Source organism: Bos taurus, chromosome 16 (genome assembly GCF_002263795.3).
Source record: "Bos taurus isolate L1 Dominette 01449 registration number 42190680 breed Hereford chromosome 16, ARS-UCD2.0, whole genome shotgun sequence".
Taxonomy (NCBI): domain Eukaryota; kingdom Metazoa; phylum Chordata; class Mammalia; order Artiodactyla; family Bovidae; genus Bos; species Bos taurus.
In genome coordinates this window covers 54,312,955-54,385,043 of record NC_037343.1, presented here as the reverse complement: position 1 = coordinate 54,385,043, position 72,089 = coordinate 54,312,955, and the positions used below count along the sequence as shown (strand labels likewise).

The window sequence follows — 72,089 nt, the reverse complement described above, 5'->3', positions numbered from 1 at the left end:
TTTACCATTAGCTCTTGAATGAGTATGTATATAATTTTACATCAATAGGATTTTGTTGCAAGTGCTATTTGGTACTTGATATTTCTTTTTACTTAATGTTGTAACCATATCAAGTCTAATATGACCTAACAGACTCCTGTCCGTCTCTCCCATCAGAAAGCTTCCATAAGCCTCTTATCCTTATCCATCAGCGGGCAGACAGAATGAAAACCACAATCACAGAAAACTAATCAAACTGATCACAAGGGCCCCAGCCTTCTCTAACTCAATGAAATTATGAGCCATGCTGTGTGGGGCCACCCAAGGCAGATGGGTCATAGTGGAGAGTTTTGATAAAACGTGGTCCACCGGAAAAGGGAATGGCAAACCACTTCAGTATTCCTGCATTGATAACCCCATTAACAGTATGAAAAGACAAAGAAAAAAAAATGACACTGAAAGATGATCTCTCCAGGTCAGTAGGTGCCCAAAATGCTACTGGAGAAGAGCAGAAAAAATAATTCCAGAAAGAAAGACAGAGCCAAAGCAAAAACAATGCCCAGTTGTGGATGTGACTGGTGATGGAAGTAAAGTCCAATGCTATAAAGAACAATATTGCATAGGAACATGGAATGTTAGGTCCATGAATCAAGGTAAATTGGAAGTGTTAAAACAGGAGATGACAAGAGTGAACATCGACATTTTAGGAATCAGTGAACTAAAATGTACTGGAATGGGCAAATTTAATGCAGATGACCATTACAGCTACTACTGTGGGCAAGAATACCTTACAAGAAATGGAGTAGTCCTCATAGTCCACAAAAGAGTCTGAAATCCAGTACTTGAGTGCAATCTCAAAAATGACAGAATAATCTCTATTAGTTTCCAACGCAAACCATCTAAGATCACAGTAATTAAAGTCTATGTCCCAACCACTAATGTCAAAGAAGTTGAAGTTGAAAAGTTACATGAAGACCTACAACCTTCTAGAACTAACACCAAAAAAGATGTCTTTTTCATCATAGAGGGCTAAAATGCAAAAGTAGGAAGTCAAGAGATACCCGGAGTAACAGCAACTTTGGCCTTGGAGTACAAAATGAAGCAGGGGAAAGGTTAACAGGGTTTTGCCAAGAGAACACACTGGTCATAGCAAACACCCTTTTCCAACCACACAAGAGACGACTCTACACATGGACATCACCAGATGGTCAATACCGAAATCAGATTGATTATATTCTTTGCAGCCGAAGATGGAGAAGCTCTATACAGTCAGTGAAAACAAGACCAGGAGCTGACTATGGCTCAGATCATGAACTTCTTATTGCCAAATTCAGACTTAAATTGGAGAAAGTATGGAAAACCACTAGACCATTCAGGTATGACCTAAATCAAATCCCTTACGATTATACAGTGAAAGTGACAAATACATTCAAGGGATTACATCTGATAGAGTCCCTGAAGAACTATGGATGGAGGCTTGTGACATTGTACAGGAGGCAGGGATCAAGACCACTCCCAAGAAAAAGAAATGCAAAAAAGCAAAATGGTTGTCTGAGGTGGCCTTAAAAATAGCTGAGAAAATAAGAAGTGAAAAACAAAGGAGAAAAGGAAAGATATAAGCATCTGAATTCAGAGTTCCCAAAGAATAGTAAGGAGAGATAAGAAAGTCTTCCTCAGTGATCAGAGCAAAAAAATAGAGGAAAACAATAGAATGGGAAAGACTAGAGATCTCTTCAAGAAAATTAGAGATACCAAGGGAACATTTCATGTAAAGATGGGCACAATAAAGGACAGAAATGGTATGGACCTAACAGAAGCAGAAGATATTAAGAAGAGGTGGCAAGAATACACAGAAGAACTATACAAAAAATATCTTCAGGACCCAGATAACTACAATGGTATGATCACTCACCTAGAGACAGATACCCTTGAGTGCACACTCAAGTGGGCCTTAGGAAGCGTCACAATGAACAAAGCTAGTGGAGGTGATGGAATTCCAGTTGACCTATTTGAAATCCTAAATGATGATTCTGTGAAGTGCTGCACTCAATTTGCCAGAAAATTTGGAAAACTCAGCAGTGGCCACAGGACTGGAAAAGTTCAGTTTTCCTTCCAATCCCAAAGAAAGGCAATGCCAAAGAATGTTCAAACTGCTGCACAATTGCATTCATCTTACACATTAGCAAAGTAATTCTCAAAATTCTCCAAGCCAGGCTTCAACAGTATGTGAACTGTGAACTTCCAGATGTTCAAGCTAGATTTAGAAAAGGCAGAGGAACCAAAGCTCAAATTGCCAACATCCATTTATCATAGAAAAAGTGAGAGAGTCCCAGAAAAACTACTTCCACTTTATTGACTATGCCAAAGCCTTTGACTGTGTGGATCACAACAAACTGTGGAAAATTCTGAAAGAGATGGGAATAGCAGACCACCTGACCTGCCTCCTGAGAAATCTGTATGCAGGTTAAGAAATAACAGTTAGAACTGGACATGGAACAACAGACTGGTTCCAAATCAGGAAAGGAGTACATCTAGGATGCATATTGTCACCCTGCATTTCACTTCTGTGCAAAGTATGTCATGTGAAGTACTGGGCTGGATGAAGCACAAGCTGGAATCAAGATTGCCAGGAGGAATATCAATAACCTCTGATATTCAGATGACACCACCCTTATGGTAGAAAGTGAAGAAAAACTAAAGATCTCTTGATGAAAGTGAAAGAGGAAAGTGAAAAAGCTGGCTTAAAATTCAGCATTCAAAAAACGAAAATCATGGCATCCGGTTCCACCACTGCTTGGCAAATAGATGGGGAAACAATTGGAACAGCGAAAGACTTTATTTTCTCGGGCTCCAAAATCACTGCAGATGGTGACTGCAGCCGTGAAGTGAAAAGACGCTTGCTCCATGGAGGAAAAGCTGTGACCAATCTATCAGTTCAGTTCAGTTCCGTTCAGTCGCTCAGTCGTGTCTGACTCTTTGCGACCCCATGAACCAACTTATACAGCATATTAAAAACAGAGACATTACTTTGCCAACAAAGGTCTGTTTAGTCAAAGCTATGGCTTTTCCCATAGCCAGAAAGCTGAGCACCGAAGAACTGATGCTTTTGAACTGTGGTGTTGGAGAAGATTCTTGAGAGTCCCTTGGACTGCAAGGAGATCCAACAAGTCAATCCTAAAGGCAATCAGTCCTGAGTATTCATTGGAAGGACTGCTGCTGAAGCTGAAGCTCCAATACTTTGACCATCTGACTTGAAGAACTGACTTCCTTGGAAAAGACCCTGATGCTGGGAAAGATTGAAGGCAGAAGGAAAAGGGGACAACAGAGGATGAGATAGTTGGATGGCATCACTGACTCAATGGACATAAGTTTGAGCAAGCTCCGGGAGTTGGTGATGGACAGGAAGCCTGGTGTGCTCCAATGAAAGTGAAAGTGAAAGTGAAAATCACTCAGTCGTGTCTGACTCTTTGGGATCCCATGGACTATGTCCATGGAATTCTCTAGGCCAGAATACTGGAGTGGGTAGCCTTTCCCTTCTCCAGGTGATCTTCCCAAGCCAGGATTGAACCCAGGTCTCCCGAATTGCAGGCAGATTCTTTACCAGTTGAGCAAGAAGGGAAGCCCCAGAATACTGGGAGCACGTAACCTATTGCTTCTCCAGCAAATATTCCTGACCCAGGAATCCAACCAGGGTCTCCTGCTTGCAGGCAGATTCTTTACCAACTGAGCTATATATTCTTTAATATTCTTTACCTATATATGTATATAAAACTCATCTTTATTTTCATTCTTCTGTAGATAAATATCTAGGCTGTTTCCATTCTTGGCTATTGTAAATAATGCTATGAACATAACGGTGTGTGTATCTTTTTGAATAATAGATTTTTCTGGATATTTGCATAGAAGTGGGATGCTAGACCATATAGCAACTTTATTTTTAGCTTTGGAGGAACCTACATATTGTTTTCCATAATGGCTGTACCAATTTACATCCCATCAACAGTGTAAGAGGCTACAATTTTCATCACATACTCACTAGCATTATTAAGCAGATTTAAATTTCTTTTGATTTATTAGTCGACTGGAGATACTGACTACAAGAGGATGAAAGGTAAGCCTTTAGAACAGTGCTCCTTTTGGATCTCACAGAAGCTGTGATCCCATAGAAACATTCCCAGCTTCAGTTCAGTTCAGTCGCTCAGTTGTGTCCGACTCTTTGCGACCCCATGAATCGCAGCACACCAGGCCTCCCTGTCCATCACCAACTCCCAGAGTTCACTCAGACTCACCTCCATCGAGTCAGTGATGCCATCCAGCCATCTCATCCTCTGTCGTCCCCTTCTCCTCCTGCCCCCAATCCCTCCCAGCATCAGAGTCTTTTCCAATGAGTCAACTCTTTGCATCAGGTGGCCAAAGTACTGGAGTTTCAGCTTTAGCATCATTCCTTCCAAAGAAATCCCAGGGCTGATCTCCTTCAGAATGGACTGGTTGGATCTCCTTGCAGTCCAAGGCACTCTCAAGAGTCTTCTCCAACACCACAGTTCAAAAGCATCAAGTCTTCATCACTCAGCTTTCTTTACAGTCCAACTCTTACATCCATACATGACCACAGGAAAAACCATAGCCTTGACTAGACGGACCTTTGTTGGCAAAGTAATGTCTCTGCTTTTCAATATGCTATCTAGGTTGGTCATAACTTTCCTTCCAAGGAATAAGAGTCTTTTATTTTTTATTTTTTTATTTTTATTTATTTATTTTTTTGCCGAGTCCCCACCTACCTCTTCCCTCCGAAGTCAAGAGTCCTTTAATTTCATGGCTTCAGTCACCATCTGCAGTGATTTTGAAGCGCCCCCCCCCAAAAAAATCTGACACTGTTTCCACTATTTCCCCACCTATTTCCCATGAAGTGATGGGACCAGATGCCATGATCTGAGTTTTCTGAATGTTGAGTTTTAAGCCAACTTTTTCACTCTCTTTCACATTCATCAAGAGGCTTTTTAGTTCCTCTTCACTCTCTGCCATAAGGGTGGTGTCATCTGCATATCTGAGGTTATTGATATTTCTCCCCACAATCTTGATTCCAGCTTGTGCTTCTTCCAGCCCAGCATTTCTCATGATGTACTCTGCATATAAGTTAAATAAGCAGGGTGACAGTATACAGCCTTGACGTATTCCTTTTCCTATTTGGAACCAGTCTGTTGTTCCATGTCCAGTTCTAACTGTTGCTTCCTGACCTGCATACAAATTTCTCAAGAGGCAGATCAGGTGGTCTGGTATTCCCATCTCTTTCAGAATATTCCACAGTTTATTGTGATCCACACAGTCAAAGGCTTTGGCATAATCAATAAAGCAGAAATAGATGTTTTTCTGGAATTCTCTTGCTTTTTTGATGATCCAGCGGATGTTGGCAATTTGGTCTCTGGTTCCTCTGCCTTTCCTAAAACCAGCTTGAACAACTGGAAGTTCATGGTTCACGTATTGCTGAAGCCTGGCTTGGAGAATTTTGAGCATTCCTTTTCTAGCGTGTGAGATGAGTGCAATTGTGCAGTAGTTTGAGCATTCTTTGGCATTGCCTTTCTTTGGGATTGGAATGAAAACTGACCTTTTCCAGTCCTGTGGCCACTGCTGAGTTTTCCAAATTTGATGGCATATTGAGTGCAGCACTTTCACAACATCATCTATTCCCAGCTTAGACTTCTCAATTTCCAAATTTCCAGGAACATCACACAAAATCTCTCTGATTGTCATTTCCAACATTTAGGTTTCCTGGCAATTTGGCGGAGGAGGAGGGGGGAATGTTCTGATCCTGTCAACTACTTATTCTCTTCACTGAAATGGGCAATTTCTTCTACTTGGCAGTGACCTTGAATCAACAGCTTACACATAGGGAAAATATGAGTAAAGTTCAGATTTCCTCTTAAGGTTATCTGAAGGAATGAATAAAAAGTGCCTGCATGATTGTTCACCCAGTTTCTGTTCAATAACAGAGATGTTCATGCTTATTGTTGTTACTAATCTCAATCTAATTGCAAGTTATTAATAAAAGGGATTGATGGCCAGGGATTTAAATGTCACTTGAGTAGAATCCAATTTAATCTTCTTTTTTAATAGTTAAATCTGAAAAAGTTTTATTTTTTTTAATTTTTTTAAAATTGTAGTATGTAAAGGCCATTTATATACATGAGAGAAATATGGTGGAAGCCATCTTCCCGAAAGTGACCAAGACTGAGAACTACCTGCAGAGTGTCTTCACCTTGGTGGCCACAGGTGTATAAGAATAATTTTGGCATCAAATAACTAGGTGAGTGAGAGGCACTGAAAATTCTTAAAGGTGGACAAAGGGGCTCCCTTTATGTATGGCCATAGACTTCAAAGAAATCCTTGTATGATGCAGTGCAAAGTGGGAATTATACATGAATGTGGTAGAACATTAAACACCAATAAGTGTTTCCATATTTAGTGCAGAAAAGGTGTTGGCATTTATGACAAGAAAAGCAGTATTTTATTTCTGTGCATAATGGTGTCACTTTGATCAGAATCTGTGCTGAACATGGCTAGTTATGAGTAAAACGGTAATGATCTAAATGCACTAGGAAAAATGCTAATGAAATTATGGTTTGTTTGGCTTCTTCTCCAATGTTCTCACCTGGAGAAACCCGTGGATAGGGGAGCCTGGTGGGCCACAGTCCATGGAGTTGCAAAGAGTTGATCACGGCCGAAGTGACTTGGCGCACAAACGCATGCGCTCCTGAAAAATGTGGGGAATTTGCCGTCTGAAAAGTGTCCTCAGTGAGAAAAATAAATAAATAAATAGGTAAACAAACCTCAGCTGGTAGCGCTTGCCCCTGGATGACAGGGTTATTTGGAGCTGAACAAAGTTTATTTCTTCTCTGGCTCCAAGTTCCCAAAGAACCCAGAGTGCCCACCTTCACTGCCTCTGAGTCTGGGAAATATCTGATTCCAGTATTCACATGCCTTCCTCTTCTCATACCTTAGATTTAATCTTTTCTTGCAGTTGGTTGTTCTGATCTCAACTTTTTGGGAAAAAATGCCGTCTATGATGACAGTGTCTCCTCTGAGCCACTCTCTTTTTACTGTATTTCTTCAGTTTATTTTATTTATTTATTCTTATTGCCCTGGGTCATCACTGCTGTGGGGGCCTTTCTCTACCTATATCGAGAGGGGGCTACTTTCTAGTTGCTGTGCATGGCCTTCTCATTGCGGTAGCTTCTCTTTTGTGGAGCACAGGCTTAACAGTTGTGGCGTGTAGACTTAGTTGCCCTGTGTCATATGGTATCTTCCCCAACCAGGGATCAAACCTGTGTCTCCTGCATTGGCGGTCAGATTCTTCACCACTGAGCCACAGGGAAACCCTATTTTGCTATCTTAATATCACCCAGAACAATGTTTTTAAATTTCCCTGTTTAAAAAATAAATAAATAAATAAAAAATAAACCTCTATTTTACATTGCTGCTATCATTCACATTATCCCTTTAGGAATGCCCAGCTCCAAACTGTCCAGAACCACTCATATTCTCACTGAAATTCCAGCCTGTCCACCTTCAGAGAAAGCTTGACTTAGGGCTGGAAAAACCACCACATCCCCAAAGCTCCTCCCTGGCTTCCTGAATGGGCACACAACCTCCTGTGTTTCCTACATAACTCCTCAGTGAAAAGCTGATATAGGGATGAGTGTATTTTGTTTTCTTTCATAACACACCACTGTTTTCATGAGACTGTTTTAATCATGGACATATTGCTAATGTTGATTTGACCGAAGTTCCCCCAACAAAATGATTCTGTCAACTTTTTTTCTTGTCCAGTGGTGGGGACCAATAATCCTTTTCCTGTCTGACCCTCAAAAATACAACTGTCCATATTGGTAGAATTCAGTCAGTTTTAGGGAAGTGACTGTGAATAGGTCCTGGATCACCCAGCCACACCATCATTCTTTTTGTTTCCTGACTGTGTATATATTTCAATCAACTACTCTAAAGAAATATGATAATCCAATCAGGATCAATCCAACAGGTCTTCTATAGTTAAATCAGTCCCTTTCTGATTGGATTAGCAGTGGGACAGAGGAATTATGGGACAAGAAAGGTGTATAAATATCTGAAGCACTGGAAAAGAGAGGCAGAATCTTCCTGCTCTGGAGACACCAGATGAGTTCTTCACAGCGTCTGAGGTCTGAGCACCCTGCCAGCAACATCAGACCAGTAAGTTACCTCCATCATATAAGAATAACCATTCCTTCCCCATGGTTAGCTAATCTTGAAGAGTGACTTGTAGTTCTGGGTGGCAGGGAGAGTTTTCAAAAAATAATTTCTTTATGATGAACCCATTTCAGGTTTTAGTTTTGCCTCTCAGTGTAGTTTTGCCTGAATCTCAAAACATTTTGATTAGTACTTTAGCTGGTATCATTTTTAAATGTCTTTACCCAGCAGATATTTAAACTATCTGTTTGGAGTTTTGTTTCATGAAATTTCAAATACATATTTTTTACACAAATGGCATTTGTGTTAAGGATAACTGAGGATGGAGGCTGTGTGGGTACACATGACCTTCCTCTTCCCATAGACTTAGGGCTACAAGTGGTGGTCTGACATATTCCACTCATAAAGACTGGAGTGAGCTTTCAGGCTCCTAGCTTCACACTTCTAGCTGGGACATGAATTAAGCAAAGCACTGGATTGAATTGAAATGGCTAGTGGTTGCCTTTCCTCCTTACTGGTCTTGTGAGAAGCTTGTTTTGAATTGAATAGGGAAAGAGTTATAACTTGGTGCCCGTTGAGGCCTGAATGTCTTATGGTCTAACTGAGGCACTCTCACCCCTGCCAGAGCTGGGACCTCAGTCCTGAGTAGATTTCTCTGAAGGGTTGGGGGATTGTCTTAGATGTGTTCCTCTTTGGCTTGACATGGATGCTTTATTTGTTGGCAGTTTCCACAAGATTCTTTTTGAAGCAGAGCCAGGATGAGTGTCCCGACCCCACCCAGACTCTTGGACCTGGCTGGAATGCACCTGATCAAGGAAGATGCCTTGGTCTGTTCTGCTCTGGAGTTTTTGCCCACAGAGCTCTTCCCACCCCTCTTCATGGACGCCTTCCGTGGGAGACACATCAAGACCCTAAAGGCCATGGTGCAAGCCTGGCCCTTTGTCTGCCTGCCTCTGGGGGGCCTCATTGACCTGCCTCATGTGGGGCCCCTACAAGCAGTGCTGGAAGCACTTGATGTCCTGCTTGCCCAGAAGGTTCGTTCCAGGTGAGTCAGATCTAGATAGCTTGATAGGGTTCTGGGCATCCTGGAAGAGACATCTGGGCTGGGCTAAGTGGATGGCCAATGGATGGGCCAGAGGGTTCTGAGGATGGCAGTGAAGAAGCTCAGAGGCCTTGGCTCACTATGGAAAATATTTTACTGATGTGTAAATGTGCCTACCATGCAAGGGAGATTGAAAGAACATGCCCCATCTCCTTCCTATGATGCTTAATCCCACTAGAAGTGGAGAACTAGAAAGGAGAAAGGGAGTTGGAGGAAAGAGAGGCAGAAGAAGGCAAGGCAGCAGGTGATGAGATATGTGAAATAAAAGCACGGGTGGGCAGTCATTTGTCAAATTCTGAGACTGTGGTTGCATTCTGTGTGGATTTTAATGCATCCCTGTTAATCTCCTGTCCTTATAGGAGGTGCAAACTGCGGGTGCTAGATTTGCGGAATACTGGCCAGAGCTTCTGGAGCATGTGGTCTGGAGCCAGCACCCATGGGTTCTCAAGATTAGGAATGGCACCAGTGGCTGAGCAGAGCTCAAAGACCCATCAGCCCTTGGCTCCCCTGAAGATATACATAGAGCTTTGCCTAAAGAAAATGACCCTGGATAACTTCCTTACCTACCTCCTCAGGTGGATGGAGCAGAGAAAAGCTTCCATTCACCTCTGCTGTAAGAAGCTGACCATCTTTGCAATGCCTGTGGAAAATGTCATGAAGGTCCTGAATATGGTGCAGCTGGACTGTATCCAGGAGGTGCAAGTGAATTGGATTTGGCATCTGTCCACCCTGGCCAAGTTTGCTCCTCTCCTGGGTCAGATGAGCAACGTGCAGAGACTCCTTCTCTCCCGCAGTCACGTGTCTGCTCTTGAGAAACAGGAGCAGCAGGAGCAAGTTGTCCAATTTACCTCTCAGTTTCTCAAGCTGCACCATCTCCAGGATCTCTATCTAGACTCTCCCTCCTTCCTTGAAGGTTGCCTGGACCAGATGCTCAGGTGAGTGTGGAACATTGGCTGGGTAACAGTGAACACATCACTGGCATGTGAAGCACACAGGGTCCCTAGCTGCTCTATCCTGAGCCATGGTATCACTTCACCACCGAAATCAAGGTAGAAAAACAAACACAGACACCGTACTAGAAAGCTGTGTATGGTGTGGCTTGGACCCAGTGAGGGCAGATTCTTTCTTAAGGAGGGAAATCTATGTAACATGACTTAGGAAAATAGGCAAGTGAAAGGAGATCAAAGAAGGGAAGCCACCTATAATCAGAGCAATTTTAAAGAGATGGTCTGGGGAATTACCTGCCAGTCCAATGGTTAGAATTCTGCTCTTTCAGGGCTGAATGTCCAGGTTTGATCCCTGGTGGGAAAAGTAAGATTGCACAAGCCGCACATGTGATATGGCCAGCAAAAAAAAAAAAAAGGAAAAGAACGTGAGGGACAGAGGGAGACAGAGACAGAAAGAAAAACTGCTCTCACAGGCGGATTCATGTTGATGTACGGCAAAACCAATACAGTATTGTAATTAGCCTCTAATTAAAATAAATAAATCTAAATTAAAAAAACAAACAAACAAAAAAAAACTTTGTGCTCTCCAAGTTTCTGAACTTGTCTCAAATTACCAGGCCCTAAATGTTGCCTTTTCCAGATAAGTTAGTAAATATTTAAGAAATGCGTGATTCTGAGACAATAGTAGTGAAGTATGACCAGAGAACATACAAACCACAGATGGTTTGCAGGTGATGCAGAGATGAATTGTCAGGTTTAAAAGGAGACTGATCATTCTGAGTACTGACCTTCAGGAGACAGTTAGTAGGACCCTGTCTTTGGGCCAATCACCTTCCCAAAACAGCTGCCTCTCCTGGGTTTCTCAGACTTCATCACTTTTTTTCTCCCCAGATGCCTGATGACCCCCTTGGACCACCTAGCAATAACTAACTGCCGGCTTACAGAATCAGACCTGACCCATCTGTCCCAGTGCCCGAACATCCATCAGCTCAAAGGCCTGGATCTGAGTGGGGTTACCATGACTGACTTTAGTCCTAAGATCCTCTGCATTCTTCTGGAGCAAGTTGCAGCCACCCTCCAGGAACTGAACTTAGAGCAGTGTGGGATCACAGAGTCCCGACTTGAGTCCATCCTGCCTGTCCTGAGCTGCTGTTCCCAGCTCAGGACCTTCAGTCTGTGTGGGAATGTCCTCTCTATGGCCATCATGGAGAAGCTGCTGAGTCACACCACTGGGCTGTTCTACTTAAGTGATGAGTTTTACCCTGCCCCTCAGGAGAGTTACAGCCCTCATGGAGCCCTCCACCTGGGCCGACTGGCCAAACTTCGGGATAAACTCATTGAGATTATGCGGGATTTAGGACGTCCAAGGGCCATCTGGCTTAGCTCCAGCCCATGTCCTCGCTGGAGCAATAAGACATTCTATCCTGAGGAGCCCTTTCTGTATCAATGTTACATGTCTGCCTAGTTGGATGCACCTGCCAAAGCTTTCTTCTGGGCATTTGGAAACTAAAACATGGGGAATAGATGCATCATAAAAGGAAAACTGATCCATGGTTTCAGACATCAGCTCAGTATGAATGGGAAAAGTTAAGATGATACAGTGGAGATGCAGGATTTCAAGGAGAAATGTAGACTCTGAGAGGTGTTGGGACCTTCAGAGACTTGGGTTTATAGCATCACAAAGATGAATCTAATTTTCTGGATGGAAATTTTGTATGCATATGTGGCATTATTTTTGAGTGGAGATTGTAAATAAATGGTCACAAATAAAGAAACCTTTGTACTTGTACCTGGTGCCCTTCTTGATATATTATTGTGTTTTGTCTGTTTTCACCTCAGGAATCTCCAGTTACTCATGACAGAAAACACACAGAATTTGTATGATCAGAAACCCCACTATCCCCACTAGTTCGCTATTCCGTTGAGAACATGTTACCTTCTTACTTACTTCTGTAGCTGTTCACTCGGTTACTTCACACAAGGGCAACACGCTCAGTGGCCACTGAATCACTGGAGTGAAGATCTCTAGACAGGGTACTCTGTGCTGACTCGCCGTGACCCTCGACGTGAGCTGTCCTCATGGTTCTCCTGGTGGGTCCGTAGGTCTCAGTTCCTGGCCTTTCTGTGCTGGGAAAGGAGTTTAATACAAGTCGGGATCCTCCATTCTGGAAGACGTCACCCACGTTGCAGATGAACCAGAGGCCCTGTCCTCACCAATCCACGCTTGTCATGCATGTGTAGTTGTCCTTGAATTAAAGTAGTTGTGACCAGCAAAGATACACAGTTTTCTTTGCTGTTGTTTAGTCGCTAAGTCACACCTGACTGTTTGCGACCCCATGGACCGTAGTCCACCAGGCTCCACTGGGATTCCCTAGGCAAGAATATGGAGTGAGTTGCCATATCCTTCTCTAGGGGATCTTTCTGACCCAGGGATTGAACCCACATCTCCTGCATCAGGAGGAGGATTCTTTACCACTGAGTCATCAATACTATAATCATACAGGCATATGACATGGTTTTACTATTTCTAAACCACATTAAGAGATTGTATTCTTTTGTGGGAGTAGGTCATGTCATCGAGAGATTGACATACCTGTAACACCTACTATCTCTTCCTATCTGGGAAGACTAGTAACATGTTTTATCAACATATCAGCCTGCTCTCCAAAATAATTCTTATATAGATCTTATAGTCAATTCTCTCTGTCCTCAGTTCCACATCCTCAGATTTAATCACCTGCAGATGGGGTAGTATTACATTTACTGTAGAAAAATGTCCACAAGGAAGAGGATCTGAGCAGTTCAAAGTCATGTTGGTCAAGAGTGATCTGTATATGTAGTATGTATTAGAAGGGATTATTGTGGGAATGGGTTCAAAGGGGCTACAGAGATGGAGAAGTCCCATGGTCTACTCTAAGTGAGAAAACCAGCAAATCCAGTTTTCTATCTCAGGCCAGTGCTTAGGGCTGAAAACTGGGGGAGCTGGTGATGTAACTCCAAGTGTGAAGCTAAAGGCCTGAGAACCAGGGAAACACTTGTGTAAGTCCTGGAGTTTCAAGTCTCAAGATCCAGAAGCTGCTATGTTCATGGACAAGAAGAGGGAGAGAAGATGGTATCTTGTTCCATTCAGGCCCTCAGGAATTGAATGAAGCCCAGCCACATTGGTGAGGGCACATTTCGTCAGTCACTTGATGGGTTTAAATGCTACTCTCTTCCTGAAACACCATCTCAGAAACACCCACCCTTAAAGTCACATAAATGTAACCAACACAAAGACCATAAAAAAGGTGCACCCAAACGAAGGCCCTGCTGAGGATTCAAGGGCTTGTATTGTTGGCTCTGGGGATGGTGTGGATATTGGACTGAGGGATCTTAGGCAAGAGGCTCTGATTTCCATAAAATGGAAGTAATGATGCACCCACTGTGTATGGGGTTCCTGTAAATCAATGAGATGAAACATGTTGAGGCCTTGGTACTGGAGCTGGCATACAGTCGGAGCTCAACAAAAGAGTCATTTCCTTCTTTTCCCTTTCTAGCAGACACCCCCAGGATTCTTCATTCCTCAAGCTTACTCTATATTTCTATGACAGAAAAGAATGAAGGAGGGCTCAGTATTTACATGAGGCCTTGAATGAATAAGAATTCCCCCAAGCTGCCCTAGTAGCCAGCACAGGGAGGGTCAGGAGGAGGTCATAGGAAAGAGTCCATTCCTCTCTAGTGATACACATTCTGAGCTTCGGACTCCTAGGCCACCTGCTGGGAGATCAGACCAGGTGCCATGAACTAATATTGCAAGCAGGTCTGTCGGGTTCAGCATCCTGTATACATCTGCTGCAATGTAAATGCTCATTTAATATACATATTTGTGCTGTGATTGATATAAATATAGAAGATAAACGTTGTCTTTTAAAATTATGAAGAAAATTTAGTGCTTTGAAAGAATGCATGTGGATATTTTTAAAAAGTACTTAACTTGATTTGGAATCTCAAAGTAAAAATACCTTTAAAACTGATTTTGAAGATCATTCAAACTAATAATTTCTTCTTAAAAATATTTAGAATAAGAAAATTTCAGAACTGGATTACAATTGTAAATTTTAAAGTAGACTTTCTACTGAAGAGCAGTTTTGTGTTCAGAGTAAAATAGAGGATACGGTACAGAGCATTTCCACTTAAATCCTCCCTCCACATGCATTGACCCCCAGCTATCAACAGTCTCCATTTGATTTGATTAGAATATTTGTTATAATTGATGAACCTACATTGACATAACATCGTCACCCAAAGTAGAGAGTTTACATGGAGTTTCCCCCTTAATGTTGTGTGTTCTATGACTTCTATCAAGTATATAATAACACTGCAGAATCACACAAAGTATTTGCTTTGCCTATTTATCCCTCCTCCATCTCAATCTCTGGGGAAAAAAAATCTGATTATTTCACTCTTCTGTGATTTTGCCTTTTGCAAAAATGTCCTGTATTTTGACTCACTTTATGTAGGCTTCTCAGATTGATTCTTTCACTTAGTAATAGACATTGTGATTTCCTCCATTATTTTTCATGGCTTGACACCATTTCATTGTCAGTATACATCACAGTTCAGTGGTTTTTTCACATACTAAAGGACAGCTTGGTTCCTTTCAAGTTCTGGCAAAGATGAGTAAAGCTGCTATAAGCCTCCATGTGCATATGTTCGCCTGGAAAGAATGTTTCAACTCATCTGAATGGAGCAAAATTGCTGGATTGTAAGATACTAATATGTATTAAAATTATTTTTTTTCTTAGCAAACTCCCAAGTTAGACAGATATTGTCCAATAAATGGTAGGGAACCATGCTCCTGTGGCCCATAACTGATCATGGAGAAAGGCAAGTAAATGGTTATAAATGCATGGTCCCTGGAAAACTTTACAGCATCAGACTTTACTTCCATCACCAGTCACATCCACAACTGTGTGTTGTTTTTGCTTTGGCTCCATCTCTTCTTTCTGGAGTTATTTCTCCACTCTTCTCCCGTAGCATATTGGGCACCTACCGACCTCAGGATTCAGTGTCCTATCTTTTTGCCTTTTCATACTGTTCTTGGGGTTCTCAAGGCAAGAATACTGAAGTGGTTTACCATTCTCTTGTCCATTGGACCACGTTTTGTCAGAACTCTCCACTACGACCCATCTGTCTTGGGTGGCCCTACATGGCATGGCTCATAGTTTCACTGAGTTAGACAACACTGTGGTCCTTGTGATCAGTTTAATTAGTTTTCTGTGATTGTGGTTTTCATTCTGTCTGCCCCTCTAATATGGATAAGAGGCTTATGGAAGCTCAGTGCCCCTGACCCTGCATCAAGCCACCGCCGACCCACGCCTCTGCCAGAGATTCCTAGACACTCAAAGGCAAGACTGGGTCAGCCAACTTGGAGAAAATCAATGCTAACCAGCTGCTGATAACAGAAATATAAACATGCAGAAGAAATAACTTTTCTGGTCAATATATATGTCCATGAAAAAGGCTTATGAACAAAAACCCTATTTGTTTTCCATGTATTTCTTAATTTTCCCAAACAATAAGAAAAAAAACAACAACATTCTAGTACTACAGATAGAATAAGCTACTCCCCTGAACTTTCTCCTCATAAGTGTGTGTGTGTACAAGTACATATATGTATATGTGTGTGTGTGTATATATATATATATATATAATTATGCCATGAAAAGAAGGATATCCTACCATATTCCACAAAACAGGATGTGCTTTGAGGGCATTATGTTCAGTGAAATATGTCAGAGAAAGATAAACACTGTATATTCTCATTTTCTTGTGAAATCTAAATAACTGAACTTCTTTTTTTCTTTCTTCATGCAAGTTTCTTAAACTCTCTTTAATTCTCCAATTCACTGTATGTTTACTTTTTTTAACATTTTAGTGTATTTTTTTAAAATACAAATTTATTTATTTTAATTGGAGGCTAATTACTTTACAATATTATTTTGGTTTTGCCATACACTGACATGAATCCGCCATGGGTGTACATGTGTTCCCCATCCTGAACCCCCCTCTTACCTCCCTCCCTATCCCATCCCTCTGGGTCATCCCAGTGCACCAGCTCCAAGCATCCTGTATCCTGCATCAAACCTGGACTGGCGATTTGTTTCACATATGATATTATACATATTTCAATGCCATTCTCCCAAATCATCCCACCCTTGCACTCTCCCACAGAGTCCAAAAGACTGTTCAATACATCAGTGTCTCTTTTGCTGTCTTGTATACAGGGTTATAGTTACCATCTTTCTAAATTCCATATATATGCATTAGTATACTGTATTGGTGTTTTTCTTTCTGGCTTACTTCACTCTGTATAATAGGCTCCGGTTTCATCCACCTCATTAAAACTGATTCAAATGTATTCTTTTTAATGGCTGAGTAATACTTCATTGTGTATATGTACCACAGCTTTCTTATCCATTCATCTGCTGATGGACATCTAGCTACTATGTCCTGGCTATTATAAACAGTGCTGCGACGAACATTGGGGTACATGTGTCTCTTTCAATTCTGGTTTCCTCAGTGTGTATGCCCAGCAGTGGGATTGCTGGGTCATATGGAAATTCTATTTCCAGTTTTTTAAGGAATCTCCACACTGTTTTCCATAGTGGCTGTACTAGTTTGCATTCCCACCAGCAGTGTTAAGAGGGTTCCCTTTTCTCCACACCCTCTCCAGCATCTATTGCTTGTAGACTTTTGGATAGCAGCCATTCTGACTGGCGTGAAATGGTACCTCATTGTGGTTTTGATTTGCATTTCTCTGATAATGAGTGATGTTGAGCATCTTTTCATGTGTTTGTTATCCATCTGTATGTTTTCTTTGGAGAAATGTCTGTTTAGTTCTTTGGCCCATTTTTTGACTGGGTCGTTTATTTTTCTGGAATTGAGCTGCAGGAGTTGCTTGTATATTTTTGAGATTAGTTCTTTGTCAGTTGCTTCATTTGCTATTATTTTCTCCCATTCTCAAGGCTGTCTTTTAATCTTGCTTAAAGTTTCCTTTGTTGTGCAGAAGCTTTTAATTTTTAATTAGGTCCCATTTGTTTATTTTTGCTTTTATTTCCAATATTCTGGGAGGTGGGTCATAGAGGATCCTGCTGTGATTTATGTCAGAGACTGTTTTGCCTATGTTCTCCTCTAGGAGTTTTATCGTTTCTGGTCTTACGTTTAGACCTTTAATCCATTTTGAGTTTATTTTTGTGTATGGTGTTAGAAAATGTTCTAGTTTCCTTCTTTTACAAGTGGGTGACCAGTTTTCCCAGCACCACTTGTTAAAGATATTGTCTTTTCTCCATTGTATATTCTTGCCTCCTTTGTCAAAGATAAGGTGTCCATAGGTGTGTGGGTTTATCTCTGGGCTTTCTATTTTGTTCCATTGATCTATATTTCTGTCTTTGTGCCAGTACCATACTGTCTTGATGACTGTGGCTTTGTAGTAGAGCCTGACGTCAGGCAGGTTGATTCCTCCAGTTCTATTCTTCTTTCTCAAGATTGCTTTTCTGAAAGGATGATACCTTTATTTTCAACACTGGTCATGAGAAAGAATCTGATAATAGAGAATATTCAATAAAATACAAAAAGTTGAACAGAAACACAATAAAAATTCCAAAGAACTTTGCTATCACCAGCACTTTTATCATAATGATAACCCTCTGGACATTTCAGCTCCTGATTAAGATGATCACAAATATGAATTATGATATTCTGTTACTAGGCCAGTTTAATTTTCCTTAGAGTAAGCAAGAAAAACCAGAAGATTCTGAGATTTGAAGAGAAGATACTTGCTTCTTGGATGGAAAGCTATGAGAAATCTAGACAGCATATTAAAAGGCAGGGACATCGCTTTGCTGAAAAAGGTCTGTATATTCAAAGCTATGGTTTTCCCAGTAGCCACGTATGGATGTGACAGTTGGACTATAAAAAAAGTTGAGCACTGAAGAATTGATGCTTTTCAATTGTGGTGCTGGAGAAGACTCTTGAAAGTCCCTCAGACAACAAGGAGATAATCAATCCTAAAGGAAATCAATCCTGACTATTCATTGGAAGGATTGATGCTGAAGCTGAAGCTGAGGCTCCAATACTTTGGCCACCTGATGAGAACAGCCGACTCATTGGAAAAGACCCTGATGCTGGGAAAGACTGAAGGCAAAAGGAGAAGAGAGTGGCAGAGAATGAGATGGTTAGATAGCATCACAGACTCAATGGACATGAACTTGAGCAAACTCAGGGAGATAGTGGAGAGCTGGGTAGCCTGTTGTGCATGCTGAAGTCTATGGGGTCACAAAGAGCAGGACAGGACTTAGTGACTGAACAACTTCAAAGATCAAATGCTCTGTGGAGCAAACTTTCTAGAAGGAAACACTCTCAAAGACAACACTGTATCCTCTGAGCCACTCTCTTTTACTTTCCTAATATCACCCAGAATAACTTCTTTAAATCTACCTCTTTCGTAAAAGAGAAAAAAAACCCAAAACTCTATTTTACATTGTGGATCATTCATGTGGACCTTCTATGAATGCCCAGATCCAACCCAGCCAGACCCACTCTTACTTCTCACTGTAATTTTGACCTGTCTACCTTCAGAGAAGGCTTGGCTTAAGGCTAGGAAACCAACCCCCAACCCCCTAAAGGTCTTTCATGCTGCCTAAATAGCCTCACAACCTCCTATGCTTCCCACATAACACCTGAGTGACATTTTTATCAGAGACCTCTGTATTTTGTTTCTTTTGTGAACAACATGACTGTTTTCATAAAGCTGTGTTCATTCAGGGACATTTTTATAATTTTTATATGGCAAAAGTTCCCCCAGCAATGATACTTTCCACTTTGGTTTTTTCTGTCCAATGTTAGAAATCAATAATTTACTTTTTTGTTCATATTCAGGAAGTAACTGTCCATATGACTGGATCTTCACTTTTCTCCAGATTGGTTGATTGAATCAGATATACCTGCAGGGTGCAAAAAAAAAAAAGATGGAGGGGGAATCAAGTGGCTTAAAGCTCAACATTCAGAAAACGAAGATCATGGCATCCGGTCCCACCACTTCATGGGAAATAGATGGGGAAACAGTGGAAACAGTGTCAGATTTTATTTTTCTGGGCTCCAAAATCACTGCAGATGGTGACTGCAGCTATGAAATTAAAAGACGCTTACTCCTTGGAAGGAAAATTATGATCAACCTAGATAGCATATTCAAAAGCAGAGACATTACTTTGCCAACAAAGGTCCGTCTAGTCAAGGCTATGGTTTTTCCTGTGGTCATGTATGGATGTGAGAGTTGGACTGTGAAGAAGGCTGAGCGCCGAAGAATTGATGCTTTTGAACTGTGGTGTTGGAGAACACTCTTGAGAGTCCCTTGGACTGCAAGGAGATCCAACCGTCCATTCTAAAGGAGATCAGCCCTGGGTGTTCATTGGAAGGACTGATGTTAAAGCTTAAACTCCAGTACTTTGGCCACCTCATGCGAAGAGTTGACTCATTGGAAAAGACTCTGATGCTTGGAGGGATTGAGGGCAGGAGGAGAAGGGGATGACAGAGGATGAGGGCAGGAGGAGAAGGGGATGACAGAGGATGAGATGGCTGGATGGCATCACCAACCTGATGGACATGAGTTTGAGTGAACTCCAGGAGTTGTTGATGGACAGGGAGGCCTGGCGTGCTGCGATTCATGGGGTCGCAAAGAGTCAGATATGACTGAGAGACTGAGCTGACTGACTGAACTGACCATAGTTAAGGTGGGGCTGAGAGTTCTTCCAATAGCAGTGTAGTTTCTGAGTCAGCCCAATGGATAAAAAGTGACATAAGAAGAGTACACTCAAAGGTGAACCACTCCAGATGAGGAAAACTCAGTGACTACTCTCCCAGTGGGAATGTTCCAATCAGATCACAAACACAGCTCAGGAAAAGATATGAAGGTCTCTACTCCAACAACTAGGGAGCAAATCTGGCTCCTGACAGGGCAGTGACAACCACAGACCAAAGGGGCAGTCCTGCTTAATATCCAGTGCAGGCTCAGGTCATCGCAACCTCAGTCACACTTCCTTTTAATAGGATAATGGCCTTCATACACAGAGGAAAGAGGAGGCATATATACATATTAAAAACAGCTTTTGCACCACAAAAATATTAAACCCACACAGGCTACACAGTGACATTCCCACATAGAAAATAGCCCTCCAAGACAAGAGGAAGAACTCACAGAGCATTTGGCTTTGAAGGCCAGTGGGGCCTCCGTGCATGAGTGCCACAGGGCTGGGAAAAACTGAATTTTCACTCTTGGAGCATGCACGTAAGAACTCACAAGCACTGTGACACAGCATATAGCTATACCTCCACAGGAATCAGGGTAGACCTAATTCTTGGAGAGTCTCCTGGGGTAGTGGGGGTTGTTAGTGACTCACTGTGTGGGCAAGGACACAGGCAGTAGAGGCCCCAGGGAATATTAGTCAACATGAGCTATCCCAGAGGTCCTCATTTTAGGCACCAAGCCTTGATCCCACCCAGTAGTCTATAACAACAGACTGGTTCAAAATTGGGAAAGGGGTACATCAAGACTATATATGACCACCCTGCTTGTTTAACCTATATGCAGAGTACATCATGCAAAATGCCAGGCTGGAAGAATCACAAGCTGGAATCATGACTGCTGGGAGAAATATTAACAACTTCAGATATGCAAATGATGCCCCTTTAATGGCAGAATGTGAAAAGGAACTAAAGAGCCTCTTGATGAAGGTGAAAGAGGAAAGTGAAAAAGCTGACTTAAAATTGAACATTCAAAAAACTAACACCATTGCATCTGGTCCCATCACTTCATGGCAAATAGATGGTGAAAAAGTGGAAACAGTGACAGATTTTCTCTTCTTGGACTCCAAAATTACTGTGAATAGTCACTGAAGCCACAAAATTAAAATCTTGCTCCTTGGAAGAAAAGTTATGACACACCTAGATAACCTACTAAAAAGCAGAGACATTACTTTGACAACAAAAGTTTATCTAGTGTCTCGTCAAGGCTATGGTTTTTCCAGTAGTCATGAATGGATGTGACAGTTGGACCATAAAGAAGGCTAAGCATGGAAGAACTGATGCTTTCAAACTGTGGTGCTGGAGAAGACTCTTGAAAGCAGCAAGGAGATCAAACCAGTCAATCCTAAAGGAAATCAACCCTGAATATGCACTGGTTGGATTGATGCTGAAGCTGAAGCTTCAGTACTTTGGCACCTGATGTGATGAGTCAACTCATTGGAAAAGATGCCAATGCTGGGAAACATTGAGGACAGGAGAAGGGGCAACAGAGGATGGGATGGTTGGATGGCATCACAAACTCAGTGCACATGTGTTTGAGCGAACTCTTGGAGACAGTGAAGGACAGAGAAATCTGGCATGCTGTAGCATGCAGTAGTGAAAAGTCGGACAAGACTTAGTGACCGAACAACAACAAGGGGAGATGGAATATCTCAAACCAAAAAACCAGCAAGACAGGAACTGATGCTCAGCAAACAAGCTGTCTAAAGTCATACTGAACTAACAGCTACCTCAAAACACACTCCTTGACATAGCCCTTCACATCAGAGGAACAAGGTCCAACTTGACCCATCAGAGGGCAAGCATCAGTTCTCCCCCATAAGAAAGCCTGCAGCCTTGGACCAACCTCACCCCCAGGGGGCAGACACCCACCAGGGGGCAGAAGCAAGAGGAACTACAATCCTGCAGGCTGCAGAAAGGAGACCATGAACACAGAAAGTTCAACAAAATGAAACAATGAGAAACACATTGCAAATGAAGGAACAAAATAAAACCCACAGAAACTAAATGAAGAGGAGATAAACAGTCAACCTGAAAAATACTGTAGAATAATGATCATAAAGATGATCTCAAATCTCAGAAAAAGAATGGAGGCACAGATCAAGAAGATACAAGAAATGTTTAACAAGGAGCCAAAAGATTTAAAGAGCAAACCGAGATAAACAATAATAAGTGAAGTGAAAAAATACACCAGAAGAAATCTATAGCAGAAACTTAGGCAGAAGTATGAATAAGTAAGCTAGAAGACACAGAGGCAGAAATCACTGCCACAGAACAAAATAAAGCATATAAGAATAAAAATAAAGGAGAATATACTCAACGACGTCTGGGACAACATTAAATACACCAACATTCCTATTATTGGGGTCTCAGAAGAAGGAAAAAAGAAAGTTCCTGAGAAAATATTCGAAGAGATTTTAAAGCTCAACATTCAGAAAACTAAGACCATGGCATCCGGTCCCATTGCTTCATGGCAGATAGATGGGGAAACAGTGGAAACAGTGGCTGACTTTATTTTTCTGGGCTCCAAAATCACTGCAGATGGAGATTGTAGCCATGAAATTAAAAGACACTTACTCCTTGGAAGGAAAGTTATGAGCAACCTAGACAGCCTATTAAAAAGCAGAGACATTACTTTGCCAACAAAGGTCCATCTAGTCAAGGCTATGGTTTTTCCAGTGGTCATGTATGGATGTGAGAGTTGGACTATAAAGAAAGCTGAGCACAGAAGAATTGATGCTTTGAACTGTGGTGTTGGAGAAGACTCTTGAGAGTGCCTTGGACTGCAAGGAGATCCAATCAGTCTATTCTAAAGGAGATCAGTCCTGGGTGTTCATTGGAAGGGCTGATGTTGAAGCTGAAATTCCAATACTTTGGCCACCTGATGTGAAGAGCTGACTCATTGGAAAAGACACTGGTGCTGGGAAAGATTGAAGACAGGAGGAGAAGGGGACAGTGGAGGATGAGATGGTTGGATTGCATCATTGACTAGATGGACATGGGTTTGGGTAAACTCTGGGAGTTGGTGATGGACAGGGAGGCCTGGAGTGCTGCGGTTCATGGGGTCACAAAGAGTCGGACATGACTGAGCGACTGAATTGAACTGATAGCTGAAAACTTCAGTGACATGAGAAATGAAACACTCACTCAAGTCCAGGAAGCACAGAGTACCATAGAGGGTGAAACTAAGGAAGAATATGTCAGCATATATTAATCAAACTGAAAAAAATTAAAGACAAGAAAAGATATTAAAAGCAACAAACAGCATACAAAGAAATAACCCTAAGGTTATTAGCTGATTTTTCAGCAGAAACTCTGCAGGTCAGAAGGGAGTAACATGATATATTTCAAGTGATGAAAGGGAAAAACATAAAACCAAGAATGCTCTACTCAGCCAGGCTTTCATACAGATTTGATGGAGAAACCAAAAACTTTACAGAGACACAAAAGCTAAAAGAATTCAGAAGCATCAAACCAGCTTTACAAAACAAATGCTAAAGACTTCTAAATTAGAATTTCATGAGAACTGGAAATAAAAAAAACTACAAAAGATACACAAACAAACAAAAAAAGAAAAATAAAAAGCAATCCCAACAGAACACTAAAGATGGCCATCAAATCACAACAGCAGAAAATAGAAGAGGAAGAGAAGAAAAAAGTTCAACAAAAACAAGTTGAAAACAAAAAACTGTTAATAGAAACACACATAGCAATAAATACCTTAAATATAAATGGATTAAATTCTCCAACCAAAAGACATAGACTGGCTGAATGGATACAAAAACAGGACCCATATATATGCTGTCTACAAGAGACCCACTTCAGACCTAGGGACAAATATGGACTGAAAGTGAGGAGATAGAAATAGATAGCCTATGCAACAGGCTTTTTTTTTTTCTTGTTTTTTTTTTTTTTTTTTTTAAGAAAAGCTGCAGTAACAATACTTATATCAGAAAATATAAACTGTTACAAGAGACAAGGAAGGACACTATATAACGATCAAGGGATCAACCTAAGAAGAAGATATAGCAATTGTAAATATATATGCAACCCCAAATAGGGGCACCTCAATAAATAAGGCAAAGACTAAAAGCCATGCTGCTGCTGCTGCTGCTAAGTCACTTCAGTCATGTCCGACTCTGTGCAAACCCATAGATGGCAGCCCAGTGGCTCCCCCATCCCTGGGAGTCTCCAGGCAAGAATACTGGAGTGGGTTGCCATTTCCTTCTCCAATGCAGGAAAGTGAAAAGTGAAAGTGAAGTTGCTCAGTCATGTCCAACTCTTTGCGACCCCATGGACTGTAGCCTACCAGGCTCCTCCGTCCATGGGATTTTCCAGGCAAGAGTACTGGAGTGGGTTGCCATTGCCTTCTCCCAAGAGCCATAAAAGAGGATATAAACAGCAACATAATAATAGTGGGGGACTGTGACATCTGATATATATCAATGGACAGAGAATCCAGGGAGAAAAATCAATAAGGAAACACATGACTTAAATGGCACATTAGACTAGATGAACTTGATATTTGTAGAACATTCCACTCAAAAGCAGCAGAATACACCTTCTTTTCAAGTTCACATGGAACATTCTTTAGGATAGATAACATCTGGGGCCAAAAATCAAACCTTGGTTAACTTAAGAAAATTGAAATCTTATTAAGCTTCTTTTCAGATCATAGTCCTATGATATTAGAAGTAAAATACATGGAAAAAGAAACCTAAAAAAAAAAAAACCACAAACTTTTTTTTTGTGAGACTAAACAATATGTTACTAAACAACCAATGGATCACCAAAGAAATCAAAGAGGAAATTAAAAAAAATAGCTAGAGACAAATGACAATGAAATCACAATTATCTAAAACCTATGTGATATGGCAAGAACAGTTCTAAGAGACAAGTTTATAGCAACACAACCTAACCTCAGGAAACAAGAAAAATCTCAAATAAATAACCTTACCTTAAACCTAAAGCAAACCCCAAAGTTAGTAGAAGGAAAGGAATAATAAATAATAGATGAGAAATAAATGAAACTGAGATGAATAAAACCATAAAAGAGATCAGTGAAACTAAAAGTTGATTTTTTAAAAAACTGATAAACCTTTAGCCAGACTCATCGAGAAAAAAGCAAATAGGGCTCAAATCCGTGATAATAGAAATGAAAAAGTAGAAGCTACAACTGACACCACAGAAATATATAGAATTAAGAGACTCCTGAAAGCAACTATATGCCAATGAAATGAACAACCTAGAAGAAATGGACAAATTCTTAGAAAGTTACAACTGTCTAAGACTACACGAAGGAAGAAATGGAAAATATAAACAGCCCAGTCGTAAGTACTATGATTGAAACTGTGATTATAGAACTTCCAAAAAATAAAATTCCAGGACCAGATGTCTTTACAGGCAAATTCTATCAGATATTTAGTGAGGAGTTAATACATATCCTTCTGAAACTAGGAGAAGACTGAGTATAACTGGAAGGAAAGTCTACTTTAGTCCTATAGGAGAAGTGACATTGGTGAGCTCCAGAAAGAGAGGGCTGCTGATTCAGCTCATTCTGGGAGAGGGAACTGGCTGCACAGAAACATTTTAAACTCCAGTGGAAGGACTGGGGAGCAGATGTTTTGGAATCTCATGTGGAATACTGTGACTGGAGAATCAGGACGGAACAACACTCTAACGGGCTAGGACACTGCTCTGACCTGGGTGGCAAGCAAGGTCATGAGGACAGACAATCAGAGGAGGAGAGAAATGCCAAATCCAGAGTCTCACCAGACCTGGGAGTCCTACTGGCCCAGAACTGGATGGGAAGGTTGCACCTCTGGGCACATGGTCTCCCTCTTACTCCTCCTTGAAACAGTGTGTTTCCTGAGTATAGTCTCTGTGTGGAACTGAACAGGGGAGGTTAAACTCTTCTCAGGGGTAAGGGGAAGAGCTGAGCTTTTATAATTTCTAGAACATTTCAACACTTTGAACCCTTCTACCTCCTTGAATATCAGGGACCCTGGGATCCCCAACATGGACTCTGCAATTTCTTAGTATCAACTGACATCACATGAAGTCTGTCCGTCAGTCCATCCTAAAACTTAGGTTGTTTGATAGCTCCACGGATGTTCTGAACCCCTCACCTGAGGGAATCTACCAATTATTGACTATGTGGAATTGGGCAGGTGTCTGTTCCAAGCCCAGGCTCAGATCCACCAGGCTAAAAATGGGGAAAAGCAGTGAACTTTACATTTTCTGTGAAGATTATTTAAAGTAGTGGATGAAAATTACTGGCATCGTTGCTCACCCAGTTTGTGTTCCGCAAACATAGATGTTTATTATTGTTGTTACTAATCTCAGTTTACTGCAGCTCATGAATAAAAGTGATTGGTAGACTGAGAGTTACAAAGAATATTGAGTACAATCCAGTTTAGCCCAATTCTATGCAAAGGCCATTTATACCCATGGAAGAAATGTGGTGAAAGGAATCTTTTGGAAGGTTAACAAGATTTAGAACACTACAAAAATCCTAGTCCTGGTAGACTGATTTATAATTGAATTACTTGGACATCTCAGTGAACGGAGGAAAGAAAGGCATGGGGATTTCTTGGAGATAGAGGGAGGGTCATGCTTTCTTTGCATCCTGAAACTGCAAAAAATCTCTGGGTGATACATCCTAGGGTAGGAGTCATTTCTGAGCATGGCAGATCCTTAGGATAGAAAGATAGGTAAATACATAGACAGATAGATTCTGAATTTTGTAGGGAAGAGTGTTGGTATTCGTGAACAGTGCTTAATATGAGAAAAACAGAATTTTATTTTGTGGCTAATGGCATCACTTTAGTCAGAATTTTTTTTGAATTTTCTTAATTTTGAGGAAATAGCATTATTTATATGTACTTGGAAAGGTTTATGGAATAGGATTATGGTTCAGCTGCCAGTTCAGTTCAGTCACTCATTCATGCCTGACTCTTTGCGACCCCAGGGACTGCAGCATGCTAGGCCTCCCTGTCCATCACCAACTCCTGGAGTTTACTCAAACTCAGGTCCGAGTCGTTGATGCCATCCAACCATCTCATCGTCAGTCGTCCCCTTCTCCTCCAACCTTCAGTCTTTCCCAGCATCAGGGTCTTTTCCAATGAGTCATTTCTTCACATCAGATGGCCAAAGTATTGGAGTTTCAGCTTCAGCATCAGTCCTTCCAATGAATATTCAGCACTGATTTCCTTTAGGAAACTGGTTAGATCTCCTCTATTCCAACACCACAGTTAAAAAGCATCAATTCTTCATCATTCAGCTTTCCTTATAGTCCAACTCTCACATCCATACATGACTACTGGAAAAACCAAAGCTTTGACTAGATGGACCTTTGTTGGCAAAGTAATGTCTCTGCTTCTTAATATGCTGTCTAGATTGGTCATAACTTTTCTTCCAAGGAGCAAGCGTCTTTTAATTTCATGGCTGCAGTCACCATCTGCAGTGATTTTGGCTGTGCTGTTTTCATTGCTTCACTTGGGTTTTCTTTAATATCACCTAGCAGGGGCTACTCTTCATTACAGTGCACAGGCTTTTCACTGTGTTAGCCTCTCTTGTTTCAGAACATAGGCTCTAGGTGCACAGGCTTTAGTAGCTGCAGGATGTGAGCTCAGTAGTTGTGGCACACTGATTCAGTTGCTCTGCAGCAGGTGGAATCTTCCCAGACCAGGGATTGAGCCATGTCCCCTGCATTGGCAGATGGATTCCCATCCACTGCACCACCAGGGAAGTCCCTAATTAGTTCTTTACTGATTAACAGATTTAACGCTTTAATTTTCTTCTCAGTGTAGTTTTGCCTCTTTCTCAACATTTTGATTTGTCCTTTGGTTTATATCATTTTTAACTATCTTAACCAAACAGATTCTCCTTTTGATTAAAATAGCTTACTGTTTGGAGCTTTATTTCTTGACATTTAAGATATGTAGTTTGTGCAACAGCATTCATTTTAGGGGTATGTCCTTCATCTTTCCCAGCTCAGTTAACTGTGGGAATTGATGAAAGTTGAGTTGCTCCTATTCAATAGTTTTAGGGCCCTAAGAAAGTGTCTATAAGTTTCCATCAAAACTATTAGGGTCAATCTTCAGGCTGGGAGTACCCACTTCCCAGTTCATCAAAGTAAAGCAAAGCAGTGAATGGAAATGAATAGACAAGTGGTTGGGCTTCTTCCTCCTTGGTACTTATGAGATGCTTGCTCTGGTTCCCATAGAAGTAGCATTATGGATTTGTGCCCATAGAAATTAGAGTAGAATTCTGGTAAACTGGGAGTCTTCTGGGCTTCCTTGGTGGCTCAGATGGTAAAGAATCTGCCTGTAATGGTGGAGACCAGGGTTTTATTCCTGGGTTTTCCAGCCCTGTAGGAGGAGTGGAATATGGCTATAAGTTGGCTCCTCTGAGGAGTGGGGAGGCCAATGAAGGGGTGCTCATGCTTGCCTGAGAGATATGCCTTGTTCCCTGCAAGTTTCCACAGCATTCTTTTGGAGCAGAGTCAGGATGAGTGCCTGGAATCCACCCAGACTCCTGCACCTGGCAGCAATAAGCCTGCTGAGGCACGAGGCCTTGGTCATCACTACTCTGGAGTTTCTGCCCATCGAGCTCTTCCCCCAACTCTTCATGGAAGCCTTCTATGGGAGTTGCAATGAGACACTGATAGCCATGGTGCAAGTCTGGCCCTTTGTCCACCTGCCTCTGGGGGGAACTGATGGAGATGCCTCATCTGTGAACCTTACAAGCAGTGCTGGATGGACCTGACATCCTGCTTGTGCAGAAGGATCACCCCAGGTGAGTCTGATTCAGGTAGACTGGTAGAGTTAGGGGAGTCTTTCAAGAGACAGCCAGGGTCAGAGGCTTCTGATGATGCCAGTGAGGAAGTACAGAGACTTGGTCATTGCTGAGCACCCTTTGGGGAAAGTTTGAGGAAGTGTATGAATGCTTAATGTGCAAGAGAACCTGAAAGTACACTCTCTGCCTCCTTCTAGTGATGCTTATGGAAGATATTAGAAATGGAGAACAGGGAAGGATGGAAGGGGAAAAGGAGATGTAAGAAACTGAGACAGAAAAAAAAAAAAAAAAGAAACTGAGACAGAGATGGAAGAAGAGGGAAATGTTAAGAATGTGAAGTAAAAGCCCAGGTGGGATGTCTGAGTGTTGCCTAAATTCTGAGGCTGTGGTTCATTTTAGTGGATCTTCAAATAATTGCTGCCAATCTGCTATTTCCCCACAGAAGGTGCAAACTGCGTGTGCTGGATTTAAGAAATACTGGCCAGGTCTTCTGGAGAATGTGGTCTGGATCCAGTGTCCAGGTGTCCTCAAGCTCATTCATGTAACCAGTGGCTAAGAAGAGGCCAAGGACACAGTGGACCTTGGTTCCCTTGGAGGTGTTCTTAGAACTTCACATCAATGGAAGGACCATGGATGGATTCCTCGCCTACCTCATGAGATGGGTGGAGGAGAGGAAAGCTTCCATACACCTGTGCTGTAAGAAACTAAAGATAGAGTCAATGCCCAGAGACAATATTATGAAGTTCCTGAGTATGGTGCAGCCAGACTGTGTTGAGGAGGTGGGAGTAAATTGCACCTGGCATCTGTCCAGCCTGGCTATGTTTGCTCCTATTCTGGGCCAGATGAGCAATGTGCAGACTCCTTCTCTCTCACAGGGACATGTCTGCACTTGAAGATCAGGAGGAGCAGAATGTTGTCCAAATTATTTCTCAGTTCCTCAGGCTGTACCACCTCCAGGATCTCCTTCTGGTATCTACCTTCTTCTTGGAAGGATGCCTGGACCAGATGCTCAGGTGACTATGCACCACTGGCCAGGTAACAGTGAACACAACTCACCACCCTCCACCCCTCCAGGCACAGAACTCAGTTTCACTGGTATCTGAGTTGGGGAAGTCTGTGCTGTTGCTCTTAGAGCCCAGGGGCCAGGGCAGGGACAACAGAGGATGGGATATGAAAGGAGAATTCCTCTAGGATTTTCATGCTGTTCAGTCACTCAGTCATGTCCAACTATTTGCAACTCCATGGACTGCAGCACTCCAGGCTTCCCAGTCCTTCACTATCTCCTGGAGTTTGCTCAAACTCATGTCCATTAGGTCAATGACGCCATTCAACCATCTCATCCTCTGTCAACCTCTTCTCCTCAGAATTTTTGTAGGCCTCCAAATGAGAGGTGGGCTATAACATATAAATGCACAGTATTTCTTTATCTACATCAGGAGAAAGTCTGGGGTAGGGGGACTTGCAAAGGTTGAGGCACAGTAGCTGGCAAAGTTGAGAAGCAGAAAGCAGAAGCTCCAGCTTGACATTTTGTGCCTAGCCTCTGGGGAAAGAGTTCAGGCACCCAAGGAAGGGACAGTCAAACCCCTGTCACAGGAGCCTCAGATGAGCTGACTTGGGGAAGGTGCTGAAGGGTCCAGAACCCAGGCATACCCGGACTATTTAAAAAAAAAAAAAAGTTTTTTGGTTGGTCAAAACAAAACAAAAAACCCTCTAGAATGTCAAACAAACTGTCTCCTTTGTTGCTCTATCCTGAACTGTGGTATCACAGATCAGATCAGATCAGTCACTCAGTCGTGTCCGACTCTTTGCGACCCTGTGAATCGCAGCACGCCAGGCCTCCCTGTCCATCACCAACTCCCAGAGTTCACTCAGACTCACGTCCATCGAGTCAGTGATGCCATCCAGCCATCTCATCCTCTGTCGTCCCCTTCTCCTCCTGCCCCCAATCCCTCCCAACATCAGAGTCTTTTCCAATGAGTCAACTCTTCGCATAAGGTGGCCAAAGTACTGGAGCTTCAGCTTTAGCATCATTCCTTCCAAAGAAATCCCAGGGCTGATCTCCTTCAGAATGGACTGGTTGGATCTCCCTGCAGTCCAAGCATAACCACCCAAATCAAGGCAGGAGTCCAAACTGGATAGAGGCTCTGGAAAGGGACATCTTGTAGGTTGCTATCAACTAAGGGTTAGGATCTAGTGGAGTGGGAATATGATTTCTTCTTTAGGAAGAGATATCTTAGTTTAGATGACTTGAAAATAAGTAAGGGAAGGGGGAAATTGAAGATGGAAAACTCTGTGTCTGAGCATTTCTAAACCAAAGCTCTGTGCTCAATACTTTTGTGACCATAATGAGTCTGTCTCAAATTCCCTGTCAGTAAAAGGCTTTTTGCTGCAGATAGGATAATTGATACATGGGAAATGCATGATTCTGGAGGTGATGGTAATAGAACAGGAGCAATGGGGATAAAACTGGTAGATGAATATTTTTTATGAAAATAAAAACTGGTAGATCGTTTGCAGATAATGTAGGGATGTAAGTGAGCTCCTGGAAACTGCCATCTTTGAGGGATGTTGTGGGTACATGCCCAGGCTGGTCCTCTATGCATGTCACCCAGAAGCCTTACCTGGCTTTTGGGCATGAATGCCTGGGGCCCAAGCATGGGTGGAAGGAAGTCTGAGTAGGAAGCATTTTAAGTATGTCTTTTACTATTAACATTTGTGATGCCCATTGTTGACTGAGACAAGATGTCAGGCTCTGCTGTGAGCTTGTTCTAGTCCATTCTATTATCTTATTCATCCTCATAAGGAAGTGGAATGTGTTTTACTCTGCCACATAGATGAAGAAAGAGAGATTTCCAGGTTCTGTGAACTTGACCTAGTCATACTGTGAAGGTTAGAGGACTCAGGCTTAAATGAGACTAGGAATTCTGGATAATGATCATCATCAGATGGTCAGACAAAACTTGGCCTTCAGCAAATCTCTTGTCTGTAATCTTTAGGTCACCTTCACACCAGTTTCTAAGAGATAATAACTCTATTTTTCCCCAGGTGCCTGACAAACCCCTTGGACACCCTTGGAATAACTCTCTGCCTCTTACAATTTCAGACTTGACTCATCTTTCCCAGTGTCCAAAAACAGTCAGGTAAAAGGCCTGAATCTGAGTGGATTCACCCTGTTCTATTCCATTCCTGAGCTCCTTCCAAGTCTACTGGAGAAAGTTGCAGCCACACTCCAGAAACTGTACTTAGATCAGGTGTGGGATCATGGATTCACAACTCGAGGCCATCCTGCCTGCCCTAAACCACTGATTCCAGCTCAGTTTCTTCAGTGTGCTTGGGAGCTTCCTCTCCATGGCCATCATGAAGAAGATGCTGTGATGTACCTCCTGGTTGCCTAGTTTAAGTCAAGAACTCTACCCTGTCCCTCAGGAGAGTTTCATCTCTCTAGGAATCCTCCAAATGGGGAGACTTGCCCAGGGTTGGGCTGAACTGCTTGAGATTCTGAAGGACTCGGGATGTTTCAGGACCATCTGGATTAGTTCCAGTGTCTGTCCTCACTGTGGCAAGGACACACTCAATCATCCTGAGCCCATCACATATGGCAGTAACACCTCTGCCTAGTTGGGTGCATTGATCAAAAGCTTTCTTCTGAGCATTTGGAAACTGAAATCTATGATACTGGTACTTTGTGAAGGGAAAACAGACCCATGGTTTCAGACATCTGCTCAATGTGTATGTGAAAAGGAAAAGTGATCCTGCAGGGGTGCAGGACTGCAGAGGGAATAGCCAATGCTGAGTGGTAATGGAACTTTGTGTACATGTGTCCTACAGAGTAAGACCTGAATTTCTGGTTTATAAACCTGAATTTCTGGTTTATAAACCTGAATTATAAATCTGAATTTCTGAAGGTGGATACAGGCTTGAGACCCACATGTTGGAGTTATCCCTGGGTAGATGGTTGTAAAGAAATAATCAGAAATAAAGAGATGCTCAGTATAAACCAACTGCTGCCTTCCATGTATGAGCTTTTTTTCCCCTCAGTTTACCTTGCAGGAATCTCCAGATACAGATGAAAAAAGAGTCAGAGTTTCTGAGTTTCTACCGTTTCCACCCATTCTTTATTCTATCTGAGGCAGCTCATTGTTCTTTTTCAGATGCAAATTTATGTCCTACTCCTTGGGACCTCATGGTTTGCAGCACTGCAGGCTTCCCTGTCCTTCACTATCTCCCAGAGTTTGCTCAGATTCTTGTCCATTGAGTCAGTGATGCTATCTAGTCATCTCATCCTCTTCCATCCCCTCCTCTTTTCTCTTCAATCTTTCCCAGCATCTGAGTCTTTTCCCGATAAATCAGGTCTTCATATTAGGTTGCCAAAGTATTGGAGCTTCCACTTTAGCATCAGTCCTTCCAATGAATAGTCAGGGTTGATTTCCTTTAAGATTGACTTATTTGATCTCCTTGCAGTCCAAGGGACTTGCGAGAGTCTTCTTCAGCACCACAGTTTGAAAGCATCAATTCACTGGCGTTCAGCCTTCTGTAAGGTTCAACTCTCACATCCATACATGACTACTGGAAAAACCATAGCTTTGACTATGCAGACATTTGTCAGCAAAGTGATGTCTTTGATTTTTAATACACTAATTTGCCATAGCTTTCCTTCCAAAGAACAAGAGTCTTTTAATTTCATGGCTGCAGTCACTGTCCACAGTGAATTTGAAGCTCAAGAACATAAAACCTGTCACTGCTTCCACTTTTTCCCCATCTATTTACCATGAAGTGATGGGCCTGGATGCCATTCCAACTAAATGATCTTAGTTTTTTGAATGTTGAGACTTAAGGGGCATCTCTTACCTCCTTACATATTCCTATGTCTGTCCAATTGGTTAATATACAGAAGGGTGAACATACTCAGTGTCCAATGAGCCATTGGAGTGAAGAGTTCTTGGCAGGGCCCTCATTGCTGACTCAGTCCTTGATCTTGGACATGAGTAGTCCCCATGTTTCTCCTGATAGGTCTATAAGTCTCAGTTCTTGGCCCTTCTGTGTGTTGGGAAAGGGCTTTTTTCCACAAGGCATTGTTCACAGTTCTGGAAGTGGTCATCTGCACTGTAGATAAGCTGAGCCTCTGTACCTCACCAACCAATTACCCCAGTGAGTAGTAGTCCTTGAATTATTCTAGTTGGACCAGTGAAGTTATACAAATTTCTCTGAACAAAAAACTAAAACTATACAGGCATGTAACATGGTTTTTGTATATCTCATTAAAAATTACATCTTTGGGGACTAGATTATATTAATGGAAGACTGACTTAAATCCCATGGAACCTTCAGTATCTCCCCATTAAGGAAGATGAGAATAGCGTGCTTTGACCCCAGATATCAGTCAAAACACTGAAAGGATTGCTTCCTTGTCTGTGGTAAGACACTGTAGTTGTTAGGGTTCTTCTGAGTAAAAAATACTGTACAGCTGATTGTTAAACAATGTGTCAGTGAGGGGTGCTACCCATGCTCAGATGAAAATCTTCATATAATTTATTGTCTACCCTCCATTTCCTCATTTCCACATCCCTGAATTCCACCAACTATATCCTGTATAATGACATTTACTCTTGAAACATGTTTGTGTGTAAGTCAATCTGAGCATTTCAAACCAGTGTTTTCTAGGGTCACCTGTATATACAGATATATATAGGAAGACTTTTGTTATGCTAATGGACTTGCTTGGTTACACAGTCTGAAAAGTCCCACAGTCTGCTATCTGTAACCTAGACAACCTGAGATGCCAGTGCTATAATTCAGACTGAGGATTAAGGCTCAAAATCAGGTAAAGTAATGGTGTTACTCCAAGTCTGAGACCAAAGACCAAAGAAGCAGGGGACCACTGTTTAAGGTTCACAGCATGGAGACTTGAGAGCCAGAAGCTTCAACGTTTGTGGGTAAGAAGAGAGAGAGGAGAGAATTTTCCCTCCTTGTTTCGTTTAGAACCCAAGGACTGCATGATGCCCATCCACATTGGTAAGGGCAGATCTCTTCATTCAGTTGTTTCCAATGCTAATTTCTTCCAGAAACATCTTCAACCAGAACTCATGTTTTACCAGCACTTTTTTTTTTTTTTTTTTGCGTAGGAACATTTACACAAGAAAATTAACCATCACATTGACCCTAAACAGAGGGCATTCACAGAAAAACAGTCTGCTGAGGTTTCATGGACTGGTGATGCTGATTCAAGGAGAGAGGGGATATTGGAAAGAAGGTGTGTCAGGCAAGAGCTCAGTTTTTCTGTTCTGCGTGTGTGTGTGTGAAGGAAGACAATGATACAAACCTAGGTTCTGGAATTTTCTAGGAATCAATGAGATGATGCACTTGAGAGTTTGGCACCCAACTTGGCATATAGCAAGACACTATTAAATGGGTCTTTGCCTACTTTTTCCCTCCTAGCAGAAATCCCCAGGATATTTTAGTCCTCTAGCTTACCCTCTATTCCTTACAATAGAAAGGAGAACACACCCAGGACCTAAAGTGGGACTCACCTTTGACATATGGCCACCAATTCATGCGCACAGTCCAGGGAATGCTCCGGGCCAGAATACTGGAGTGGGGAGCCTTTCCCTTCTCCAGGGGATCTTCCCAACCCGGGGATCAAACCCAGATCTCCCACATTGCAGGCGGATTCTTTACCAGTTGAGCCACCAGGGAAGCCCAAGAATACTGGAGTGGGTAGCCCATCCCTTCTCCAGCAAATCTTCCCAACTCAGAAATCGAACTGGGGTCTCCTGCACTGTGGGTGGATTCTTTACCAACTGAGCTATCAAGGAAGCTTTTTCCAGAAAGTTATATAATTGGAATTGTCCAGTAGGCAGGCTTCTCAGTTAGTAATATACATGTAAGTTACTTCTGTGTCTTTTCCTGTTTCATGTTGAATTGTTTGAATGTACCAGACATTATTTATTCATTCATCTACTGAGAGACATCTTAGTTGCTTCCTTGGTTTGCCACTACAAGCATCTGTGTGCACGTTTTATGTGGACATGTTTTAAACTCATTACATATCAAGGAGAAAGATAGCTGGATTAGTATACTGTATTTATGTTTTTCCTTCTGGCTTACTTCACTCTGTATAATAGGCTCCAGTTTCATCCACCTCATTAGAACTGATTCAAATGTATTCTTTTTAATGGCTGAGTAATACTCCATTGTGTATATGTACCACAGCTTTCTTATCCATTCATCTGCTGATGGACATCTAGGTTGCTTCCATGTCTTGGCTATTATAAACAGTGCTGCGATGAACATTGGGGTACACGTGTCTCTTTCCCTTCTGGTTTTCTCAGTGTGTATGCCCAGCAGTGGGGTTGCTGGATCATAAGGCAGTTCTATTTCCAGTTTTTTAAGGAATCTCCACACTGTTCTCCATAGTGGCTGTACTAGTTTGCATTCCCACCAACAGTGTAAGAGGGTTCCCTTTTCTCCACACCCTCTCCAGCATTTATTATTTGTAGACTTTTGGATCGCAGCCATTCTGACTGGTGTGAAATGGTACCTCATAGTGGTTTTGATTTGCCTTTCTCTGATAATGAGTGATGTTGAGCATCTTTTCATGTGTTTGTTAGCCATCTGTATGTCTTTTTTGGAGAAATGTCTATTTAGTTCTTTGGCCCATTTTTTGATTGGGTCGTTTATTTTTCTGGAGTTGAGCTGTGTCATTAAAACAAAAAAAAAAAAAAAAGAAAGATAGCTGGATTATATGAAAAGGGTATGTATTGCAATTATTTTTCTCCCTTGACAATCTTACCTGTTAGAGATTATCCCATAAAAGGCAGGAACTCTCTCACCCTGTGGTCCCACAGATGAACAAGAAGCCTGATGAGCAGTAAAGGTGTATAACATCCTGAAAACCTTTAAAGTCAGTTTATAACCAAATGTTATTTTGCACTGAAATGCAAATCTTGGGAAATTCAACACTAGTTGGTTATCAATATCACAAATAGGTTGGATATGGAAGAAATAACACTTGTGGTCAATACAGTGCACAATGTAAATTGTATATGAAAGTGTAACAAAACAGGACCCTAAGGGGCATTCCTGGACTGATCCTCCACCAAGTTCTCCTCCTGCCTCTTGTTTGTAGAGAACCTTTAGGCTTCTAGGCCTTCCTCAAGTTCCAAAGAATAAATATAAACAGAAAATATGAGAAAATGGGGAAACAGGGGGGAACAATCAAGCAACAGATAATAATTTAGCCATTAATCTGGAGAAGACAACTGCACCCCACTCCAGTACTCTTGCCTGGAAAATCCCATGGACGGAGGAGCCTGGTAGGCTGCAGTCCATGGGGTCGCTAAGAGTTGGACACGACTGAGCGACTTCACTTTCACTTTTCACTTTCATGCATTGGAGAAGGAAATGGCAACCCACTCCAGTGTGCTTGCGTGGAGAATCCCAGGGACAGAGGAGTCTGGTAGGAGGCTGTCTATGGGGTCGCACAGAGTCGGACACGACTGAAGTGACTTAGCAGCAGCCATTAATCAAATTCAAGGATCTTTAAAACCACTTCAGGGGCTATAGATAATATTCTGAGCCATATTCTTGAGCCATTTGTATATACTGAAACTCCCACCATGTGGAAGAAGTTAACTGCATGCTGACCAGAATCGAGTAGACCACAGAGCAGTTGGAAGAAGAAGGCTGATGAAGTTGGCTTCTAATTACATCACCACCAACCAATCAGAAGAATGTTCAGGAGCTGCTCTCCACAACACTCTCCCTCACCTTGTCTTCAAAAGTCTTTTCCTGAAAGTCATCTGGAAATTTTGTCCTTTTGAGTAACTGGTTGTCCCTGTTCTTTTCTTAGTTCCTGTAGTAAATCCTGCACTTTTCTCTGCCATTCCCAGTTAGTATATTAATTTCACTGCTTTGTGGTGAGCAAGCAGGTTTGGTTCAGCAATTAAAGAAAACTTTTTTTGTTTTCCATGCTTTTGTTGATTATGCCCAAGGAGTACAGGGCAATATTCTCATTGTAAAAAATCCCAGTAATACAGACAGAATGAGGATTTCCACTTACTTCCTCCTCATCCAAGGCCCTTCTCCAGTTTGCATCTCCTGTGGAGAAATAGCAGATTGGGTGTAATGGTTTAAGATTCACATAGAATGAAATCACAGTCTCAGAATTTTAGGCAACACTCAGACTTCCCATGTGTGCTTTTACTTCACATTCCTAACATCATCTGCTGCCGTGCCCTCTTTTTCCTTCTCCACCTCACCTTTCTCCATCTCCTTTTCTTCTTCCATTTTCTCTAGCTTTCTACTGCTAGTACCCTTAAGGAGGAGGCCGGGACATGTACTTTCAGGTTCCCTTGCATCTTAGGCACTCCTGCACTGCTGGAAAGCATTTCTCAAAATGAACTGAGCAATAGCCAAAGCCTCTGAGCTTCTTCATCAGCCTCATCAGAAGCCTCTGGTCCATCCCTTGGCCATCCACTCTTATGACACCAGCTATCTCTTCAGGATGTCTAGGATCTTACCAGGATACTTGGATCAGACTTACCTGGGGTGATCCTTCTGGGCAAGCAGGCCATCAAGCCCATCCAACACTGCTTGTAGGTTCCCTCTGTGAAACAACTACATCAGACTATCCCCCAGAGGCAGGCAGACATAGGACCAGGCTTGCACCATGGCCTTCAGGGTCTCACTGTGTCTCCCAAAGGAGGCTGAAATAAACAGTGGTAGGAAGAGCTCAGTGGGCAGGTACTCAAAAGGGGAGATAGCTGAGGCCTCGTCCCTCCACAGGCTCATTGCTGCCAGGTCCAGGAGTCTGAGAGGGTTCCAGACACTCGTGCTGACTCTACTCCAAAAGGAATCCCATGAGTATTTTTAGGGAATAAATCATTCTTCTCAGGCCAAGCGTGACCTTCATGTGTCTCCTCACACTGCAGAAGAACCAAATTGTGGCCATAGTTACTCCTCTGGCAGTAGTGGAAGAGCCTTAGTTTACACAAGTTATACTCTGGGCTCTGTTGACAAAATTGTTGCAGGAAAGGGAACACCTTCCAGGGCCTGAAACTGGGCTCTTGTCTAACACTTGGAAATGAATTGTCAGAGGAAACACATATGCTGACAAAGCAAGAGATTTTACTGGGAAAGGGAGCCTGGGCGGAGAGCAGTAGGGTAAGGGAACCCAGGAGAACTGCTCTGCCACATGGTTTGTGGTCTTAGGTTTTATGGTGATGGATTAATTTCCTGGTTGTCTTTAGCCAATCATTCTGACTCAGAGTCCTTCCTGGTGGTGCATGCCTTGTTCAGCCAAGATGGATGCCAGAGAGAAGGATTCTGGGAGGTGGTCGGACATATGGTGTCTCCTTTTGACCTTTCCTGAACTCTTCTGGTTGGTGGTGGCTTATTAGTTCCATGTTCCTTACCAGGACCTCCTGTCGTAAAACAACTCATGCAAATGGTTACTATGGTGCATGGCCAGGGTGGGCAGTTTCAATCAGTGTGCTTCCCCTAACAAAATGACATAGGTCTACCATTTCTGGAACCTCAAGTAGTGTCTCACAAGTACCATGGAGATGGAAACATCAGTCACTACCTTATCCATTTTTTCCATATCTTTGCTTAATCATGTCTTACTGGGAGGTGGGTACTATGAGCCTGAAACCTGATCACAATCTGTTTTGGGGGAACACTCTCAGACCATCACTTACAGCCCTAACCTATGGGAATAGGGGAGTCATGTGGGCCAAAAGAGCCTCCATCCTCAGTTCCCACAGTAAACTGGCTGGGAAAGATTAAGGAGATACCACTAAAATGAATGTTATTTGTGCACAAACTAAATATTTTAAATGTCAAGAAATAAAGTTCCAAATAGAGATTTTTCATTAAAAAGTAAATCTAGTTGGTGTAGGTATTTAAAAATGATATACATCAAATTGCAGATCAAAGTATTATTAAAGGTAAAGTTACCCTTAGAGGCAAAACCAAAACCTGAAATCTATTCATTGAAAAGGAAGAAAAAGGAAAATCTCCCTGAAATCCCTAACTGTATGCCATCATTCATGACCAGATTACCATAAGGGAGACCTGGGTGTCCTTAGACTGTTATCTTACCAGCTCTGCTGTGACTGGCAGGGTATTCAGACTTCAGTTCTGTGGAGAACCCAGGTAGTGACTACAGAGCAAGGAAATTTTGCATCTTTTCCTGGGTAACTGGGTAAGGGGTAAGGCTTTTGTAGACCTTTCTAATCACATTATCTGTCTTTTCAACTACTACCTTCCAATCAGGAAGTTGTACCTAATTATATTCTATCAGATTGGGCTTCCCTGGTGACTCATATGGTAAAGAATCCACCTGCAATGTGGGAGACCCGGGTTCAGTCCTTGGGTTGGGAAAATCCCCTGGAGGAGAACATGGCAACCCACTCCAGTATTCTTGCCTGGAGAATCCCCATGGACAGAAGAGTCTGGAGTGCTACAGTCCATGGGGTTACAAAGAGTCAGACACAACTGAGAGACTAAGCACACGCACAGCCCATCAGGTTAATCCTGAGTGTATATTTGTCTTTATTTAGATGAAATGATAGAACCACATATTCATTCAAAAAAGAGAAAAAATGGGGGACAGGGGGTCATGGCAATCAAGGAATCATTTCTGGATTTAGTCCACAAACATTGATTGGGTTTTACTAATAGGTACCCATGTAGTCCTAGATGTGAAATAAGGAGAGTTTAATGTCTTCCTGAATGAGACTAATAATAATAATAGTAAACAATTACCAAAAGCAATAATCAAAATGTCCCAGAATTAAAACTCTTTCTAAAGACAATGGTTTCTTAAGAATGGCAGCTGAGTGTATCTGCAAGTGGTAAAGAACACTCCTGACAATGCAGGAGACATAAGAGATGTGGGTTCAATCACTGGAATCAGGAAGATCCTTTGGAAAAGGAAATGGCAATCCACTCCAGTATTCTTGCATGGAGAATCCCATGGACAGAGGAGCCTGGCAGCATTGCAATGAGTTGGACATGGCTGAAGTGATTTAGCAGGCACTCACATATCTAAAAGTACCCAGTGAATGACCCAAACAGTGTAAAATATTTTATTCCTATTTTGTAAGGTCAAGATTAAATTTTTTCTCTGAATGGAGTCTAGAAATTTGAAGGGAGTAACTATGAGGAGACAGTGTTAATTTTGAGCTCCTTACTTCCCATAAGGATGGGATCAACTCAGCAAATTTACTTAAAAACACTAACTATGAGAGTGTGAGTGGAGAGTGAGTCATCCAATCCTGGGAACTCGTACCTTTCCAAGCCTGAGAGCCACTGAGGATGGATAGTGTGGGATCTTTGGGAACTTGGAGCCAGGGGAGACATAAACAAGAGTCAGTTGCAAATAGCCCTATCCTCATCATGGCAGCTGTTACCAGGACATATTTTCTTCTAGATTCTTCCCACAGGAGATGCTTCCCAATTGGCAATTAGCAGCAGCCATTTTCCAGGGATCCTGGGAACCCAGCCATAATCCCATTGGCCCTTTCCATGTACATATATTTAAAAAATGTTTATTTATTTGACTGTATTGAGTCTTAGTGGTAGAATGCAGGATATTACATGTGCAGTCTTACATGTGCAAGCCCATCATTTTGGCACACAGACTTAATTGCCCCACAGCAGGTGGGATCTTAGTTCCTGACCAGGGATCAAACCTATGTCCCCTGCATTAGAAGGTGGATTCTTAACCACTGGACAACCTGGGAATTCCCCCAAGTATATTTTGATAATGATTGCTTCTTCACACTTAGCTAAGTTTAATGCAATTTCTGATTGAGGCAATGCAATTAAGAATAGAAATAAAATTCTGTTTTTCTCCTCATATTTAGCATGCTCACAAATTTCACCACCTTTTCCCTAAGAATTCAGAAGCTATATTTGGTGTTTGTCTACTATTTTCAGTGGTGACTGCCACATTGGGTTCCACACAGTGATCCTTTTGAAATTTCAAGACATAAGGTGAGAATCTCCCTCAACTCCAACGAATTCTCCATACCTTTCTTTCCCCCATTCAGAGCGATGCCCAAATATTTCTGCACCACTGGCTGCCAAAGATGAGATTCTCTTAAGGGTGTTCTCCACCTTGGTATATTTTGAAAAGATTTCATTTACTACATTTCTACTCTGGGTATCAAGGTCTTTGCATTAAAATGAGTTCAGCTGGATTGTACTAAATAGACTTTTAATAACCAGTTCTTCAATTCTTTATTCATGAGGTACCGTAGAGTGAGATTAGTATCAATAATAATCATAAACATCTCTGTTGGTTGAACATCCATTGAAAGGGCACTTATCATCCACTTCTTCAAAAAATCTTCACAGAAAATATAAATGCCACTGCCCTTTTCCCTCTTTTTAAGCTGGTAAACTCTGATCTGAGCCAGGGAGTAGAGACTGCCCTCTTCCAGGAAGTGAGTGATTGGTAGATTCCCTCAAGCAGGAGACTCAGAAGGATCCCCTCCACTGAGCTGTCGGACATCCTAATTGTTGGAAAGGACTGACTGACAGACCATCACGTGAATGTCAGTGGAAGTGGGGAAATTCGTGAAGTCAGAAGGTACATCAGAGGCTGTCAAGACCTGAGACAATTGTGAGAAAATGGGGCATTGCTCTTAGTGGGTATAGAGTTTCTTTGGGGGTGATAAAAATGTTCTAAGATTTTGGTGACAGCTATGGAGTTCTGTAAGTATACTGAAAAACATTGAATTGCATACTTTAAGTGTATATTTTGTAAAATATATAAATTGTATGTGTGTGTGTTAGTCTTTATGTGACCAAATTTATGTGTCCAACTCTTAATGACCCCAAGGACTGTAGCCCACCAGGCTCCTCTGTCCATGAAATTCTCCAGGCAAGAATACTGGAGTGGGTTCCCATTCCCTTATCCAGAAGATCGTCACAACCCAGGGATTGAACCTGTGTATCTTGCATAGCAGGTGGACTCTACCATCTGAGCCACCAGGTGAGATTAACTGGATGTTTTATAAAATATTTAAATTACATCCCAATAAAATTGTTAGTTTTTTTAGGTATGACTCTTTTTTAAAAAATATAAATTTATTTATTTTAATTGGAGGTTAATTACTTTACAATATTGTATTGGCTTTTATATTATGCTCATTTTTTTGTAAAACATAACCACTTTTGGTAAAAATATGAAATAGGTTTGAATTGGTATGCATAATTGAGTTAATAAATGAGTTTTTAAGCATCCTTCCACTTTAACTAATATGATTAATATTGATAGACATACCCCACATACACAAAGCTCTTTAGGATCCTCAATACATTTTAAGAATATAAAGGAGTCTTGAGACCAGAACTTTGAATACTGCTAATCTAGGAAGAAAGTTTACCAAAAATAAGGGGTAGTTTTCCTCTATTGATGAGAAAGTTAGGTGACAGATCCTTCCTCCTTAAATTGGTATTTAATCACGTCCATGCCACCCAGTCACACTTGGTTTTGTCTGAGTGTTGAAGATTAGTACAGGATCACCCAGCAACACTTTCTCTGCTCCATCTCAGCTGGCCATTTCAGTTTATGCAGCTGAATCAATCAGAAATACAAATATTTGTTACTGTTTTCATAGTAAAACCTTTGTCTCTTTTTTTCTAGTTTCTCTTTTGGCATATTTTCTCAGATTACATTTTTTCCCATGTTTATTAAAATACAATTGACATATAGCATTGTATTTATTTTGTGTGTATATGTAAATAATTTGATATACATATTTAAAAATGATCATCACGATAAATACTTAACAACCATTATGTCACATAGTTATAGTTTTTTCTTGTGGTGAGAACTTTTATGACCTACTCTTTTAGCAGTACTCAAATGTAAGATATAGTATTAGTAATTTTTATCCCCACACTGTACAGTACATCCTTATGACATTATTGTATAACTGGGAGCATGGAAAACACATGGAGTTTTGTTTTATAGGTAATTCACATGGACATATATATTAACTGCAGTATTATTTCTTTTATATCTTACATATTTATATTCAGTTCAGTTCAGTCACTCAGTCGTGTCTGACTCTGCGACCCCATGAATTGCAGCACGCCAGGCCTCCTTGTCCATCGCCAACTCCCAGAGTTTACTTAAACTCTTGTCCATCGAGTCAGTGATCCATCCAGTCATCTCATCCTCTGTCGTCCCCTTCTCTTCTTGCCCCCAGTCCCTCCCAGCATCAGGGTCTTTTCCAGTGAGTCAACTCTTCACATGAGGTGGCCAAAGTACTGGAGTTCCAGCTTTAGCATCAGTTCTTCCAATGAACACCCAGGACTGATCTCCTTTAGAATGGACTGATTGGATCTCCTTGCAGTCCAAGGGACTCTCAAGAGTCTTCTCCAACACCACAGTTCAAAAGCATCAATTCTTTGGTGCTCAGCCTTCTTCACAGTCCAACTCTCACATCTATACATGACCACTGGAAAAACCAAAGCCTTGACTAGACAGACCTTTGTTGGCAAAGTAATGTCTCTGCTTTTTTTTTTTTTTTTTTAATTTTATTTTATTTTTAAACTTTAAATAATTGTATTAGTTTTGCCAAATATCAAAATGAATCCGCCACAGGTATACATGTGTTCCCCATCCCGAACCCTCCTCCCTCCTCCCTCCCCATACCATCCCTCTGGGCCATCCCAGTGCACCAGCCCCAAGCATCCAGCATCGTGCATCGAACCTGGACTGGCAACTCGTTTCCTACATGATATTTTACATGTTTCATTGCCATTCTCCCAAATCTTCCCACCCTCTCCCTCTCCCACAGAGTCCATAAGACTGTTCTATACATCAGTGTCTCTTTTGCTGTCTCGTACACCGGGTTATTGTTACCATCTTTCTAAATTCCATATATATGTGTTAGTATACTGTATTTATGTTTTTCCTTCTGGCTTACTTCACTCTGTATAATAGGCTCCAGTTTCATCCACCTCATTAGAACTGATTCAAATTGTCTCTGCTTTTGAATATGCTATCTAGGTTGGTCATAACTTTCCTTCCAAGGAGTAAGCGTCTTTTGATTTCATGGCTGCAATCACCATCTGCAGTGATTTTGGAGCCCCAAGAAACAAAGTCTGACACTGTTTCCACTGCTTCCCCATCTATTCCCAATGAGGTGGTGGGAACAGATGCTATGATCTTAGTTTTCTGAATGTTGAGATTTAGGCCAACTTTTTCACTCTCCTCTTTCACTTTCATCAAGAGGCTCTTTAGTTCCTCTTCACTTTCTGCCATAAGGGTGGTGTCATCTGCATATCTGAGGTTATTGACGTTTCTCCTGGCAATCTTGATTCCAACTTGTGCTTCTTCCAGCCCAGCGTTTCTCATGATGTACTCTGCATATAAGTTAAATAAGCAGGGTAACAATATACAGCCTTGACGTACTCCTTTTCCTATTTGGAACCAGTCTGTTGTTACATGTCCAGTTCTAACTGTTGCTTCCTGACCTTCATATAGGTTTCTCAAGAGACAGGTCAGGTGGTCTGGTATTCCCATCTCTTTCAGAATTTTCCAATTTATTGTGATCCACACAGTCAAAGGCTGGTATTCAATAATATGACATTGATCTTCCCCAAATTGACTTTTCAATAAAAAATAACATTTGACCATAAACTGATGATAAAGCTTTCCAGGGATCATGCAGTTGTAATTATTTACTACCTTAACAGCCTTGTGGTCTGATATGGACCATAGGGTAGTAGAGACACTGTTCCTACTCTTCATGGAAAGGTATCTGTCTAACAGGGGGGATTGTCAAGAAAAAAATAATTTTAATATGTACTCTTATCCTACAATCCAACAGTTTCACTCCTTGGTATCAGTCCATTCTGTCCATACAAAAAAAGCATACATATGGAAGCTTATAGCAGCTTTATTCATTGTTGCCAAAACTTGAAAGAAGCCAAGATGTCCTTCAAAAGGTGAAAGAACCAGTGAACTGTGATATATTCAAACAATGAAATGGTATCAAACCATGAAAAGACATGGAGGTATCCTCAATGTCTATTACTAAGTGAAAGAACCAATCTGAAAAGGCTACATAAGTGAGTCCAACTACATGACAATTATTTTTTTTATGAATTTTTTTTGCAAAAAAAAAATTTGCAAAAGGCAAACTCTGAGAATGGTGACATAATCAGATTTTTCTCCGGGTTGAGGTGGAGGAGGGATAAATAGGCAGAGCAAACACTCTGTGTGATTCTACAATGTCATTATGTACTTGACAAAACTCAGAGAATGCACAACACCAAGAAGGAACCTCAATATAAACTATATATGTAGGGGGGATAATGATACATCAATGTAGGTTCATCATTGATAACAAATATACCAATCCAGTGGGGAATGTTGATAGCTCAGAAGGCTATGCATGTGCTGAGGGCAGGATTTACATAGGAAGTCCCTTACTTTCTGCTCAGTTTTAGATAGAAGATAAAACTTCTCTAAAATATAAAATGCATTTTTAAAAACACAATTGTAATTCTTCCAGCTCTGAAATTTTGCTATTCTAAATATTTTTTAAAGTTATTGGAGATTGTCTTTAATCCATTGTGTATTCTTGCCTCCTTTGTCAAAGATAAGGTGTCCATATGTGGGTGGATTTATCTCTGGGCTTTCTATTTTATTCCATTGATCTATATTTCTGTCTTTGTGCCAGTACCATACTGTCTTGATGACTGTGGCTTGTAGTAGAGCCTGAAGTCAGGCAGGTTGATTCCTCCAGTTCCATTCTTCTTTCTCAAGATTGCTTTGGCTAGTTGAGGTTTTTTTGTATTTCCATACAAATCATGAAATTATTTGTTCTATCTCTGTGAAGAATACCGTTGGTAGCTTGATAGGGATTGCATTGAATATATAAATTGCTTTGGGTAGTATACTCATTTTCACTATATTGATTCTTCCAATCCATGAAGATGGTATATTTCTTCATCTATTAGTGTCCTCTTTGATTTCTTTCACCAGTGTTTTATAGTTTTCTGTATATAGGTCTTTAGTTTCTTTAGGTAGATATATTCCTAAGTATTTTATTCTTTTCGTTGCAATGGTGAATGAAATTGTTTCCTTAATTTCTCTTTCTATTTTCTCATTATTAGTGTATAAGAATGCAAGGGATTTCTGTATGTTGATTTTATATCCTTCAACTTTACTATATTCATTGATTAGTTCTAGTAATTTTCTGGTGGAGTCTTTAGAGTTTTCTATGTAGAGGATCATGTCATCTGCAAATAGTGAGAGTTTTACTTCTTCTTTTCCAATTTGGATTCCTTTTATTTCTTTTTCTGCTCTGATTGCTGTAGCCAAAACTTCCAAAACTATGTTGAATAGTAGTGGTGAAAGTGGGCACCCTTGTCTTGTTCCTGACTTTAGAGGAAATGCTTTCAATTTTTCACCATTGAGGATAATGTTTGCTGTGGGTTTGTCATAGATAGCTTTTATTATGTTGAGGTATGTTCCTTCTATTCCTGCTTCCTGGAGAGTTTTGATCATAAATGGATGTTGAATTTTGTCAAAGGCTTTCTCTGCATCTATTGAGATAATCATATGGTTTTTATCCTTCAATTTGTTAATGTGGTGTATTACATTGATTGATTTGCAGATATTGAAGAATCCTTGCATCCCTGGGATAAAGCCCACTTGGTCATGGTGTATGATCTTTTTAATGTGTTGTTGGATTCTGATTGCTAGAATTTTGTTAAGGATTTTTGCATCCATGTTCATCAGTGATATTGGCCTTTAGTTTTCTTTTTTTGTGGGATCTTTGTCAGGTTTTGGTATTAGGGTGATGGTGGCCTCATAGAATGAGTTTGGAAGTTTACCTTCCTCTGCAATTTTCTGGAAGAGTTTGAGTAGGACTGGTCAACCACTTGTAAAAGAATGAAACTAGAACACTTTCTAACACCATACACAAAAATAAACTCAAAATGGATTAAAGATCTAAACATAAGACCAGAAACTATGAAACTTCTAGAGGAGAACATAGGCAAAACACTCTCCGACATACATCACAGCAGAATCCTCTATGACCCACCTCCCAGAATATTGGAAATAAAAGCAAAAATAAACAAATGGGACCTAATTAAACTTAAAAGATTTGCACAACAAAGGAAATTATAAGCAAGGTGAAAAGACAGCTTTCAGAATGGGAGAAAATAATAGCAAATGAAGCAACTGATAAACACCTAATCTCAAAAATATACAAGCAACTCCTGCAGCTTAATCCCAGAAAAATAAATGACCCAATCAAAAAATGGCCAAAGAACTAAATAGACATTTCTCCAAAGAAGACATACAGATGGCTAACAAACACATGAAAAGATGCTCAACATCACTCATTATCAGAGAAAGGCAAATCAAAACCACTATGAGGTACCATTTCACGCCAGTCAGAATGGCTGTGATCCAAAAGTCTACAAGCAATAAATGCTGGAGAGGGTGTGGAGAAAAGGGAACCCTCTTACACTGTTGGTGGGAATGCAAACTAGTACAGCCACTATGGAGAACAGTGTGGAGATTCCTTTAAAAACTGGAAATAGAACTGCCTTATGATCCAGCAATCCCACTGCTGGGCATACACACTGAGGAAACCAGAATTGAAAGAGACACATGTACCCCAATGTTCGTCGCAACACTGTTTATAATAGCCAGGACATGGAAGCAACCTAAATGCCCATCAGCAGATGAATGGATAAGAAAGCTGTGGTACATATACACAATGGAGTATTACTCAGCCATTAAAAAGAATGCATTTGAATCAGGTCTAATGAGGTGGATGAAACTGGAGCCTATTATACAGAGTGAAGTAAGCCAGAAAGAAAAATACCAATACAGTATACTAATGCATATACATGGAATTTAGAAAGATAGTAACAATAATCCTGTATACAAGACAGCAAAAGAGACACTGATGTATAGAACAGTCTTTTGGACTCTGTGGGAGAGGAAGAGGGTGGGGAGATTTGGGAGAATGGCATTGAAACATGTATAATATCATATATGAAACGAGTCGCTAGTCCAGGTTCGATGCATGATACTGGATGCTTGGGGCTGGTGCACTGGGACGACCCAGAGGGATGGTATGGGGAGGGAGGAGGGTTCAGGATGGGGAACACATGTATACCTGTGGTGGATTCATTTTTATGTGTGGCACAACCGATACAATATTGTAAAGTTAAAAAATAAAATTAAATTTAAAAAATAGTTATTGGAGTCACATGGCTCAGATTTTTATTTTGACTTATTTAATTTAAAAACATTTATTTATTCATTTATTTATTTGGCTGCTCCAGGTCTGGTTGTGGCATTCAGGACAGTCCATCCAACTCCATTGTGGCATGCAGGATCCATCTTTAGTTGCAGCACGGGAACCCTTAGTTGCAGCATGTGGGATCTAATTCCCTGCCCAGGGATCCAATCGAGGCCCCTTCATTGGGAACATGGAGTCTTGGCCACTAGACCAACATGGAGGTCCCTATTCTAATTAGTTTTTAAAGAAGAAACTGTTCTTTTTGAATGATTATTAAAATAATTTATTTTCTGTGGTGGCTCCAAACGAACTCAAGCATTTTATAAAATTATCCACGTGCATTAGTCAGAGAACTACCTAGTATTATAATTTAGTTTTTAAAAACAGTTTTCTCATTTATTTCCTCATGTTAATCGCTCAGTCCTGTCCAACTCTATGGGACCCCAGAGGACCCACCAGGCTCCTCTATCTGGGACTTCCCTGGTACCTCAGGCAGTAAAGAATCTGCCTGCAGTGCAAGAGACCAGGGTTTGATCCCTGGGTGGGGAAGAACCCCTGAAGAAGGGAATGGCTACACACTCTAGTAGTCTTGCATGGAGAATTCCATAGGCAGAGGAGCCTGGCAGGTTACAATCCATGGGGCCTTTCATGCATTTTTTTAAGTACTCAACTTTTTTTACAGTTTTGAAAGATGGATCTTATGTATATAAATCACAGCACAAATATTTGTACTAAATGAACATGTACATTACAGCAAATGTTTATAGCATGCTAAAACCTACAGTCCTGCTCACCATGTTAGTTCATGTCACCTGGTCTCATGTACCAGCAGGTAACCTAGGAGTCTGGAGGCTCAGAATGTCTATCTCTAGAGAGAGGACTGGACTCTTTCCCTTGCTCCTCCCTGTGCTGGCTGCTAAAGCAGCTTAGGTGAACTATAATTCTTTGGTAGCTTTGTATAAATGCTGAATCCAAGACAGAATGGAGAACTAGTGGGAATAGTAAGGTTTCAGATAATGGATAATTCATTGCATTTTCTTTCATCAGTAACTAAATATCTTGAGGTGAAAACAGAGAAAATGATTCTGTATCCTGGAGGGCACCAGTCCATATATACTGAAGATTTCTTTATTTCTGACCATTTCAGTATACTCAGAAAATTACATTCTGTATTCTTATGCTATTTAACCCATGTCATTGAAAGTGCCATCATTTTCCAGAGTCTACATTTCCCCTTACAATCTTGAACTTCCGCTGGATCATCTTTTCTTTGCCCATTCACATTGAGCTGATGTCTGAAACCATAGATTTTCATGTTATGAAGTACACATGTCCTAGATTTCTGTTTCCAAGTGCCCAGAAGAAAGCTTTTCATAGAGACAACCATCAAGGCAGGGGTACTATAGCTATATATAATGGGCTCCACATGACAACATAAGTCTTCACCATTGTGCGGACAGGGACTTAGGAAAATCCTGATGATCCTGGGCTGGCCTAAGTCTCTCAGAATCTCTAACAGCTGAGTCTGAAGGTGAGCAAGTCTGCCTTCCAGGGGGACACACTGAGGGCTGTAACTCTCCTGAGGGGCTGGATACCACTCCTGACTTAAACAGGGCAGCCCAGTGGTGTGTCACAGCATCTTCTCCATGACAGCCATGGAGAGAAGGTTCCCACATAGGCTGAAGGAACTGAGCTGGGAGCAACGGTTTAGGGCAGGCAGGATGGCCTCAAACTGGGAGTCCATGATCCCACACTGGTCTAAGTACAGTTCCTGGATGGTGGCTGCAACTTTCTCCAGCAGAACTTGGAGCAGTTCAGGACTAAAATCAGTCATGGTGACACCAACAATTTCCAGGCTTTTTAGCTGACAGATGTTCGGGCACTGGGACAAGTGGATCAAGTCAGATTCCGTAAGTCAGCAATTGGTTATTGAGAGGTTGTGCAAAGTGGTCTTCAGGCACCTGGGGAGAAACCAAACAATTAGTTCTTGGAAACTGGGTGCCAGGTGGCTACACGGTGGTGTGGTACTCAGTTGCTAAGCCGAGTCTGACTCTTGGCAACACTGTGGACTGTAGCCCACCAGGCTCTTCTGTCCATGGCATTTTCCAGGCAAGAATACTGGAGTGGGTTGTTGTTTCCTTCTCCAGGGTACCTTCCTGACCCAGGAATCCGATCCGAGTCTCTTGTGTCTCCTGCACTGGCAGGCGGGTTCTTTACTACTAGTGCCACCCGGGAAGCCCCATGGTGGCTACATGTGATAGCAAATGGTTTCTTCAGGGCAAAAGTTAAGTCTGACCATCTGATGAGGGTCAATACACTGATTGCCCAGTCTCAATCTAGGCTCAGTCCTGTTACCTTCACTATGTGATTGAGTCAATTCATAGAATCTTGAAAGTTCTCTCCCTCATCTATCAAGCAGAATACAACATACTCCACTTCCTTATGGAGATGAATGAGTATAATGGAAGGCACTAGAACATGCTCAGAGGAGAGCCTGACACAGAGCCTCGATCAAGGGTGGTCATCACTGAATTTTATTGCTAGGTGGATGAAATAAAAAATTATTTAATCTAGGGATTCCTTCAGTCCAACTTTGGGCTCCAGATGCCTATATCTTTGGCCAGGTGTGGATCTAGAGAGAACTTCATAAAGAATACACTTACACAAGATTCTACAACATCAAATGTGATGCCAGGCTAATGGGCTCACTTACATTCCTGGATCATCTACAAACTTTCCATCACTTTTTATTATCCATTTGGCTCAGCTGGATTAACATAATCTCCAGAATCATCACTTTCCCTTATATTAATTACCTTGTCTGGAGCACAAAAAAACAAGTTATACAGACAGATAGTTTAAGACAAGCTCATTGTGGCCACAATCCTGGTGAACATAGAGCTTCTCTTCAGAAATGCTCTGCTCTGATGTGATTCCCCAACAGAGTCCCCTTTATTTCCTCTATTTTGAAGTCATTTGAACATAAACACCTTTGCTGAATGAAGAAATTACAAACCCTCCAGGGCCAGATCCAAACATCCCAGTCAATAATCTATACCTTCACAGCAAGGTGTCCCTTTCAAGAGCCACTATAACAGTTTAGCAGGCAATCTTTATTTCCATGGTCATGGGACACCACCCTTCAGTGACAGTGACTTTGACATTCTAATGTTATGTTCAGTGTTACCCAGACAGTGGTGCACACTCACCTGAGCATCTGGTCCAGGCAGCCTTCAAGAAAGGAGGGAGACTCCAGATGAAGATCCCAGAGGTGGCCCAGCCTCAGGAACTGGGAGGTAATTTGCACAACGTGATCCTGCTCGTGCTTCCTAAAGGCAGACACATGGATAGGGAAGAGAACGAGTCTTTGAAGATTACTCATGTGGCCCAGGAAAGGAGCAAAAGTGGCCAGGGTGGACAGATGCCAGGTGCAATTCACCTGCACCTCCTGGATACAGTCCAGCTGCACCAAGCTCAGGACCTTCACAATATTTTCCATTGACATTGAAAAGATCTTCAGCTTCTTACAGCACAGATGTATGGAAGCTTTTCTCTGCTCCACCCACTGGAGAAGGTAGGTGAGGAAGTTTTTCAAGGTCCTTTTTTTCAGGGAAAGGTCTGTGAAAACCCTCAATGGCACCAAGTGCTGCTTTGTTATCGAGCTGGGTTCAATCACTGGTGCTCTTCCTGAGCTTGTACATCCATGATTGTTGGCTCCAGACCACATGCTCCAGAGTTTATGACCAGTGTCCCGCAAATCTAGCACCTGCAGTTTGCACCTCCTATAGAGAAAAAGGAGATTGGTAGAGATGCATTAAAATCCACCCAGAAAGAAAAAATAGCCACAAAAATTAAGCTCACACTGCTCTCCTCCGCTGTAATTTCAGATTACTGATGTCACCTGCTGTCTTGCCCTCTTTCCTCTCTGACTTTCTTCCATCTCACTTTCTTTTCTTGTCCTTTCTGAATCTTCACTTCTAGTAACTTTAAGGATCACTAAGAGGAGAAGTACATGATATTTCAGGCTCCTGTTCATTACAGGCACTCTTATGCTTCCAGAGGCACTTCCCTTAATGAGACAAGCCTTCTTCATTTCCATCTTCAGAACCCTCTGGTCCATTCCTTTGCACCCACATTCCCTCACCCCAGCTGTCTTCTCTGGGACACCCAGGATTTTACCAGGTTCCCCAAGTCAGGCTCACCTTGAGGGAACCTTCTGGGCAAGAAGGACGTCAAGTGCTTCCAGCACTGCTTGTAGGGGTCCCACATGAGGCAGGTCAATCAGGGCCCCCAGAGGCAGGCGGACAAAGGGCCAGGTTTGCACCATGGCCTTCAGAGTCTCAATGTGTCCCCCTTGGGATGCTTCCATGAAGAGGGGTGGGAAGAGCTCCGTGGGTAGAAACTCCAAAGCAGAAATGACTGAGTCCTCATCCCTCGGCAGGCTTGTTCTTGCGAGGTCCAGGAGTCTGGGTGGGGTTGGGACATTCATCCTGACTCTTCGCCAAAAGGAATCCTGTGGAAAATGCCAAGCAACAAAGCACCCATTTCAGGGCAAATGTGAGCACACCATAGACTGTCTCCCAGCCCTTCAGAAGAACCTAGTCAAGGCCAAGATCTATGCACTGGCAAGGGTGGAAGCGTTCCTTTTGATACTGTGGGTTCACTGGGCACAAAGCTGTAGCTTTTCCCCTACTGGTTTCAGTAACAAGCATCTCAACCCCTAGCACATTCAGATACATCCACTTCTTTGTTTAATTCATGTCCCACTGAGAAGTGGTTACCAAGAGCCCGAAAGTTGACTCCAAACTTTATTTGGGGAAGACTTTCAGATGATCATTTAGTCTATGGGAAGAAGACTGTCATGTGGAGCAACACAGCCTCCATCCTGTTACTGCAGTTACAACGAATAGTAAATTTGAAAAAATGCTCCTACATGAAAGTCAGGTGTACACAAAAAAAATATTTTACGTTTCAAAAAATAAATTTACAGATATTTTTATTAAAAATATCATCATGGTAAAGCTATCTGAAAATGGTATCAGCTACAGCATGAATCAAAATAATTGGGATTCAGGGTAAATACAATTAGAGGCATAATGAAAACCTGAAATATTATCATCTAAAGAGAAATAATTAAAAAAACACAAAACCTCTCTGTGTCATTTTGAGTTCCATGCCACCCTTAAGGTCAGCTAAAGATGTCTGAGAACAGTCCTGACAGTAACTTACCACTGTGATGTTGGTGTGGTGCTCAGACCATAGGCCTTGTGGAGGACTCAGCCAGTGACTCAGGAGTCAGAAGATTCTGCATCCTTTCTTCAGAGGCTGAGACTTTTACAGGTTTTTCTAATCCCATCATCCCTCTATCCAACTACTAGCAAAATCAGAAAGGGGTGCCTGATTAGATTATAAAATGCCCACTGTATTGATTTTGATTGGATCTTCATTTTTCTCCACATTAGGTGACTGAATCAGATATACATTCAGGAAACAGAATAATGGTCGGGGAATCAAGAACTCACACATGGATTCACTCCACAAACATTGGTTGATATGCACCAATAGGGACAATTATATCCCTGGGTTTGGTCATGGAACAATTTGTTGGTTCCTGACATTGAACAAGAAAGAAATTAACTTGAAACCAACTTTGTTGGGGGAACTTTGGCCCAGTCAAAATTATCAGAATGTCCCAGAATTAACACAGCTTCATAAAAACAGTCCAGATATTCCCAAAAGATACAAAAATAATAAAAAAAGTGTCCCTGTATCAATTTGTCACTTAGGTGTTATGTAGGAAACATAGAAGATTGTGAGCCTATACAGGCAACAAAGGAAAAGCTTTGGGGAATGTGTTTAGTTTTAGCCTTAAGCCAAGCCTTCTCTCAAGGTGCACAGGTCAAAATCTCAGTGAGATGTAAGAGTGGATCAGGAGAGTTTGGAACTGGGCATTCCTAAAGGGACCTTGTGAATGATCCCAACAGTGTAAAATACATGTCTTTCTCTCCTTTATTTTAAGAAAAAGGAAGATTTAAAGCTGCTATTCTGGGTGATATTTTGAAATGAAAATATGGTGGCTCACAGGGGACAGTGCCATCTTGGAGGGTGTTTCCTCTAGAAATTTGGGATCAGTCCAGCAAACAACATTAAAAGATGTAATCTAATATGTGAGAAGAGGGAGAGGTGGAGTCCTGGGATCAGACATTTCCAAGACTGACAGTTACTAATGGTGGGCACTGTGGACTCTTCGGGAGCATGGCACCAGAGGAAAATAAATGTGGGTCACTGGAAAATAACACTGTCACCCAGGGGCAGGTGCTATCAGAAGAGGTTTTCTTAAGATTTTTTTCTCACTGAGGACAGCTTCCAGATGGCTAGCAGCCTGAACCATTTTCCAGCGGTCATGGAAGCCAAGCTATAATCTTATTGGCTCCCTCTTTTTTTTTTTCTTTTTTTTTATTGAAGGATAATTGCTTTACAGAATTTTATTGTTTTCTGTCAAACTTCAACATGAATCAGCCATAGGTATACATATATCCCCTTCCTTTTGAACTTCCCTCCCATCTCCCTCCCGATCCCACCCCTCTAGGTTGATATAGAGCCCCTGTTTGAGTTTCTTGAGCCATACAGCAAATTCCCATTGTAGCATATGTATATGTAGCATATGTATATGTAGCATATGTATATGCTACATATGGTGATGTAAGTTTCCATGTTACTCTTTCCATACATCTCACCCTCTCCTCCCCTCTCCCCATGTCCATGAGTCTATTCTCTAGGTCTGTTTCTCCACTACTGCCCTGCAAATAAGTTCTTCAGTACCATTCTTCTAGATTCTGTATATATGTGTTAGAATATAATATTTACCTTTTTCTTTGACTCACTTCATTCTGTATAATAAATTTATTTATTTTAATTGGAGGCTAATTACTTTATTGGTTCTGCCACACATCAACATGAATCCACCTTTTTTATAAGTGTATTTAGACAGTTACTATTTCTTCAAACTTAGGTAAGTTCGATACAGATTCTGGTCAAGGTGACTCCATTAGGTACAGAAAGAAAATTGTGTTTCTGTGCTCATTAAGATCAACACTTTTCTGGGAACTTCCCTGGTGGTCCCAAGGTCAAGAATCCGGTGTTTCAAGTTGTGCCACAATCAGAGGTGACTCCCACCCGAGGCTGCACCACACAGTTTCTTTTGAGTGTAACGGCACCCATGAAAGGGAACCCAGCTTAAACAATTTCCTTGCCTCTCTCCCACCCCATTTATTTGATGCCCAAACTATTCTTGTACACCTCTGGCCACCTTAGTGATGACTATTTGAAAGCTGTTCACTCCTTTGGTCACTTTTCTGAAGATTCCATTCACCATGTTTCTTCTATGGGTTTGAATGCCCTTTGCATAAAACATGGTTAAATTGGATTCTACTCAACAGACATATTAAATCCCAGGCCATCAATACATACTTACAATAGAGTGAGATTAGTAACAATGATAATCATAAGCATCTCTGATTTTGAACACAAACTGGGGAGCAACCGTGTGGGCACTTTTATATAACCTTTAGACAACCATCAGAGAAAACCTAAACCTAACTCGTATTTTCCCCATTTGTAGGCAGATGAACCAAGGTCACTGTCAAGCAGGGGAATCTTCCCAACTCCCTGCAGAGAATATTTAGCTGACAGTACCCAAAGGACCACTGTCTGCTCCAGAGCTGACAGGAAACCTAAATGTTAGAAAGGACTGTCTGAGAGACTTCACGTGATGTTAGTAGAAATTTTGAAATTTCAAAGTCTAAGGTTGGGATGATTCTATGGGATCAAAGCTTCTATGAGATCTAAAAAGAACACTGTTTTAAAGGCTCACCTTTCATCCCCTTGCAGTCCAGCACCTTCAGTTCAATGATAAATAAAAGGGACTTTAAATCGAATTAATAAATGCCCGTGAGCCTCTGAAGAATAGGGAATCCTCTTACACTGTTGGTGGGAACGTAAATTGTGCAGCCACCAGGGAAAACAGTATGGAAGCTCCTCATAAAACTAAAAATGGAATTCTCATGTGATCCATCAACCCCACCCCTGGGCATATACCCAGAAGAAAAAATTGTAATTCAAAAATATATGTGTTCCCCTGGGTTCATATTAGCATCATTTAAAATACCCAAGACATGGAAACAACCTAAATGTCCACTGACAGAAGAATGGATAAGGAAGATGTGATATTATTGAGCCATTAAAAAGAATAAACTATTGCTGGTTGCAGTAATGAAGATGAACTTAGAGATGATACTAACGAAGCAAGTGAAAAAATGAAAGACAAATACCCTATGTTGTCATGTATATATGGAGTCAAAGATGTGGCACAAATGAGCTCACCTATGAAAATGAAACAGAATAAAAGGCATAGAGAACAGACTTGTGGTGGCCACTGGGGAGGGGTATGGGGAAGGGGAGGTTTGGATTGGCAGATTCAAACTGTCATATATAGTTGTTCAGTTGCTCAGTTGTGTCTGAATCTTTGCAACCTCATGGACTGCAGTTCTCCAGGCCTCCCTGTCCTTCACCATCTCCCAGAGCTTGCTCAAACTCTGTCCATTGAGTCAGTGATGCTACCCAACCATCTCATCCTGTGTCGTCCCCTTCTCCTCCTGACTTCAATCTTTCCCAGCATCAGGCTTTTTGCCAATGAGTCAGCTCTTCACATAAGGTGGCGAAAGTATTACAGCTTTACCTTCAGCGTCAGTTTTTCCAATGAATATTCAGGGGTGATTGCCTTTAGAATTGACTGATTTGATCTTCTTGCTACCCAAGTGACTCTCAAGAGTCTTCCCCAGCACTGCAGTTTGAAGGCATCAATTCTTCAGCACTCAGCCTTTTTATGGTCCAACTCTCACATCCATACATGACTACTGAAAAAACCATAGCTTTGACTATACACATCTTCGTAGGCAAAGTAATGGCTCTGTTTTTTAATATGCTATCTAGGTTTATCATAGATTTTCTTCCAAGGAACATGGGTGCTAAGTTGCTACAGTTGTGTAGCAACTCTGACTCTTTGCAACTCCATGAACTCTAGCCTGGCAGGCTTTTCTGTCAATGGGATTCTAAAGGCAAGAATACTGGAGTGGGTTGCCATGCCCTCCTCCTGGCCTTCCAAGGAACAAGCGTCTTTTGATTTAATGGCTGCAGTCACCATCTTCAGGATGCGTAAGCAACAAGATTCTACTGTGCAGCAAAAGAAACTATATTCAGTATCCTGTTATAAAGCGTAATGGAAAATAATATGCAAAATAATGTGTGTGTATATATATATGTAAAACTGAGTCAGTTTGCTATACAGTAGAAATTAAACACAGCACTGTAAATCAACTATATTTAAATTAAATCTTTTAAAAAGAAACTAATTATATGAAGAAACATCTTGAGCTGATATAGAAATCTACAACAGTGGACAAGCTCCAAGTTGGTCATTCTCAGATATGTGGGAATCTCGGGGATATTCAGAAGGACCTTTGCTCTTGAGCAGTAATCTGCTGGGAAATTGTGCCAAAAATAAAAATCAGCAACTGACACAGATGTAAGTGGTAAAGGCAACTTTAATTCAGAACTATGACAATAGAGGAAAATATTTTCCATCATGTAAATGGACTTCATTCACAATTCAGCAGATACAGGCAGCGATTTAAGCCAAGAAGCACTATGCTTCCTGGCTCATAAGTTGCTGAGAGGAAGCATTAAATCTGGGCAGTATTCTGGTTGTGAAAGTGAAAGTCACTTAGTCATGTCCGACTCTCTGAGACCTCATGGACTATACAGTCCATGGAATTCTCTAGGCCAGAATACTGGAGTGGGTAGCCTATCCCTTATCCAATGGATCTTCCCAACCCAGGAATCGAACCAGGGTCTCCCACATTGCAGGCGAATTCTTTATCAACTGAGCTATGAGGGAAGCCCATTCTGGTTGTACAAGTCTAATAGATTTCTTGTTGAAGACAGCTCAGCATGATCAGATACCAAGAGTGGGCAGTGAAGAATTTTGATCAGATTTGTTTGTTTGTTTGTTTAGCAACACTGAGTCTTGGTTGCTGCAAAGCCTTTTCTTTAGCTGTGGTGAGTGGGGGCTACTATTCAGCTGCAGGACGCAGGCTTCTCATTGCAGAGGCTTTTCTTGCTGTAAAGTTCGGGCTCTAGGGCATGCTGGCTTCACTAGTTGCAGCATGAGGGCTTAGTAATTGCCTCTCCTGGAAAAGGCTCAATAGTTGTGGCTGAGTTGCCCCATGGCATGGGGTACCTTTATGGACCAGGGGTTAAACTCATGTTTCCTGCATTGGCAGGCAGATTATTTACCACTGAGTCACCAAGGAAGCCTCTAGATCAAATTTTTGAGGTGATCAGATATCAAGGGTAAATATTCTCTCTGAACTGGCTTAGAATTCTAGTTCAAACTTGATTTTAGAACAAAGTTCATGGACACTTGTAGAGGAAGTTTCAGGAGTCTGAATAAATTTTGGTTAAACAGAGATGTTTTCAGTTGAAGAGACCATGCTAGGTGGATGGTGCAAATACTGATGTAGTGAAGCATGTGGCCAACTTGGGAATAGGTGAAGGTCACTGATGCTGGGCAGAGAAGGCACAGGCAGGTCACATCGGATGTGGAATGAAGAGAGGAGCCTTTGAAAGATTTCCATGATCTGATTAATGCTCTCTCGCTCTCTTCAGTTGTTGCATGGAGATGATATTGTCGATAGACAAAGGAGCAGGAAAACAGAGTAGGAAGAGATTTCAACCTGCACCCTGGCTTGGAAAGAACAGTCTTACTGGGCACTCACAGAGGTGGACAGTCACAGGAGTCACCATAGCAGTGGTAGTTTGCAGGAGGCTTGGGTGTGGGTGTAGGGGAAACAAAGAGAAGAAGATGCTCATTGAAGTGTTGATTGGTCTTTTATGTTAATGGGTTGCTATGAACTAAACATGTGTTCTCCATATCCTACTTCCTGTACATGCCCCTCCACAACCCACAAACTCATATCTGGAAGCCTTAACCCCCAAGGTAATGGATAATGGTATTTGGACATTGGCCTTTAGGCTGTAACTAGTTTTGAATGAGATGGTGAAGGTGAAGCCCCAAGATAGGTTTAATGCCCCTCGAAGTAAATGAAGTGACCTGTGCCCCACTTATATCACCACCATGTGGCAAAACTGGGAACCTGGATCCCTCCACAATCAGACTGTGCTACCTCCTTGATCTTAGGCTTCCAGCCCCCAGAACTATAAGAAATAAATTTTCCTTATTGAAGCCACCCAGTCTATGATATTCTGTTTTGTTTTCATAGACTGAGTCAACTAAGGCATAATGAATGGGACAGAAACACTGTGCAGAAGGCATAAAGTATATGGAAACTCGTGTTATTGTGTGTGTGTTTTTGTTTGTTTTTGGACAACTCACACAAAACACAATAAGAAGTGATGCTGTCCATAGCAGGTTAAAGGAAAACACGGGTCACATGAATGACTTTATAATGTAATCTATTCTTACATAAAATTTCTTATGAATAAAAGAATCATTCTTTCATTCATTATTTCAACATAAGTTGAAATTTGTAAAAAATTTTGTAAAAAATACAAATTCTTTATTATATTCCAGAGGTTTCACTGGATCTATATGGGGTTTGGGAAGTGAAGATTACATGAGCTCCACTCTTGCTGAATTGAAATCTGCCTCATGGAGTTAATGGAAACTGGTAACTAACAGAAATCCTTGAGTTTGCTTCACAGAGAAGCAGAGAATGAAACAGCTTGGTTAAAGACTTCCGCATTGTGCAAGAGCCAGTGACCAAAACCATCCCAAAGAAAAACAAATGCAAGAAGGAAAAGTGGTTGTCTGAGGAGGTTTGGCAGTTAGTTGAGGAAAGAAGAGAAGCAAAAGGCAAGGGAAAAAGGGAAAGATATGCACAACTGAATGCAGAGTTCTAGAGAACAAAAAAGAGATGAGAAAGCCTTCTTAAATGAACTATGCAAAGAAATAGAGGAAAACAATAAAATGGGAAAGACTAGAGCTCTCTTCAGGAAAATTGGAGGTGTCAAGGGAAAATTTCATGCAAGGATGAGCATGATAAAAGACAGAATGGTAAGGACCTAACAGGAGCAGAAGAGATTAAGAAGAGATGGCAAGAATGTACACAAGAACTACACAAAAAAGGTCTTAATGACCCAGGTTACCACAAATGGTATGGTCACTTAGACCTGGAAATCCTGGAGTGTGAAATCAAGTGGGCCATACGAAGAATAACAACAAACAAAGCAGGAGGAGGTGATGGAATTACAGCTGAGCTATTTAAAATCCTAAAATGTGATGCTGTTAAAGGGCTGCACTCAATATGCCAGCAAATGTGGAAAACTCAGCAGAGGCCACAGGATGGGAAAAGGTCAGGTTTCATTCCAGTCCTAATGAAGGGCAATGCCAAAGAATGTTCAAACTACCTCATTAACACAATCACACTCATTTCACATGCTAGTAAGGTAATGTTCAAAATCCTTCAAGTTATGCTTCAACAGTACTTGAACTTCCAGATGTATATATAAGCTGGATTTCAAAGAGCCAGAGGAATTAGAGATCAAATTGCCGACATTCATTGGATCATGGAGAAAGCAAGAGAGTTTCAGGAAAAAAGTCTTCTGCTGGTTCCAAATTGGAAAACGAGTACATCAAGGCTGTTTATTGTCACCCTGCTTATTTAACTTATATGCAGAATACATCAGTGAAATGCCAGGCTGGATGAAGCACAAGCTGGAATCAAGATTGCCAGGAGAAATATCAATAACCTCAGATATGCAGATAACACCACCATTATGGCATACAGTGAAGAGGAACTAAACAGCCTCTTGATGAAAGTGAAAAGGGAGAGTGAAAAAGATGGCTTAAAACTCAACATTCAAAAAACAAAGATCATGGCATCTAGTCCCATCCCTTCATGGCAAATAGATGGGGAAATAATGGAAACAGTGAGAGACTTTAATTTCTTGGGCTCCAAAATCACTGCAGATGGTGACTGCAGCCATGAAATTAAAAGATGCTTGCTCTTTGGAAGAAAAGCTTTGATAAACCTAGACAGCATATTAAAAAGCAGAGACATTACTTTGCCAAAAAAGACCTGTCTAGTCAAAGGTATGGTTTTTCTAGTAGTCATGTATGGATGTGAGTTGTACCATAAAGAAAGCTGAGTGCTGTAGAATTGGTGCTTTTGAACTGTGGTGTTGGAGAAGACTCTTGAGAGTTCCTTGGACTGCAAGGAGATCAAACCAGTCAATCCTAAAGGAAATCAGTCCTGAATATTCATTCGAAGGACTGATGCTGAAGCTGAAACTCCAATACTTTGGCCATCTGATTCGAAAAACTGACTCATTTGAAAATACCCTGATGTGGGAAAGATTGAAGACAGGAGAACGCGACGACAGAGGATGAGATGGTTGGATGGCATCACCGACTCGATGGCCATGAGTTTGAGCAAGCTCCGGGCATTGGTGATGGACAGGGAAGCCTGGCGTGCTGCCGTCCATGGGTTCACAAATAGTCAGACACTACTGAGTGACTGACTGAACCGAACTGAACTCTGCTTCATTGCCTGCACTAAAGCTTTTGACTGTGTGGATCACAACAAACTATGGAAAATTCTGAAAGAGGTAGTACCAGACTACCTTACCTGTGTTCTGAGAAATCTGTATGAGGGTTTAGAACCAACAGTTAGAATCCAACATGGAAAAACTAACTGGTTGAAAATTGGGAAAGGAGCTTGATAAGTCTGCATATTGTCACCCTGCCTATTTAACTGCTTTGAAGAGTTTAATCATGTGAAATATCAGGCTGGATGAGTCACAAGCTAGAATCAGAATTTCTAGGAGAAATATCAACAACCTCAGATATACAGATGATACCATTCTAATAACAGAAATTGAGGAGGAAAAACAGATTCTCTTGATGAAGGTGAAAGAGGAGAGTGAAGAAACTGGCTTGAAACTCAACATTAAAAAACATAAGATTATGCCATCTCGTCCCATCATGTCATGGTAAATAGAAGAGGAAAAAGTGAAAGAGGTGACAGATTTTATTTTCTTGGACTTCAAAATCACTGTGGACATTGACTGCAGCCATGAAATTAAAAGACATCTGCTCCTTAAAAGGAAAGCTATGGCAAACCTAGACAGAGTATTAAAAAGCAAAGATATCACTTTGCTGACAGTGATTCATACAAAGCTATGGTTTTTCAAGTAGTCATGTACGAATGTGACGGTGGGACCATAAGAAAGACTGCCAAAAAATTGGTGCTTTCAAATTGTGGTGCTGAGAAGACTCTTGAGAGTCCCTTGGACTGACAGGAGATTAAACCAGTCAATCCTAGAGGAAATCATTCCTGAATATTCACTGGAAGGGCTGTTGCTGAAGTGCCAATACTTTGGCCACCTGATGTGAAGAGCCAATTAATTGTAAAAGACCCTGATGTTGGGAAAGATTGAAGGCAAAAAGAGAAGGGAGTGACAGAGGATGAGACGGTTACATAGCTTCACTGACCCAATGGACCTAAATTTGAACGAACTCTGGGAGATACTGAAGGACAGAGGAGCCTGGCGTGCTAAGTCCTTGGGGTCAGAAGGAGTCAGACATGACTTAGCTACAGAACAACAACAACATGGCAAAACCAATACAATATTGTAAAGTTAAAAAATAAAATTAAATTAAATACAACAGGGGGTGGGGCATGGTTAAAAAAAAAATTAAATACAACAACAACAACAAATGTCTTCACCTGTCTTTACCTGTCATGCTCACTTTCAGTGTTCAAGCAAATTGCATTACCCTGCAAGTATCCCAGAGTTTAAACAGTTTATGACAAGACTCCCTTAACCACACCCATTTTAACATCTCTGGTATACAGTCACTATAGTAATGGTTCTTGAAGTTTTTTTGGATCATGGATCTAGCCTTACCCAGTTCACTCCAGTACTGACCGTGGAACTTTCAATTAGGTTTCCATGAGTGTACAGTAGATGACCTTTTTCCAAGAGAAGGCCAAAATCTCTATCCTCAGATCATGCTAATGCCACCATCTTCTGGATGTGTATTCCATGAAAAGGCATGCAACTCTGATAAACCTGCAGAGAGCAGCAGCTACCTCAGATTTTCCCTGCATTCACTCACCTTTTCTTGAACCTGCAGTCTCCCTATGCTCTTCACTACAAATATCCCTGCTCCTTTCTCTTTGAAGTGCTAGGTCTCAGATTTGTTCTCCTGTCTCATCTTGTGACTGTCTTGTAAATAAACACTGATTCTGCTGTAAATTTCAGGATTTGTCATTTGGCTTGCTGACCATCTTACTGAGTATGCTCCCCTTTGTCTATTAATCTACTGAACAGCAAAAGATGTAAGCAAAGATACGGTAAGAAGTGCTCCAGACAGAATAAGGAATGTGCAGAATTGATAAGGCTTTGGATAATAGACAACTCAGTGCCTTTTTCTAGATTAATAACTGGAGATTACTGAGGTATAAGCTGAAAAAGAGAGTAATAAATCATGGAGGGCAACAGTTGGTCTTCACTGAGGATCTCTTTATTTCTGATCATTGGTTTACAAACATCTACCCCGGAAAAGCTTCAACATGTGGATCTCAAGCCTATATTGACCTCCAAAACTATAAGTTCATATTTGAATGTATAAACACATATTCCCAAATGTCCTGTCACTCCCAGAGTCTACAGTTCTCTACAATCACCCCTGCTGTATCATCTTTCCTTCTCCCATTCATAGTGAACTGATGTCTGAAACCATGGATCAGTTTTCCTTTCATGATGCAGCTATTGCCTAGATTTTAGTTTCCAAGTGCTCAGAAGAAAGCTTTGACAGATTCATCCAACTAGGCAGACATGTAACATTGATACAGAAAGGGCTCCTTGGGATAGAATGTCTTATTGCTCCAGCGAGGACATGGGCTGGAGCTAAGCCAGATGGCCCTTGGAAATCCTAAATCCTGCATAATCTCAATGAGTTTATCCCGAAGCTCAGCCCAGGTGGAGGATTCCATGAGGGCTGTAACCCTCCTGAGGGGCAGGGTAAAACTCATCACTTAAGTAGAACAGCCCAGTGGTGTGACTCAGCAGCTTCTCCATGATGGGCATATAGAGGACATTCCGACACAGACTGAAGGTCCTGAGCTGGGAACAGCAGCTCAGAACAGGCAGGATGGACTCAAGTCGGGACTCTGTGATCCCACACTGCTCTAAGTTCAGTTCCTTGAGGGTGGCTGCAACTTGCTCCAGAAGAATGTGGAGGATCTTAGGACTAAAGTCAGTCATGGTGATCCCACTCAGATCCAGGCCTTTGAGCTCATGGATGTTCGGGCATTGGGACAGATGGGTCAGGTCTGATTCTGTAAGCCAGCAGTTAGTTATTGCCAGGTGATCCAAGAGGGTCCTCAGAAATCTGGGGCGGGGGAAGAAGCAATTAGGTCTGAGAAAGCAGGGTAGCAGCTGAGCTAAAGTTGTCAGATAGGTGATTTGCACAAAGACAAGGTCCTACTAACTGCATCAGTACCCAGAATGACTATTCTCCTTTTAGCTGACATTTCATCTCTGCATCACCAGCAAACCACCTGCAGCTTTGTATGATCTCTGGACATGCTTCACTACCATCCTCTCAGAATCATGCATATCTTAAATATTAACTAACTTAACTGGAGCAAAAGATAACATTTTAGGGACTAGTCATTTGAGACAAGCTCATTGTGTTCAGACCTCTTCTCTCTGACTCTCTCCCTCACTTTCTTTTTTTCTGGCTGTACCACATATGCCACTTATGCAACCTTACTTCCCCCACCAGGGATCAAACCTGAGTATTCAACACTGAAAGAGCAGAGTCCTAACCACTGGACCATCAGGGAAATCCCAGACCATCTTTTTGAAACTGCTCAAGTCTGAGGTGGTTTCCCTTCTTTAATGCCCTCTTCACCTACCTATTTTACTAAATTATCTGACATAGTTTTCCCTTTCTAAGGAAGGACCCATGCCCACCCTCACTGGATCCAAACAACCATATCCACAGCTTTATAGTATAGTGTCCCTGTTCCTCTACCTTGATTTCGGTGGTGATGATAGCACAGTTCAGGATAGAGCAGCAAAGAACCCAGTGTGCTTGACTTGCCAATGTTGTGTTCACTGCTAACAGCCAGTAGTACACACTCACCTGAGCATCTGGTCCAGGCAGCCTTCAAGGAAGGAGGGAGAGTCTAAATAGAGATCTTGGAGATGGTACTGCTTGAGAAACTTGGAGGTAAATAGGACAACTTGCTACTCCTGCTTCTCAAGGGCAGACATGTGAATGCAGGAGAGAAGGAGTCTCTGCATGTTGCTCATCTGACCCAGGAGAGGAGCAAACTTGGCCAGGGTGGACAGATGCCAAATCCAACTCACTTGCACCTCCTGGATGCAGTCCAGCTGCACCGTATTCAGAATCTTCATGACATTTTCCACGGGCATTGCAAAGATGGTCAGCTTCTTACAGCAGAGGTGAATGGAAGCTTTTCTCTGCTCCATCCACCTGAGGAGGTAGGTAAGGAAGTTATCCAGGGTCATTTTCTTTAGGCAAAGCTCTATGTAAATATTCAGGGGAGCCAAGGGCTGATGGGTCTTTGAGCTCTGCTCAGCCACTGGTGCCATTCCTAATCTTGAGAACCCATGGGTGCTGGCTCCAGACCACATGCTCCAGAAGCTCTGGCCAGTATTCCGCAAATCTAGCACCCGCAGTTTGCACCTCCTATAAGGACAGGAGATTAACAGGGATGCATTAAAATCCACACAGAATGCAACCACAGTCTCAGAATTTCATAAATGATTGCCCACCCATGCTTTTATTTCAGATATCTCATCACCTGCTGCCTTGCCCTCTTCTGCCTCTCTTTCCTCCAACTCCCTTTCTCCTCTTCTCCTTTCTAGTTCTCCACTTCTAGTGGGATTAAGCATCATAGGAAGGAGATAGGGCATGCTCTTTCAATCCCCCTTGCATTGTAGGCACATTTACACATCAGTAAAATATTTTCCATAGTGATCCAAGGCCTCTGAGCTTCTTCACTGCCATCCTCAGAACCCTCTGGCCCATCCATTGGCCATCCACTTAGCCCAGCCCAGATGTCTCTTCCAGGATGCCCAGAACCCTATCAAGCTATCTGGATCCGACTCACTTGGAACAAACCTTCTGGGCAAGCAGGACATCAAGTACTTCCAGAATTGCTTGTAGGGGCCCCACATGAGGCAGGTCAATGAGGCCCCCCAGAGGCAGGCAGACAAAGGGCCAGGCTTGCACCATGGCCTTTAGGGTCTTGATGTGTCTCCCATGGAAGGCGTCCATGAAGAGGAGTGGGAGGAGCTCCGTGGGCAGAAACTCCAGAGCAGAACAGACCAAGGCATCTTCCCTGATCAGGTGCATTCCAGCCAGGTCCAAAAGTCTGGGTGGGGTTGGGACTCATCCTGACTCTGCTTCAAAAGGAATCCTCTGGAAACTGCTAAGGAACAAAGAATCCATGTCAAGCCAAAGAGGAACACATCTAAGACAATCTCCCAACCCTTCAGAGAAATCTACTCAGGACTGAGGTCTCAGCTCTGGCAGACGTGTAAGTGCCTCGATTAGACCATATGACATTCAGGCCTCAATGGGCACAAAGTTATGACTCTTTCCCTACTGGATTCAGAACGAGCTTCTCACAAGTATCAATGAGGAGGAAAGGCAACCACTAGCCATTTCATTTCCACCCAGTGCTTTGCTTAATTCGTGTCCCACCTGGATGTGAGTATCAAGGAGCCTGAAAGCTCACTCCAGTCTTTACAAGCAGAAGACATCAGACCACCACTTGGAGCCCTCAATCTATGAGAGGAGGAAGGTCATGGGGACCCGCACAGCCTCCATCCTTAGTTTCCCCTGACATGAATGCCATTTGTGTAAAAAATGTGTATTTGAAATCTCATGAAACAAAACTCCAAACAGATATTTTAAATATGGGTAAAGATGTTAAAAAAAATGATACCAGCTAAAGCACTAATGAAAATGTTTGCGATTCAGGCAAAACTACACTGAGAGGCAAAACTAACACCTGAAATGGGTTCATCATAAAGAAATAAATTTTTGAAAACTCTCCCTGCCATCCAGAACTACAAGTCAGTCTTCAAGAGTAGCTAACTGTGGGGAAGGAAAGGGTATTCTTTTATGACAGTGGTAACGTACTGGTCTGAAGCGGCTGGCAGGGTGCTCAGACCCCAGACACTGGAGAACTCAGCTTATGTCTCCAGAGCAGGAAGATTCTGCCTCTCTTCTCAAGTGCTTCAGACTTTTATATACCTTTTTTCCCCCCATAACCCCTCTATCCCATTGTTAATCCAATCAGAAAGGAACACCTGATTAGAATATAGAGGATCCATTGGATTTATCCTGATTAGATCATCGTATTTATCTAGAGTAGTTGATTGAAATAGATACACATTCAGGAAACAAATAGAATGATGGTGTGTCTGGGTGATCCAGGACCTATTCACAGACTCACTTCTCTAATACTGACTGAATTCTACCAGTATGGACAGTTGTATTCTTGTGTGTCAGACAGGAAAGGGATTTTTGGTTCCTGCCACTGAACAAGGAAAAAAAAAAAGTTGACAGAAACATTGTTGGGGGAACTTTGGCCAAATCAAAATTAGCAATATGTCCATGATTAAAACAGTCTCATGAAAACAATGGTATGTTATAAAAGAAAACAAAATACACTCATCCCTGTATCAGCTTTTCACTCAGGAGTTATTTGGGAAACCCAGGAGATTGTGAGCCTATTCAGGCAGCCAGGGAAGAGCTTTGGGGATGTGGTGGTTCTTCCAGCCTTAAGTCAAGCCTTCTCTGAAGGTGGACAGGTCAAAATCTCAGCGAGAATAAGAGGGGTTTGGACAGTTTTCAGCTGGACATTCCTAAAGAGACAACGTGAGTGATAGCAGCAATGTTTCTTTTTTAAAGTTTTCTTTTTTATTTCTATTTTTTTGGAAACAGGGAAATTTAAAGACCTTGCTCTAGGTGATGTTAAGATAGTAAAAGAGGGCTTCCCTGTTACTCATTGGTGAAGAATCTGACCAAACAATGCAGGATACACAGATTTGATCCCTGGTTGGGGAAGATTTCACAACACAGGGCAGTTCAGTCCATGTGCCACAACTATTGAGCCTGTGCTCCACAACAAGAGAAGCTATCACAATAAGAAGCTACTGCAGTGAGAAGCCCATGCACAGCAACTAGAAAGTAGCCCTCTCTCAACACAAGTAGAGAAAAGCCCCCACAGAAATGATGACTCCAGGCTACAAAAATAAATAAAATAAAATAAAGAAATATAGGAAAAGAGAATGGTTTAGAGGAGACACTGTCATCTTAGATGGCATTTTTTTCCCCAAAAGTTGAGATCAGAACAACCAACTGCAAGAAAAGAATAAATCTAAGATGTGAGAAGAGGAAGGGGTGTGAATACTGGAATCAGATATTTCCAAGACTGAGAGGCACTAAAGGTGGGCACTCTGGGTTCGTTGGGAACTTGGAGCCAGAGAAGAAATAAACCTTGTTCAGCTCCAAATAACCCTGTCATCCAGGGGCAAGTGCTACCAGCTGAGGTTTGTTTATTTACTTATTTTTTTTTTTTCACTGAGGACGATTTTCAAATAGCAAATTTCCCAGCCATTTTTCATGGGTGTGTGTGTTTGCATGCTAAGTCACTTCAGTCGTGTCCAACTCTTTAGGAGCCCATGAACTGTAGCCCGCCAGGCTCCTCTATCCATGGGATTCTGCAGGCAAGAATACTGGAGTAGAAGCCAAACGAACCATAATTGCATTGGCCCCTTCCCTAGTGCATTTAGATCATTACTGTTTCCTCCTAACTAGCTATGTTCAACACAGATTCTGATCAAAGTGACACCGTTAGGCACAGAAATAAGTTCCTGTTTTTCTCTTCATAAATACCAACAACTTTTCTGCACTAAATATGGAAACACTTATTGGTATTTAATGTTCTACCACATTCAGGTATGATTTCCACTTGAGGCTGCATCATACAAGGATTTCTTTGAAGTCTATGGCCACACATAAAGGGAGCCCCTTTGTCCACCTTTAATAATTTTCCATGCCTAACACCCACCCTGGACTTCCCTGGTGGCTCAGATGGTTAAGTGTCTACAATGCGGGAGACCAGGGTTCGAGCCCTGGGTTGGGAAGATCCCCTGGAGAAGGAAATGGCAATCCACTCCAGTACGATTGCCTGGAAAATCCCATGGACAGAGGAGCCTGGTAGGCTACAGTCTATGGGGTCACAAAGAGTCAGACACGACTGAGCGACTTCAGTTTTAGTTTAAGTCAGTTTAACACCCACCCCAGTTATTTGATGCCCAAATTATTCTTAACATCTGTGGCCACCAAGATGAAGACACTCTGAGGGGTATTCTGTCTTGGTCACTTTCCGGAAGATCACTTTTACCATATTTCTCTCATTTATATAAATGGCTTTTACATAAAATAGGTTTAAACTGGACTCTACTCGTGACATTTTAAATCCTAGGCCATCAATATCTTTTATTAATGCCCTGCAATTAGATTGAGATTAGTAACAACAATAAGCATAGACATCTCTTTTATTGAACAGAAACTGGTGAGCAACCACACAGACACTTTTTATGCATTCCTTCAGGTAACCTTAAGAGAAAACCTAAACTTCACTCATATTTTCCCTATGTGTAAACTGTTGAACGAAGGTCACTGCCAAGTACAGGAACCTGCCCATTTCTGTGCAGAGAATAATTAGCTGACAGGATTGGAAGGAGTCTCCCAAGTTGCCAGGAAACCTAAATGTTGGAAACAATGGTCAGAGAGACTTAGTGTGATGTTAGTGGAAATTTGGAAATTGAGAAGTCTAAGTTGTCTCTATGGGATCACAGCTTCTATTAAATTCCAAAGAGGCACTGTTCTGAAGGCTCACCCTTCATTCCTTTGTAGTTAGCATCTCCAGTCAAGTAATAAATAAAAGGGAATTTTAAACTACTTAATAATGCGTGAGTGTGTGACAAAAAGGGAAGCCTCTTACACTGTTGGTAGGAATGTAAATTGGTGCAACCACTATGGAAAATAGTATGGAGACACCTCCAAAAACTAAAAATAGAATTGTTACATGGTCTAGCAATCTCACTGCTGGGCAAATATCCAGAAAAAAACAATTATTCAAAAACATACACTCACAGTTATATTCATAGTATTATTTACAGTAGCCAAGAATGGAAACAGCCTAGACATTCAACAAAAGAAAAATGGAAAAAGAAGATGAGTTGTGTGTGAGTGTGTATAATGGAATATTATCCAGCCATTAAAAAGAAAGAGAGAAGCCACCACAATGAGGAAACCAAGCACTGCTGTAAACAGTTGCCCCCATTCACAACAACTAGAGAAAGCCCATGCAGCAACAAAGACTGAGCACAGCCAAAATTTGTTTTTAAAAAAAATTATAAATAATTCTCTGAAGAAAACCCGCCAGCTGATATGGAAGTCTACAACAGTGACCAGACTCCAGGTTTGTCATTCTTGGGTATGTGAGAACCTGGGGATACTGAGAAGAACTTTTCCTCTCTGAGCAGTCATCAGCTGTGGGAATTGTGCCAAAGAAAATGAGAGACAGACCCAAGTTTAAGTGTTGGAGATAAATTTTATTCAGGACTATGACAACAGAGGACCAAATGGGGTTCTTTTGATATTCCAAATTTGATAGTTTTGCAAATACTTAGGAAAAGCCAGCTTGATAAAATATATTTTCAGAATTCTAATCTTACAGAAACAAACAAACAAACAAAAACAAATGCAAA

General features: G+C 41.6%; 2 protein-coding genes and 1 pseudogene across 2 annotated transcripts; 1 reads left to right on the top strand and 2 right to left on the bottom strand.

Moving 5' to 3' along the window:
• The first annotated feature begins 9,560 nt into the window (after positions 1-9,560).
• On the top strand, positions 9,561-11,710 carry LOC789138 (PRAME family member 12-like). Its single transcript, XM_024976569.2, has 2 exons — positions 9,561-10,233; positions 11,137-11,710. The coding sequence occupies exons 1-2, from the start codon at positions 9,713-9,715 to the stop codon at positions 11,708-11,710; spliced, it is 1,095 nt and encodes a 364-aa protein (XP_024832337.2). The 5' UTR covers positions 9,561-9,712.
• Positions 11,711-38,499: 26,789 nt separating this feature from the next.
• Positions 38,500-53,059, bottom strand: LOC530668 (PRAME family member 8-like; annotated as a pseudogene).
• Positions 53,060-65,234: 12,175 nt separating this feature from the next.
• On the bottom strand, positions 65,235-67,653 carry LOC107133242 (PRAME family member 8-like). Its single transcript, XM_015475237.1, has 4 exons — positions 67,409-67,653; positions 66,642-66,768; positions 66,415-66,494; positions 65,235-65,655 (listed from the first exon to the last, which is right to left on the bottom strand). The coding sequence occupies exons 1-4, from the start codon at positions 67,651-67,653 to the stop codon at positions 65,235-65,237; spliced, it is 873 nt and encodes a 290-aa protein (XP_015330723.1).
• Between the last annotated feature and the right edge of the window lie 4,436 nt (positions 67,654-72,089).

Coding starts and splice junctions, on each gene's coding strand:
- LOC107133242 (XM_015475237.1), bottom strand. CDS start 67,653: ATGCACCTGATCAGGGAAGATGCCTTGGTCTGTTCTGCTCTGGAGTTT. Junction 66,769..67,408: donor GCCCAGAAGGTTTGTTCCAA/GTGAGTCGGATC, acceptor CTACCTCCTCAG/GTGGATGGAGCAGAGAAAAG. Junction 66,495..66,641: donor ACTGCATCCAGGAGGTGCAA/GTGAGTTGGATT, acceptor TTTACCTCCAAG/TTTCTCAAGCAGTACCATCT.
- LOC789138 (XM_024976569.2), top strand. CDS start 9,713: ATGTGGTCTGGAGCCAGCACCCATGGGTTCTCAAGATTAGGAATGGCA. Junction 10,234..11,136: donor TGCCTGGACCAGATGCTCAG/GTGAGTGTGGAA, acceptor TTTTCTCCCCAG/ATGCCTGATGACCCCCTTGG.